The 69,608-nt window shown below is 37.4% G+C and overlaps 2 protein-coding genes and 1 pseudogene across 4 annotated transcripts; 2 read left to right on the plus strand and 1 right to left on the minus strand.

The window, feature by feature from the left end:
• Positions 1-4,812: 4,812 nt before the first annotated feature.
• Positions 4,813-6,802, plus strand: LOC137712239 (protein SHORT-ROOT-like). The gene has a single exon (XM_068451350.1). The coding sequence runs from the start codon at positions 5,023-5,025 to the stop codon at positions 6,544-6,546; it is 1,524 nt and encodes a 507-aa protein (XP_068307451.1). The 5' UTR covers positions 4,813-5,022; the 3' UTR covers positions 6,547-6,802.
• A 34,997-nt stretch (positions 6,803-41,799) lies between these two features.
• LOC137715238 (U4/U6 small nuclear ribonucleoprotein Prp31 homolog) lies at positions 41,800-47,244 on the plus strand (annotated as a pseudogene).
• A 1,786-nt stretch (positions 47,245-49,030) lies between these two features.
• LOC137747060 (uncharacterized) lies at positions 49,031-52,304 on the minus strand. Of its 3 annotated transcripts, none has more exons than XM_068487082.1 (3): positions 52,030-52,304; positions 50,824-51,320; positions 49,031-50,108 (listed from the first exon to the last, which is right to left on the minus strand). In XM_068487082.1, exons 1-3 carry the CDS (start codon positions 52,046-52,048, stop codon positions 49,251-49,253), a joined length of 1,374 nt encoding a protein of 457 aa, XP_068343183.1. In that variant the 5' UTR covers positions 52,049-52,304; the 3' UTR covers positions 49,031-49,250. The 3 variants fall into 3 exon arrangements, with proteins under 3 accessions (XP_068343183.1, XP_068343176.1, XP_068343168.1); XM_068487075.1 differs by having other exon boundaries at positions 50,824-51,475; XM_068487067.1 differs by having other exon boundaries at positions 50,824-51,405; positions 52,030-52,303.
• Positions 52,305-69,608: the final 17,304 nt, after the last annotated feature.

Consider the following 69,608-nt stretch of genomic DNA (forward strand, 5'->3'; position numbering starts at 1 on the left):
GGAGCTGACGTGAGTTTTCTCCTTCATGAGAACAAACAAGTTTTAGACCTACGCCTCTTTGTTGGGGTAATTTTGGAAACTTATTTTTGTTTTTGTTGGGCTTTGTAATTCAGCCCATGTAGAATTGGAGGCCCTTGTCTTTATGTTAATTTTGAGGTGCTTTTGGTTAAAGAAAACTATAGGGTGGTTTTTTATTAAAATAATCTTGGTCTAAGCCCTTTTCATTAAAGCTCCCTTATTTTAATGGATATAAAAGGACTTTGCGTTAACAACAAAATATTTTCAGTTCTACGACCAGGACAATCAACATGTGTGGTTTTAAGGACATGTTAATGAAGAGAATTTTATCGAGTGATATTGACTGTAGTTTGAGAGGGTTATTATTTTTCTTAGTCCTAGTTGGACATGAAAATTGTTTTATTAACTTCTATGGAAAAAAATAAAGGGAGCTTTAATGAAAAGGGCTTAGACCAAGATTATTTTAATAAAAAACCACCCTATAGTTTTCTTTAATCAAAAGCACCTCAAAATTAACCATAAAGATAGAGGCCTCCAATTCTACATGGGTTATAGAGCCCAACAAAAACAAAAATAAGTTTCCAAAATTACCCCAACAAGGAGGCGCAGGTCTGAAACTTACCAAAAGGTTAACAACCTATGTTGGAATTAGGGTTGGGTAAACAAATCAAAAAATTAACCTATGTTATTTTAGGGTCTTTTTTTGGTCCATTTGGCTTATACATTGCTCTAAAAGTTCTCGCATAGTAAAGCCTAGGCACTAAGCGACTGGCTACCGTTCCAATTCGTCCTTAGACGTTTGAAAATTAAGAAATGGCACCTAGACTTTTTGAATAAATTGTAAGAGACTTATTGAATACTTGGATTAACACTCATTATATACTTGTTTCCCCATGTTTTCAACATGTTCTAATATGATTGTTATTTTTTTTTAAAGTATAAGTAGACATTTTATATGTTATATAATAAATTTAATTTAAAAAAAAAAAAAAACAGCTCGGCCCCTGCCAAGGCCTTACCTACAGGCCTAGGAGTTAGACCTCTGCTCCTCGCTTGACTAGCACCTAGTGCATTTCAGAACCTTAGGTTTATAAAATCAAACCAAACCAGAAGAATCAGTTTAGTATGCACTTTTGATTTTCACAAACCGTGGATTAACCAAATCAAACCGCTTATAATTAAATACAAAGAATAAATATCTAAATAAATATATAATATTATATATTTTAATGTAGTGTTGTTTTAGCATTCCAAACTTTTTATATTTAGAAAAAAAAAATTCACTTTATGGAGTGTGCATCAGCCATTGCATTGGCTTCCTTGAAAGATGCTTAAAGGAAATCTTTGGCCTTACAAATGAGATTTTTGTAGGGATAATACTTGTACTCTGTCTTGGGGAGTTGAGTTCATTCCTCCACTTGCAAATAACGTACCTTAACCGTAAAAGTTTCATAATCGGAACCGCTCAATCTCTTAATCTCCAGTTGAAAATCATCCCAGTAAAAAGTCATTTGAATTGAAGACTATCTGGTCATCCAAGTGTATCAAAATGGATTAACGTTGTAGATACCAAGTACCATATTTCATCAATCCCGTAATTACCAATCATCAGTCAACTAAATACCTTCAAAGACCTCATGTTGAGACATCCTTGCCGAAACACATAAGTTTATCTCCAATCAAGAGACCAATCACAATGTGACATGTGTCCAAAACAGAATAAAGTTCTTAGAGTCCCACATTAACCACAAATGAAAACATGGGACTCTCCTCAACGATAAAAGGAGATCATTCTCCTACAATTAATCCCTAAATTTTCACTCAATATACTTTTAGAACTTACTAATAATGATTATGCTTAAACCTTTGTATCATGTAAACTCTGCATTATTAGAGCTCATCTATCCTCATGGACGTAACCCAACTTAAGGTGAACCACATAACTGCTCAATCTCTTAATATCCAGTTGAAAATCATATTAGTAAAAAGTCATTCGAATAAGAGACTGTCTGGTCATCCAAGTGTATCAAAATAGATCAACGTTGTAGATACCAAGTACCATACTTAATCAATCCCATAATTACCAATCATCAGTCAACTAAATACCTTCAAAGACCTCATGTTGAGACATCCTTGCCGAAACACATAAGTTTCTCTCCAATCAAGAAACCAATCACAATGTGACACATGTCGACACCAAAATAAAGTTCTTAGAGTCCCACATTGACCACATATGAAAACATGGGACTCTCCTCAACGATAAAAGGAGACCATTATCCTACAATTAATCCCTAAATTTTCACTCAATATACTTTTAGAACTTACTAATAATGAATATGCTTAAACCTTTGTATCATGTAAACCCTACATTATTAATGAGAGCTCATCTACCGTCGTGGACGTAACCCAACTTAAGGTGAATCACATACCTCTTGTGCTTGCTTCTTCATCTCTATCTCCTTACATATTATCTTCACTTCGCGACTGAAGCAACTTCTGACACTTTACGTTGTTCTAAAATTAATCTGATTTTGTGCATCTTAAACCACAAATTAGTTAACTGATTACATCAATTATGAGTCATTGTGGTTTATAAATTAGAATTTAAACAAATCACAATATGTATGCAATTCATTGAGTGCGCAGTTTGAACTGAAAACCGAACCAAACTCAAACCACCTCAAGCCCTAGCTGAAAAACAAAATTGTTTATTGAACTGAATCAAATTTTCTCTAAAATTATATTAAGATAAATAGACATGATGGGTAATAGTTATACAAACAAATAACGTACTTTATGCATATGTTAAATACTGCGTGTAGCTTTTTTTATTTGAAGTTTTTTACCATATGGTTTTGCCAGTGGGGTCGGAACTGCTCCTCATAGGGAATATTATCTCTTCTGTTAATTCTTGGGAATTGAGCGACTTTCCCACAGAAAAAATTTCTTTGACCGTTGGCACACTTTAGAGGGGAAGAAAAATTTTCTTATATGTTTTAAAAAATTGATGCCTCCCAAGAAATATTCCTCAAACCCACTTCTCAACAAGAGACAAAAAGTAGTCCAAAGCATGGAATTTTCCTAATGATTCATGAAGGAAACCAAGAAGAACAGGAAGGATCCATTAACATTCCTGTTTTTTGTAACTTCTACACAATACAAACTCATCACCCTTGATAATTGGCGTAAGAACAAGTATATATTGTTTTCCTAATCTTATATATATATATTAGAAATTGAGGAAACTAGCAGCCTAGATATATCTCGGGGCCAAGGGGACAAAGATTTTCTCTCTAGAAGGAATTATGTTTTAGCTTCAAGACAACCAGGGTTAGGACAATGAAAAATCAAGTTGGGGACTTGGGAATTTCTGGCGCATGCGACTATAAACAACACCCGACAGATATTGGCTAACTAGCTAGCTAGTTACTGCATGTAATTCTTATATTTTAGAGAGAGAAACTAAAACTATGAACAATAATAATGGTTGGGTAGCTATAGCTGTGTTATGAAGCGGAGAGATTATTGAGAGCATGCATGTTTGTGTTTATAAACAATCAATTATGTAGCGTGATCATTGAGTGGGAAAAAAGAAAAGCAAGTGTGTTGGAAAAGAAGTGAAAGGGCAAAGGCATGCCCTTGGGTTTTGGCGAAGGGTACATTTTGGTATTGTTTACTACGTTAAGATATGCGACATTGGTGTATGGGTTAATAATGTAACAGCCAACAAAAGGTAAAAGTGGTGGGAATTTTGGCAGGGATTGTTAGGACTGAGGAGTGGGTTTTAATTATATTTTGTGGTGGTGGCTTTGATGATGATATAATGCACGCCGGCAGCTTTACTGGTGTCTCCATCTCTCTCTCTCTCTTCCCCCAGAACCCAATTGGCACGCCTGCTCCCACTCAAAACTATTCCAAAACTACTCTAGAGAGAGAAACAGAGAGAGAGAGAGAGAGTGAAAAGCTAATCCACTAGCCAGTTGGTGATCTAGACCCTGTTAACTTTTTCTCAGTTTTTTTCTTCGTCTTTTTGTCAGATGGTCCATTTCACCTTCTATGTTTTAACCGAAAAAACCTCTATATATATTTTTTTTTATTAAGTCTTGGTCGTCCATCAAGACCATATATATGTCAAAAAGAAAATGAAAAAAAAAAATTACCCATCAGATTCCCACTACCATTACTACAAAAAAACATTTTACACGACGTAGATCTTTCGTCGCGCAAAGTTAAAAAATGTCACGTAAAATTTAGCCTAACGCACTTTCGTCGCACGCTAACCATCGCGGCAAGACAGTAACTAAAGGGTTTGCGCGATGAAAAAGAAACATCCGTCGCGGCCAGGCAGTGACAAAACTTAGCCCAACCCACTACCACTAATATACTCGCATAGTCACATATATTCCTCATGGAATAGGCTAAGCTAGAAAAGAAGAAACCAAACCCACTGCTCAGATATATTCCCCATCGATTAAACCAAAGGAAAAGCAAATATTATCCACTTAAGATTCCCCAATTACCTCCATATCTACCTCTTGCTAAGACAATTAACCTAATTAACTAGAGTTTAATATAACATGTTAAGTTGTTAGATAATTTACATATACATTCTTAAAAGATTTCATCTATTAATAATAATACATAGTTATAGGTAGGAAATTAGTATGTTATATTTTTGATAAAGTCATGCACATTAGTTTATTATAGATGATTAGATTAGTTCTCAATATTACAACGGTACAAACTCCCCTCTCCTAGTCCTATACCTATGTTATGTTATTGAAATTAACCCAGCTAAAATCCAACTTGAAGATATCCTCCTCCACCTTCTAATCATTTTCTATCCCACATTCTCCCACAGTTAAAAACACAAAGACCCATCTATCTATCCATCTGCTGTCCAAAACAATCCAAGACTGCAGACACACACACTCTCTCTCTCTCTTCTCTTTCTCTTTCTCTCTCCGAAAGTTAAGTTTATTGATGTGGGTCTTTGTAGGTTAAATGGATACCTTGTTTAGGTTAGTCAGTCTCCAATCTGATCACCAACAATCTTTCAACAACTCAACCACCAGCAAAACCTCAACACCTACAACAACCACCACCACTTCCAGCAGCTCCAGGTCCTCCTTCCTTAGTAATCCTCCTCACCCTAATTACCCCCACCAAAACGACGACGCTGGAGAAGAATGCTTCAACTTTTTCATGGATGAAGAAGACTTCTCCTCGTCTTCTTCCAAACACTACTTCCCATCGAACCACCCAACCCCTCCCACCCCAAACCCTCTCCCCATCGCCACCACCACTCCCACCCCCGCCGATTTTTCCTTCTCCCCCTCCCTCGTCAACTTCGAGCTCTCCAACGGAAAGTGGGCCCCGGAAATCCTCTTGGAGACCGCCAGAGCCATCGCTGACAAGAACAGCTCCCGCGTCCAGCAGCTCATGTGGATGCTTAACGAGCTCGGCAGTCCATACGGCGACACTGACCAGAAACTCGCCTCCTATTTCCTACAAGCCTTGTTCAGCCGCATGACCGACTCCGGCGACCGCTGCTACCGAACCCTAATCTCCGCCTCGGAGAAAACGTGTTCCTTCGAGTCCACAAGAAAAATGGTGCTCAAGTTTCAGGAGGTCAGCCCTTGGACCACTTTCGGACATGTGGCGTGTAATGGCGCGATCATGGAGGCCTTTGATGGTGAGCCCAAGCTTCACATAATCGACATCAGCAACACTTACTGCACCCAGTGGCCGACTCTGCTCGAGGCGCTGGCCACTCGTACTGATGAGACGCCGCACTTGCGTCTCACCACTGTTGTGGCTAACAGAGCCAACGACGGTTCTGGCGGCGCAGCCGCGCAGAAAGTAATGAAGGAAATTGGCGCCAGGATGGAAAAGTTTGCCCGGTTGATGGGGGTGCCTTTCAAATTCAACGCCGTCCATCACTCCGGCGATCTTTCCGAGCTGAATTTATCAGAGTTGGATATCAGAGACGATGAGGCCTTGGCAATCAACTGCGTCGGCACTCTACATTCCGTTCAGTCAATCGGAAATCGCCGCGATTATCTTGTTTCGGCGTTTCGGAGTTTGAGGCCGAGGATCATTACTCTCGTTGAGGAAGAGGCTGATCTCGACGTTGGGGTTGACGGGTTTGACTTCGTTCATGGGTTTCAAGAGTGCTTGAGATGGTTTAGGGTTTACTTCGAGGCATTGGACGAGAGCTTTTCCAGGACCAGCAACGAGCGGTTGATGCTCGAGCGGGCTGCCGGACGAGCTGTGGTGGATTTGGTGGCCTGCGCGCCTTCGGAGTCGGTGGAGCGGCGCGAGACCGCCACCCGCTGGTCGAGGCGTATGCATGTGGCGGGGTTTAGTCCCGCGATGTTCAGTGATGAGGTGTGCGATGACGTACGCGCCTTGTTGAGGAGGTATAAGGAGGGTTGGGCAATGACACAGTGCACGGATTCCATCGCCGGAATATTCTTGTCGTGGAAGGATCAGCCGGTGGTTTGGGCTAGTGCTTGGAGGCCTTGATACGGTGGTTGTTGATCATATATTTCACACGTGTTTTGGTTTTTTGTCGCACGTGCATGGAATGAGTGTACTTGTGTTTGAAAAAGGAGAGAGGGAGATAATAGTGCTTTGGTTTGAATAGAGTTAAGTAAATTAATTTAATTTTCATGGACGACTTGTTATTAATTATTTGTATTTTTTTTCTTTATTTTTATCGAAAATTAAATAGGTTATGATTTTGAATTTTCACCATCTTGTGGCAAATCATCCACTATCAACTCCCACTAATCAACCACCATGGGTGACCTAGTGGTTGGTTGGGGACGAATTTTAGGCATGTATTTCACACATCATGTTCTGTGTTCGATTCATGCTGCTGGTGAATCGCACAATGGTAGTCAGAGGAAGGCTGAAATGTCTTTGTGAGCCTTCCCGACCGACGGAAGGGTGGATTGTGTCGTGATGAAGCTACCGGCTAATCCCCTATTTAAAAAAAAAAATATAAAAGAAAACTGCCACTAATCCATGAGATTTTTGCTTAAATGTTATAGAATGAGTGGAGCATATCAATATTATGTAATCAAAAAAATTATCTCCATGCTACTAATTAGGTCTAACTTTGACTAGAGTTGGCTCTCGACATTGTCTCTATGTTTAGTCGACAATTATTAGTTAGGACAATAATACTACAAAATTAAGAGGTTATTTGGTATCCTTTTTAAATTTGAATTTTTTTGAATTAATGAGTACTAAGCAATTTATTAACTACAGTCATTATTTTTAAAAGATCATTATTTTTAAAGAACTGTAACGTGTTTTAAATTGAATACCAGACAAAACCTTCTGTTTCTTTTTTTCCAAATATAATTTAGGTTCAATTGTTTTGGCATGTAGGTTCAAAATTGAAATGGGGCGGTTTGGTTTGGTGTATTAGTTGTGGGGGGCGATGAGATCAGCTAAAAGTATAATTAAGAGCTTATAAAAGTGTGTTTATGTTAATATAACGGAAGCGTGTTCAGTACTTAATTAATTTATGGGTTTAAACTTTAAATTATAAAAAGGTCCTTATCTATTTTTGGTGCCATAGAATCTTAGGGCGGTTTTGGGGAATCTCATGGAAAAAGTGGTTTGGTCAATAGTGGCATGGCATAAGGTTTTAGTGGGCAGCACGCTGTCTATGATTTTGATGTGGTCTTCTTCTTCATCCGTTTCCTTCTTTTTAAATTTCTTCTCTCTTCCTTTTACAAAAGCTTCGCATCCAAACACTTTGCATTTGTGTGATTATTTTTCCTTTGCATGCATTGGCCCCCACCCACCAAAGTCACCAGCTCCATCAAAATCAAACACTTTGTCATCGTGGTGGTGGAGGAAGCGGTAGTGGTGTATATATTAACGGTTAGATTAAGAAATGTAATGTTAATAAAACTAAATTTCGAGATAAAATTTACAAGTCAAATGATGTCTCATCAATAGAAATGAACACGTTTATCAACGCTTAATTAATAAATCAATCATCAATTTTTATATCATTTAATTTTTAAAATTTCGTTTACAAATTTATTTTTTCTAGTATTACCGAGAAAGAAATTGTACTTTTTTGCCCACGGCAAGGGGAGAAGAGAGAAGGGAGAAGGGGGGGGGATTTGGATCCTCTCCTGAGCTAATGGAGAGGATCCTCCTGACCAACCATCATGGGCCGTTGGATTTTTATCCAACGGCTACAATCATTATAAAAATCTAATGGCTACAATCATTATAATTTTAAAGGGACTCTCCTTTTTGTAACTGTTGGATAAAAATCCAGGTCCACGATGGTTGGTCAGGAGGATCCTTTCCATTAGCTCAGGAGAGGATAAATTCGAGAGGGGGGGGGTGGGGAACACATGAAATGTGAAAATTATTAAAGGATAACAAATATTTAAAGCGGGAACTTCTTTTACCAAGAGTTGCGTATCTTAATCCTGGGTCCCTTTTTGTAACCGTTAGATAAAAATCCAGGTCCACAATGGTTGGTCAGGAGGATCCTCCCTATTAGCTCAGGAGAGGATAAATCCGAGGGAGGGAGGGGGGGGAATGGGAACACATGAAATGTGAAAATTATTAAAGGATAACAAAGATTTAAAGCGGGAACTTCTTTTAATAAGAGTTGCGTATCTTAATCCTTTTGATGAGACTTGCCCCCCTCCACGTGGACATGCTCACTTTTCCTTCACTCTCTCAGAGCCATCGTGAATATGCGATATAAAGAACAAAGAAATCGAACGAAATAACCCTAACATCTAACGCTAGATTTTCCTTATAGCAAACTAGAATTCTTTAGGAATTGACAAAGTCTCAAAGTTTATTATTAAGTATGTGAAAAATAACAACCCTACCACCCTAAAGGTTGCTTGGCTTTTCTAGTGCCTCTTGACCCTAGATTTTCTAAAAGTGCAAATGGGAAACAAATCAAACAAACAACAACATAGTAAAATGTTCCTAGAATCTTAAAATTCTGTTGTTGGCTAGTAAACGAAAGAATATAGCCAAAAATGCTCCTATGTTAGTTTAAAAATTTAGCTTCTCTGGCATTACCCATCCTTATGTTAATTTTGTTCAATTGAATTTATGGTGGAATTTAGCTTCTTCATGGTATGATAGCAACTTGGCATACTGATGAAGTCTATCAGCCTGACGTATTAACGGATTGGTTACCTATGTAGTTATTTATAGTAATTTTCCCATTAGGGTGTTTTTAATGAGAGATGCTTGAAGTGGTTGCTGCCCCATGCCCTCCTTTTATTAGACTAAGCTATGGATCAATCTTCCTTTTTATCACTTCGCCCATGGCCAGCTGTTGCCTTTTTTCCAACTTTAAACGGGACCAGCTGGTTCAACTTGCAACGTGTTGAAGATGATCACACCATATATATGGCGCAAGCAAGCCAAGCTCTCATGACCAAGAGTTTTCATATGAATAATATATATGCATACACACACATATTAATGTAAATCGAAGGGGTTCCAATTCCAAGTGTAGAATGCTTCAGAAAACTTAAAACTTTGAGATGCAACCATATATGGCTGCGGGGTACCAATTCAGTACCATATGGTACGCTTTAATTGAGCGGAGCTTATTTTAGTGCCTGGAGACCCATATATCTGAAGGACCTTGTTAACTGTAAGGAATTGTACTGACGATTTAGGGTTTATAGCCCTAGCAACATTATAGAAACAGCGGTCAGCAAAGTTATATATATAGGAGGGAGGGAGGGAGGGAGGGAGGGCTCGGAATGATTATGACTATATAGTCTTAATTATGAATCAAACCTCATGAACAACAATTATTAATAAAAATTGGAGTGATGGCGATATAATTGAGCTTTCTCTGTGTAATGGTTGATAAAGGTTCTTCTGTTAATTAAGAAATAATAGTAGTAATGCTTTTTAGAGTTTAACAAATCATGATGTATTATATATTTAGGGGTTTTTTATACTATAATTTAGGGTGTATACTCAACAATTCATAAAACATAAAAGTTATAGTATCTGGTCTAAAGAAAACCATTCTTTATTTTGTTGAAGTAGACATGAATTCACATTTTATAGACTACAGTTGTTGATAATAGACAAAGTAGTGTGTGATTTAACGAATCAACCATTAAAATATTCTATGTAATTGGGAGACGTTTTTTAGTGTGTCTGAAACACTGACGCATACCTTATATATCATTATACAAATAGAAAAACATTTGAAAAAAATTCTCTCTATTTGTATAATGACTGATATATAACGTACTGCTCAATATTTCAAACACATTAAAAAATCTCTCTGTAATTACAGTATAAGTATTGACATTTTCTCTATGTAAATGTGGATAAAGACTGTTCTCTTGATTATAGTATATCTACTAAGCGAGACATTATAATCCTAGTCATAAGAATAAAAATTATGCCGACATGACACACCCAATAGGTCAATTGCGTAAAGCAATGTCTTGTTATAAACATAAATGACAACTCCTTTGTTAAAGAAATGTACCGTTTTATTTTGGACCCAATCATTCATTTCTCTTTTGATTGGGTTGGGAGTATCACTTTCACATCAGAGAAAAAAAAAAAAAATTTGCATGTGCTTACACTGTTCTAAAATTTTCCACCCAGGTGAGATTTTGCATGTGTACACATTATTCTAAAAATCTCCGCCTAAGCGCTAGGCAGCTGGCCACCAACCCGATTAATGCCTAGGTATTTGAAAATTAAGAAAAGGCACCTTGACTTGCCAAGGAGTTTGCCTAGCTCGCCCAGGCACCTGCCTAGGTCATGACTCTCACTTATATTGAAAATTGATAACTTTCTTTTTGCTATTTTTTTTCTTCATTTTAATGTAAGAGACTTTTTGAATACTCAAATGAATACTCATTATATGTTTGCTCCTCATGTTCTCAATATGTTTTAATATTTTATAATCTATATGCCATTTTATTTTGCAATTTATGTATCAAAACTAAAATTATGTATTTGATTTAAGTATAAATAATAGACTTGACATTCGTGTTGTGTTTCTTGTGTTCGTGTCATACCCAATAGCTTAACAGGTTGTGTCGTGTAACACCCGTTAAATTAAAAAGGTAATATGACCTGACCTAAAATCGACTGGTTAATATTATTAGGTAATATGATCCGATCAGTTATCCGTTAAGAAAAATATAATTTAAATCAATAAATAATGAAAATGAAAAACATAATTTGACCCAAAAAAATGTAAAACGTAATGCTAAAAGTTTGGAGTTGATCCCTTCACGTAAGTTGTAAAGCTTGTCATTACGAGTGATTATATATATATATATATATATATATATATTTTTTTTTTCACACTTCTACAATAGTTATTATTAAAATTTTTTTAATTTTGTACTCAAATAAAAAACACTATTTGTAAGATTTGGAAGGTTTTAAAAATCAAAACGACCATATAGCTATCGTCTAAGTATAGAGGATGCAATTACGAGCGTTTATATGTGCTTTCACATTTTTCAAACTTATACATTAATGATTATGAGATTTTATTTATTTTGAACTGCCCTAAAAATACTATTCATGAGGGTTTGTATGGTTTTAAAAATTCAAACAATAATGTACTCATCCTCAAAGCGTAGAGGATGCGATTACGAGCATTTGCATATTTTTTTCACATTTTCCGCACTTGTAAATTAATTATTCTAATTTTTTTAATGTGTTTGGTATTTTTAAATTACTTGATATTTTTAATAGGTTTTATAAATTTTTAATCTCACTCTTTGCCTATAGTATACAATAAAAATAAATAAATAAATAAAACTTAAATTTTTGAATTTTATATAGAATAATAATACAATAATAATTAATAAATAATATACACATATCCACTGTATCTATTGTATTTTATAGTAAGGTTTTTTAGTAGTTTAAAAAATTAAAATCATCATAATATTTTTTTTCTTATCGTGTCGAAACAGGGTACCCATGTGTCACTCTCGTGTAAACTTGTTAAGGACCCGTTATTAATGGGTTCTTATCGTGTGACCCGATAACGACCCGATTAGTTATCATGTTGACCCGAAACCCGTTATTTTCGTGTCGTTTACATGTCATGTTAACGAGTTGTGTAAGAAATTACTAGGTCTAATAAATAGGCACTTGTTTATACTATATATAATAAATTTTCTTACATCCGCCTAGTTCGCCTAGCCACCTAGGCGCTAGGGCCAAGCCCACTACCTGACTAGCACCTAACGTTCTTTAGAACCTTGTGTGCATATAAGTAGATGGACTATTTTCTATATTGCCAATTGGTTTTATGGTGAAGTCTCAACTTTCTTCATAGTACTAGAGCAGTTATCCTATGTGAAACCTAGCGGCCACACACACGTTCCACGTCACTCGATTTGTGTTGTCCATGTATTAGGCTTGAAAATTCATCACACGTGTAGGAGCATGTTGAGAAGGTTAATCCCCTATCTAAAAAAAAAAGAAAATTGACCTTGCATCCATAAATAGGTGGACTACATATTGCTAATTAGTTTTATGGTAGAATATCAATTTTAATTTTTTCAGTTAAGGTTGTCAAAATCTAGTATGCAAATGCTTAATAAACAGATGCATCGCATACATTAGCGTATTGTAGAATTTTTGTAAAATGTTGCCATGGCTGCTTGGTTTGTACAACAAGTTCAGCCCTACCACAAAGTACCAAGTGAGAAATGAATGATTACAACCTTGAAGGACTTAGTAGGCTAGTCGTTTAGGAGGGACTCGCATGACCTATTCTGGGCTATACTACGATTAGGCTCAAATTATGGTGGATAGTCCTATTTATATACAAAACATAATATTTACATACAAAAGATTACTAAATTGTCCTATTTACGTATAAAATATGGTCAAAAGATTGTGGATAGATGTTTATAGATATGTTGTAATAACCCGTCCCTAATTTTACGGTTTTTATAATTTTAACAATTTGAATTGACCAAAATGCCCCTAGAGGCGAGAATATTGACTTTCGTTGACCAGCATATAACGAGACGTACGAAACATTCTTTTAGCATATCCTTGTAGTACTCGACGTTACGAACGTGTGGGCGTAAGTGGAATTGAAATTGGAGTTCCAATGAAGATTTTACGGAATTACGAAACTTGAGGGTATTTTAGTAAATTGGTATATCAGATTTTCTCTCCCATTATTTAATTATTTTCGGCAGGATTTTTATGGGCTGTAGGGCCCACACCTTACTCACCATCTCCCTCTTTTCCATGCTTCTCTCGCTTCACCACGCTCTTGGGGACTTTCTCGAACTCTCCTCGCCTCTCTCTCGTTCCAACTTTTTTCTCCCTCAAACTTACTCAAACTCCGTTTGTTCTCTGCCAGCCACCAAGGCACCACTACTGGCCTCCCCACTTCGGTGAACTTAACCTCACCAAAAGCTCGCGAGCTCTCTTAAACGCCCTATCATCTCTCATCTGTGATCAAACTGTTACCAGTGCTACTATTCATTGTCTTCTTCGGTGAACCATTGACATTTCTGACTAGGTAAGGATCAAACATCCTTAAATCACGTCATTATAGTCGTTTTGGGTTGTTTTGTTGGTTATTTGTACAAGTTGGTGATGATTTTGTGCTAGAGATACCTCGAGGACTCCTTCTCTGTTTTCCGGCGAGGAATCCGAAGACTTTCAAGCCTTTTTTCTAGCCAAATCGGCCACACCTGAAAAACCCAATGGTATATTTCGATTACTTGTTCTCTAAGCTTCAAATTGGTATAATAGGTTACTAGTTTTGGTTGAGTTTTAAAGCTAATCAGAGCCGTGGAAATTTTCCTGCCAAAATCCATAGAAACTAGCCTACTCGTAGCCCAGACCAGGTCAACTCGACCCAAATATAGAATCGGATTTGACGAATCAAATTCGATCATAATTTGCGAATCGATTCGATAACCCTGACCCGGATCCGAGCAGACTTGTTTATGAAACCGGATCAAAAATATTCCTTGAATATTCCTGGAATACTCCCTGCATTGATTTTTGGGTTTTCGTCAGGATCTCTCTTAGGCTAATTTTGATGCCCTGAGTCTATTTTTGTCATCCATTTAGTAGAATTTCAAAGTTTTAACGTGCTTGATCGTTGACTTTTTACGAAATTTACCCGTGACCCTTCTTAGGATATTTTGATGCCTTGATTCCATATTCGCGCTCCGTTTTCCAAATTTAATTATTTTAGTTGAGTTTTACTATCAGTCCCAATATTATGCTTAGATGTGATTACTATCGGAGACTCAGATTTTCCTAGTTTAAACAGTTAGGGACTAGGTATGGTAATTTCTGACACGACCTGTTAACCCAACATGACACAAAATTAACAGGTTATTGGGTCAACACGATAATGAATCGGGTCTTTATTGGGTAACCCGATAAGCACTTGTTAAGATAACAGGTTGGTCCGGGTATACACGTGGGTAACCCGATGCACGATAAACAAAATATTAATTTAATAATTTTATACCGCTAAAAATACTATAATAATATTATATATATATATATATATATATATATATATTTGTTTGGGCCCAAAATAATATTATTAGGCCGAGCTTAGGTTTTTGTTTGGCCCAATGCTCTTCCAAAAATATTGTGGGTCGTCCAGTTATCATAAGCCGCCCAATTGGGTCGGCCGAGTCCTATTGCAAGAAGGATTTAATTTGGATAAGAGCGAAGAAGTCGAGTCTTGGTGCGACAAAAAAGGTTTCAGAGTTAGAAATGCTGAGAAGTCGGGAGTGAATTTGATTCATTATAGAAGCTTGGTTCGGAAACCTATTGGAACTAGGATTGGCTGAATCCTAATCAGAATAGATTTGGGAGTTATAGTTCGGATACATTTCTGGTTCGGCCAGGAGTAGGTTTGCTGCTATATAAAGATGTGCGTGTATCATTCAAGCCCTTCCAATTCAACACACAAACTGCCTTGCGCAAACTCTCGCTCTACGCGTAACCTATCAACAACCTTGAGATTTTATTTTCCTTTTTTGCTAACACATCTTCAGTTTGGATAAACAACATTGTTGCCATAAAATCAGCCGACCACGGAGCACCTTCAGTTTGGATAAACAGCACTGCGTCGAGGCCGATTGGTTATCTATCCAAGTCTCGGTCGAGAAGGATTTTCGAATCCTTGTTGGCAGAGGTTATCTCAATAGCCTTATCAGTGAAGTAAGGTGTTACAGGTTATTACATTCGGCAATTGAAAGTCGAATTTGATATTGAACTTCGTAGAACTAGCAGCCTTGTCTTTAGTCTCTAGAACCCGAAGGCCGAGACATGGTCCTTCCTCGGCCGCAATCGCAAGATCAAGAAGTTAGCAGCGCACAACGCAACATCAACACATTTTACTCCTCGACCGAGCTCGGCCGACGAGTTGGCACGCTCCGCACACAACCGAAGGACACAGTTAGCTTATTAATTACTCGACCTGCACGTCACGTAGGCTTTGTAGTTTTTATGGTCAACATTTTGGCACACCTAGTAGGACACATTGCTGAAGCTACGAAGTTCATGACTATTGAGACACGGTCAGTAAAAAAGAAAATAGGGATAGGTAAATCAGCAACTAACCTTCCACCTATAGTCCAAAACCCAGATCATGATGGCTTATCACAAGCACAGAATCTTCTTGCTGCCATCACACTCGAAGCCACGAGTGTGACACGCCGAGAAAAGGAAGTTAGTCTCGACAAAACAGGCTTGTAATGTGGAGATCACCACCAGAGCGACAAAAGCAATTTTTGTCGAATGAATAATCGAAGATTGCGATGAGGATGGTGGTGAAGGTTTTGATCTGTCGATTAGATCTTTTCTTCGGAGAAGACTCGAAGAGCAATCTCAGATTTTCAGCCGAGAAGTAAGAAGCATACTTGAAGTAATATGCAACAATGGTGAGGCACATAGCAAAATGCTCGAACTGTTGGTTAGTAAAGTTTACGATGGCAGATCGACCGATCATTCCCGGCAACTTCCACCAAAGGGTAATTCGGTATCAACGCTATAAGCCGAAACAGGATCTGCTCGGCTCAAAATGGTCGATTTGAAAAAAAGAAGAAGATCAAGCAATAGATTAGATGGATCCGAGCAGAGAGAAGAAACAACATTCGTCGATGTGATCGAGGTCTAAAGAATGATCGATCCGGCCTTGAGAAAGAAGCCGAAGTTCCCAAACTTCATCCATCCATACCCAGCTTATGTAGAGAAGTTCAAATATCCTAAAGGTTTCAAAATTCCAGACTTCAACCTTTTTGCTAGCGAATCATCCCTGTCTTCGCTAGAACATGTGGCTCGGTTCACTGCACAATGTGGAGATGTTAATAGGAACTTCAATAAACTGCGATTATTCAACTTCTCGCTAACTGGTTCGACATTTGCTTTGTACATCAACCTTCCGCCCAATTCCATCCAAAGTTGGGAGGAATTGGTCGAAAATTCCATGAACAATTCTACCGGTCGAGGATGGAAATGTCAGTTTTATCACTGGCTATGATGGCTTAAACATCTAACAAGTCGCTAATGGAATACTTAATGAGGTTCAAGTTGGCCAGAAATTAGTGCCGAGTACCTCTGCCTGAAGTTGAATTCGTCAGAATCGCTTTGAACAGTCTGGATATGGAATATAAAAAGAAATTTTTGAGGGCAAACTTCCGAGATATGTACGAACTGGCCCAGTACGTCAAGCAATATAATTATTTGCACCAATAAGCAAAAATCTCGAAGTCCCCATCTCGGGGAATGATTTATAAGAATCCCATGGTTAGGATTCCCAATATGCCAATGTGGACACGGCCGAGATAGTGATAGATAAACCGTACGTATGCAAGGCTTTAGCTCAAATTAATTCCAAAAAGGCCAAAACCTGCTCGGCATCTGAAGAGACAATGAAAACATCAAAAGTTTACACCTTTGATATCACCAAGGCTAATGCAATTTTCGACCAGTTGTTACTGGCAAAGATCATCAAACTTCGGTTAGGACATAACATTCCAAAGGCCGAAGAGTTGAAAGGCAAAATGTATTGTAAGTACTATAACTCGAACAAGCATAGCACAAACAACTGCGTCATGTTCCGTGATGCTATTCAAAGCTGGATTGATAAAGGCAAGCTAAAATTTCCTAAAAAACAGATGACTATCCACGTTGATCCTTTCCTTTCAACGACAGTTGTCATGGTAGATGCTCATTTGCCCAAGAACAAAGGGAAGGGGAAGGCCGAGTTCGTCTCAATACAACATGTCCCAAAGCAGAATTCTCGGCCACGACTCAAGCTTGATCTATTTTCAAACGAACCACCTAGAGAGTTGTCGGGACCAGCTATAGTCGAATCTATGTCAGACTCCAGTGCAGAAGAAACTGATGGACCAATGGTTTTATGCAGCCATTGTAAAACATGCATCGTCCTAACCGAACCAAAAAAGAAACCACCCTGGGTTCCAACACCACAGCAACTATCCACGGCCGTGGCAACACCTCTAAAGGTACTCAGCGTATGCCAGTGCCAAAAAGTGTTGGATAGGCTTGCCCTTCAAATACAAACGAACAACCCAACTTCAACCAGACGACGTCTTGATTTCGACGTGCCGTTTTATAATAAGGATTAATACTCGCATAACTCCGGTTGCTCGAGTTCATCGGCGAATAAAAAAACCTTCAACCCACCTAAGCCACGAGACCAATGTTGGTATAGTTACAATTCTCCTATCGGTATGTATACTGCATTATCCAAATCTCAGAAACGTCGACGCTAGCAAATAGACTGGATGGCTCGACGACAGGCAACACAACTTACTTCTGCTACCAAATGGCAGCCGAAAGAAGCCGCAGAAAGTGGAAACGACCGACAACCTCTGGCAATCATGTCCGAATTACTTCAAGGGAAAAAGGTAATTGATTGTGACTTTGAAACCACCATTGAAGAGTTCAAGAAGCACATCAAGCTCTTCCTTCCACCGGGGGAGATGAAAGCCTATTTTGAGCATTTCAAAAAAGAAGTCGAAAGCAAGCTTTCCTCAGTACCCCCGCAAGAGCCGTTAATAAGAGTCTGACGTAATCTGCACCCTCTATTTCTCAAAGAATTCTTGGAGTACATGCGAGAATTTCACAAGAAGCATTCTGCCAATGACTTGTACGGCCTACTTAAAGTATGTCAAGAAGACCTCAACCTAGCCCTAAATTACCCTGATGCTAAACAGATTATCCAGAAAACCATTGATCTATCAATGAAGGCCAGGTTCCAGCACAAACGTGAAGCTCAGGTCTCCGGCTTCGAGGTCGACCAGTACACAGGCATAGACACCTTTGAGCTCCCTTTTTCTCTTGATGATCTTTAGTATTTATGACATCATTTCAAAGTTTTTTCAGCCGTATCTCCCTTCAGCCTTACGACCGATGAGAAGGATCGTGTGGCGCGTTTGGATGCCTACTTAGACACAAGGGACGCCCGAATCGCCTATGAAAAACGAGCCCGTAAAGCACTTTTGTCAAACCTCAACAACGAACAAGCTTAAGGACGACATCCAGGATGAAACAGGTTTAGTTGACACACCACGAGAGCAGGTACCCGATGAGGCAAAAAATGATCAGGTTGAAGATACTCCAAAGTATAATACCGTACTCGATAACCCAGAGGACGACGACCAAGACCCGATGGGCCCTTCAGTCCTAAAAAATATGGAAATCAGCATGGTCCATGTCTTACTTGCTGAATTTCAACCAACCACACACCAACCAAATTTTTTGGATGGGACGTGGTTGCCGAGGAAGCAACATAAGTCGATTTCATCGCCACGGAGGAAGATGGGTAAGCTAGTAAAGATGACAAAATTAAAGCAGCTCTGATCGTACTGTTTCCCCACTTTTCTTCTGTTAATCTTCAACATTTGAAGCCGTTGTATGTCATGGCTCACATTGAAGGTTATCCAATCTCCAAAATCTTCGTCAATTGTGGTGCTAAGGTTAATATCATGCCCGTATCCGTCATGAAGGCACTACGACGATCTAACAACAAACTCATTCCATCAGGAATAACCATGAGCAGTTTCGTTAGTGACAAGTCCCAGACCAAAGAGGTGTTTCCTTTGGAGCTAAGCGTTTCAGGTCACAATCACATGACCGCATTCTTTATCGTCGACTCTAAGAACGAGTATAATGCATTGCTCGGTCGGGATTGAATCCATCAAACAAATTGCATTCCCTCTTCATTATATCAGGTTCTCATCTTTTAGGACTGCAAATCAGTTGTGGTTCATTCGGCCAACAATCAGCCGTTTGAAGCTAATATGATTCAGGCACAGTATTACAATGATCACATTGGCTATATTACTTTACAGGGTTTGAACAAGAAAGGACGGCTGACTCAAATTTCGGTACAGAAAGTAATCGAGGTAGGCGTCGAGACTGTCCATCAGGATTCGTCGAGACTGTCCATCAGGATTCGGCGAGACTTGGGTTAGCCAATCTGATTGTAGACATTGATGTCTGAAGACAGCCAGGACAAACAGACGCCAGGCCGCGGTTTCATCTACCATGGAACGACTGCTGGCCTATTGGTATAGTATTTCCAAGAAACCAAATTCGGGCGTAAACTTGGTCGAATTTTTGGCCGAATGAGACAACGGCCCAGTACTCTAACTAGACAAGGTTCAGGCTGCACCAGCCGAGCTCGAGGATAGTCAACCTCAAGTCAAAGATCCTTTAGAGGAAATAAATGTTGGAACGACCGAAGACCCACGACCTTTGTTCGTTAGTGCTTTGTTATCCCAACATGTAAAAACCAAGCTTTGTAATTTGCCCAGAGAATTTAAGGATTGTTTTGCTTGGAGCTACCATGAGATGCCTGGTTTAGATCGAACACTAGTCGAACATGAATTATGTATCAAACCTGGGTGTAAACCATTTCGCCAACCACCTTGACGTTTCTCAACTGAAGTACAACTCGGCATAAAAGATGAACTCGTTCGACCTTTAAAAGTTGGGTTTATTCAAACAGCTCAATACGTCGAATGGTTGGTAAACATTGTCCCAGTTTTAAAGAAAAATGGTGTTTTGCGTATCTGCATTGATTTTCGAAATTAGAACTTGGCAACTCTTAAAGATGAATATCCAATGCCAATATCGGATTTATTAATCGATGCGGCAGCAAACCACGAGATCTTCTCCTTTATAGATGGACATGCTGATTATAACCAAATTTTCATCACCGAGGTTGATGTCCATAAGACTGTTTTTCGTTGCCTGAGGGCACTCGGCACATACAAATGGGTCATCATGCCATTCGGCCTCAAGAATGTCGGTGCCACATACCAATGAGCCATGAATACTATTTTCCATGATTTGATTGGTACCACCGTCGAAGTTTACATTGACGATGTTGTAATCAAGTCACAACGTCGGCAGACACATTTGAATGATCACCATTAGGCTTTCTTGCGAATGCACCAGCACAACCTTAAAATAAATCTGGCCAAATGTACATTCGGCGTCTTAGTCGGTAATTTTTTAGGATTCATCAACGCTCCACCCCTGACGACTAAGAAACAACTAAAGTCGTTGCTTAGCAAGTTTAACTTTCTCCGTCGATTTATTGTCAATTCGGCGGCAAAAATGAAAACCTTATCCACGATTTGAAACTGAAGGATTCTGATATCTTCGAATGGCGTGTAGAACACCAAGAGGCGTTTACACAGATCAAGGTCTCCCTCACAACTCCACCCATCCTGGTCTCACCACGACGTGGCAGACCTCTTAAGCTGTACATCTCGGCGGTCAAAGAATTCATTGGATGCTTTCTTGTACAAGACAATGATGCTAGGCGAGAACATGCCATTTTTTATCATAGCCGAAATCTCAACCCACTAAAGATTAATTATTCTGTTGTCGAGAAGCTCTGCCTAGCCATATTTTTCCCTGCATCAAAACTCAGGCATTACATGTTCTCGTCGGTCACTTAGGTCATCGCACAGACCGATGTCGTTTGTTACATGCTCACTCGGCCGATAGTAAAAGGCCGAATTGGAATGTGGACAATGGCACTGTCAGAATTTAGTTTGCAATATGTGCCCCAGAAAGCTGTCAAAGGCCAAGTGTTGGCCGATTTCTTGGCCCAACATCCCTCACGATACGGTTTTAAGGGCAATAACATTGAAATCGGCATGTGGAAACACGTGATGATTATTGGACAATGTATTTTGATGGCTCTAGTACTTCAGTCTTGGTTGGCATTAGGATCGTTATTCAATCCCCAAATCACAGCCGTTGGTACTTTTCTCTCAAGCTCGATTTTGATTGCATGAATAATCAGGCCGAATACGAAGCCCTTATCATCAACGTTGGTGTCTTACACGATTTGCGGGCAACTTGTGTCCTTATTCTCGGTTATCCCGAACTTGTGATTAACCAACTTAATGGGACTTTTCGTTGCATGAGTTGCACTCTGGCACCCTATCACATGGTGGCCAGCTATTTGGTTGAGTCTTTCGACGACGTTACTTTCAAACACATTTCATAAGTTCGAAACACTAATGTAGACGAATTAGCTCAAATAGCCTCCAGAGCACAACTCTTGGGGGGCAAATTAGGCCGAGAAATACCTGTGTTACGACAAGCATACCCGGCTTTGGTTAATCAACAAGTTCTCCAACGAGATCATTTGATCCGTACATGAGTCATGTCCTTACCTTTGTTGTTGGAGCGGAATGACCCTATAGAGGTCTGTGTAGTCGAGGCAATGCCAGACGACTCGAGAAGGTTAATCATGCTATATCTTGATAACCTCAGTGATAAACACAACTGTAGGACAAGGGTCCATGCCACAAATTATGGTTTATTGTTATTATGCCTCAGCCTGCGAGAGGCTGCCCAAGCAATTGCAGAAGTACATGAAGGAATTTACGGGGTTCATCAATCTGGGCGCAAGATGCGTTGGCTGTTTCGAGGAAACAGCTATTTATGGCTGAGTATATTGAAAGATTGCATCAAGCACCCACAACAATGTGTATAATGTCAAATTCATACAATGAGCCCTGGTCGAATTACTTCACTCGATCACCAAACCCTGACCTTTCAGAGGATGGGACATGGACATAATCGGTAAAATTACGCCATCTTCCGGATCAGCTAAGTATGCATGGATACTTGTCGTAGCAGACTACTTCACCAAATGGGTCGAAGCAAAGTCCTATGTCGAGTTAACGTCTAAAGAGGTTTGTAATTTTGTGGAAGAAAATTTCGTAACCAGATTCGGCATACCAGAAATGATCATAACAGATAATGGTACGATCTTTACATTCGACAGGTTTAAGGAGTATACGGCAAATCTAAAAATTCGACTAGAGCAGTCTACACCGTATTACCCGCAGACGAATGGATAGGCCAAATCAAGTAATAAAGTTTTGATCAGTATTCTCAAAAAATGGTAAAAGAGAGGCCTGGTATATGGCATTTGAAGTTAAACCAAGCGTTATGGGCTTATCAAACTTCATTCCGATCAGCCATCAGAACAACTTCATACGCGTTAACCTATGGACACGACGCGATGTTTCCGATTGAGCTAAGTATAAAATCGTTGCGAGTGATTGAACAATGTAGTTTGTTCAGTACCGAGTACAATCAGGCCATGAGACAAGAGTTAGAAGACTTGGAAGAAATTCGGCTTGACGCTTATAATTTATTGGTTGCACAGAAGAAGATTACCAAGCGAGCCTATAATCAACGAGTTAGACAAAAAACATTCAGAGAAGGAGAGTTGGTTTGGCAAACTGTGCTGCCTGTGGGGATTAAAGACTCTAGGTTCAACAAATAGTCGCTGAATTGGAAAAGACCATTCGTCGTTCATAAAGTTATTGGCAAGGGTGTATACCACCTCAAGGATCGGACTGGTTTAATTCACAAGTTGCCAATTAATGGGAAATTTTTAAAGAAATACTATCCAATCACTTGGGAAATGAGGGAATAAAAGCGTTTCATTAAATTTGAGAAAGATACAAGTGACAAGAAATTAAAGTAGCCTACAGATATACAATTTTAAGGGGTCGAAGGAATGAAGGCCTCGAGACCGACTTTTAATTCTAGCCATCTTACTTCACCCATTGTAACCTCGGCCTGTCGCGTCCTCTTGTCAAGTTTCATTTGTTCGATCTCCCTTACACCATCTGCGAACTCTGTCAACTTAGCCTTGTTCGATTTGAAATTCTTCTCGAGTTCAGAAGCAACGGCCGATCTCTGGCGTTAAAGTTCTGCAATTTGATGGTTGAGATCGGCCAACCGTTTCTTCTGAGTTTTTATTGCCTTAAGCTCCGGTTGAATTGCTTCTTGAACAACTATTGGAGCCTTCAGGTCATCTTCTGCTTGAAAAGCCCTCTCAAAAATAGCAAAATATTCTCGAGTTCTCTCCAAGATCGACGACAAGTGAACAATGGATTCATTGCTCAGTTGACCTTCAAATGCAAGGATGTTCAGACATTCTCCTACAGAGTCAAGGCCTTTATGCTCTAGGACTTGCGAAGCTGAATGAAAAATAAGCTCTTGTAGTTTAACAAAGGCCTTGGTTTCAATAACAGTTACAGTAGGTTCGGCTGAGGTAGTTGAGGGTCCAACTGTCCCAGAAGTACTCGAGAGGAGAGCGTCAAGCTTGACTTCCCACGAAGGATGCACACGAAAAGATTTTAGGCAAAAGGAAAATCGTAAGGAATATAGCAGAGAGAATTTTGTTTTAGACCTGTCGAGAGGAGACTTCGGCCATGTCCCCTGGTTCATTACTTGAACCTAGAGAGTTTAATGGCCGAGCTTAGTGTTTAAGACTGCTTATAAATTCACACAACCGATGAAGGTTATCTATGTTTGAGGGCTACTGAGGTGGCCAAGAAATATAGATAACATCATTCGGCGCACAGAATTTTTGGTGAAATGAATAATCGAGCACCTGACATTTAATATTTTTCGGTTCAGACTTGTTATAGTAAAAGTAATGAGAGAAAGAAATCGAGTCTTACAAAAGCCGAAGTAACTTCTTGAAAAGGAATGTCAACGTCTTGATCCTGTAAATGGATTGGTGTTTCCACCTTAGCTTCAGGTTGGATAAGAGGCCCTTTTCCACGATCGGCTGCAAGAGGATTGACCTGGTCAGTCGCCTCAACCACAGGTGGAGGATTGGTGGTAGGAAGATTAGTTGGTCAAAGGCGACTCACTAGCAGAACTTCTTCGTTGTTGTCATCCTGAAATAAGATTTGTTAGCAATCAAAATCTAGTCGAAGAAAAGTTGCTAGCAACATAATCATACCTCTTCTTCTAGAACGACCACTGGTTTTGTTTTTGGATTGAGGGGAGGGTTCTCTCGGCTACAGAAACTGCCCTCTCTGGGGTAACGACCGTCGAGCCAACTTCGGCGTGAGTAGCGGCCGGTGTTGAAGTCACAGGTTCTTCGACAACCGGGTTGGCGACTGGCTCAATCACCAAGTCTTGCTGCCCCACGACCAAGACCTTGACAGTAGGGGAAATGAGATAGGCATTAGGAGTAGTTGTTCATGTGGTTTGGCTGGAGATGACATGGATCTCCTATTCCCTTTTCTTTGTCAATTTCTTGACATGTTTTTTTTACCAAGGGGCTTCACCAGCCGTTTCGACATCCATGCGAGACTGTTTACTCGATGAGGTTAACGTGACAGCTACAGTTTTCCTCAAGGGAAAGGCATGATTCTTCTTAGCCGTAGCCATTGCAATCATCTCGACCTTCTTTATGGTTCAACCGCCTGAACACACGGCTTGAATCAGAAAGAAGTTCAAAGTAAACAAACAAGAAAAGTAACAAAGAAAGCTATATACCTTGAGCCGTTTCTTTGGATTTTGGGATGAGAGTCTTTTTGGGGCGGTCGCCAAAAGGCTTCTTGGAGACTTCCTCGATTGAAATGCTGAAGAAGTTCTTAGTATAAGCAGCCCACCAATCGACGAAAATGCTAGCACATTGGGATTCTGGAGCTTTCGACTGAAGACAAAATTTAGCGCACCATTCCTTGAAGTCCTTCTCGGCTACATCACACTCCCTTTTTGAAGAGCCGGAAAGGCGTTCTCGATTCAAGAGGGAGAAAGGGGTAAAGAATGGCATAGGGCATCCCTGAAGATAGCCCAGTTGCCGAGCCAAAAAGTTAAGGTGGTAGACTTCCAGCTTCATCGACTAGCCTCACAACCATAGAGCAGGTCGCGAGTGATGATAAATAATCCCTAGGAATTTCTGAGATCAGCTTCCTCGGCATCTTCCCATACCGATGTTGGGAAGATAATGGAGGAGGGGTATGTTCGGTGATGACAAATCTGAAATTCGTCGTCCGACAAGTCTTTTAGGCCAAAGAAATATTTGAAGGTCTCTTCGGCCGAGTGAGGAGAAGTGGGTCGTGAGGCCAGCTTAAGGCCCATAGCTTCAAAAGAAGGGAAACTTGCAAGATCTGGCCGCAGCGTCAAGAAATAGACCTGCAACTAGAGTTGGAAAACCCAAAGTGGGCCGTTTTGGTAGGGGTCAATTTTCCCCATGGTAGTCTCGGCCAGGCACCTGGTGAGATTGGCGAGAATGGCCGGACTAAGGGCTAGGACATGACCGCTGGCCAAGGCTTCGACGACGGGCATATTTTTGGCCAGGCATTTATTCAACTTAGCATAAAATATATATTTGCTATACCAATAGAGTAAGAAGGCCTCGTGTTCACCTTTCTTAAGATCTTCCCCTCTCGAGCCAACGAAGTGAGTGATTAAAGTGTTGTAGTTGAAGAAGTTCTTGTGTAGTTTTTGCGCATCTTCTTTTGGCAGTTTTTGGTTCTTCTTTGTCAAGGCTTCGACGACACGTTTCTCGAAAATGGTCTTCAGGTCCAAGTCAAATTAGTACCCAGAAAGAGAATTGTTGACTGGGAGGCTAATAGGAGAGGTGCCGAGGGGAATGACCATCATATTGGTGTCCGAGCACCAGAAGTTTAGAGTAACCATCATGAGTTCTCGATCTAAGTTAATTTCGATGGTCAAAAGTTTAATGGCATCAAAAATACCGGAAGCTTTCCATTTGTTGTTGAAATGTGGCTTCATTCGAGTGACCCAGACAGCCCAGCTTGCAGTGGTTGAAGGCCAAACGCCTAGGGGTTTGGCTGGTTCCCATTTCGACCAATCATACCCTTGGAATAAGGGTTTCAGACAATGGTCCTTGAGCATTTTGGTGATCGCCTTTGGAACATCATCTTTAAACAATAAGCCAAGGGTTTGGTGAGAAACATTTGGATCATCTTCAAATCGGAAGGTTTTGATGGTGTTTCGATCGGTGATACTTTGGCATTTAGTGCATTCCTTGATCAACTTGGCAATGAAAGTATTGGCGGCCATTGAAGAAGATGAAGGTTTGCTAGGAAGGTTTAGTTTCTGGTTTTAAGAGGAGTTGGCAATAAGATTTTAGAATTTTGAGAGTGTAAAAGTTTGAGTAAAGGAGAACATAGTATTTATAGGTCTTTTAGGTGGAAGATCAGTAGTTTTTGAGGGGTAAAATCGACCGAAGGATTTTGTAATCATGATAGGTATTCAAAAAATCTAGGCGAAGCGACAAAAAAACTGACGAATTGAGGATGCACATTTGTGTCTGATTGCGGTTTTAATGGTGAAGAGACGTTTCGATGGTCGCACATTTCAAGGGTTATTATTAATGGCAGACAAGTAGGCTGAGGAGTCGCCACGTGGCAAAGCATCTGACAAATTAAGATTGTGCAATCGTGCTTCATAAACGCACCTGAGTGGATAGGATATTCAGGACTTTTCGTTGTCTTCCAAAGATACGTTGAGGGTTTGATTTCACTTCTTCAAGGTCAAAACTCAGCCAAAGGGTTCTAGGTCGAAGACCTTAGAAGCGAGAGGGCAATGTTTGGGCCCAAAATAATATTATTGGGCCGAGCTTAGGTTTGTGTTTGGCCCAATGCTCTTCCAAAAATATTGTGGGTTGTCCAGTTGTCATAAGCCACCCAATTAGGTCGACCGAGTCCTATTGTAAAAAGGATTTGATTTGGATAAGAGCAAATAAGTCGAGTCCTGGTGCGACAAAGGGGGGTTTTAGAGTTGGAAATTCTGAGAAGTCAGGAGTGAATCTGATTCATTATAGAAGCTTAGTTCATAAACCTATTGGAACTAGGATTGGCTGAATCGTAGTCAGAATAGATTTGGGAGTTATAGTTCGGATACATTTTTGGTTCGGCCAAAAGTAGGTTTGCTGCTATATAAAGAGGGGAGTGCATCATTCAAGCCCCTCCAATTCAACACACAAACTGCCCTGTGCAAACTCTCGTTCTACAAAAAACCTCTCAACAACCTTGAGATTTTTATTTTCCTTTTTCGTCAATACATTTTCAGTTTGGATAAACAACACTGTGAAGGCAATCGGCGAACATCTTCAATTTGGATAAACAACATTGTTGCCGTAGAATCAGCCGACCGTGAAGCACCTTTAGTTTGGATAAACAGCACTGCATCGAGGCCAACTAGTTATTTATCCAAGTCTCGGTCGAGAAGGATTTTCGAATCCTTGTTGGCAGAGGTCATCTCATTAGCCTTCTCGATGAAGTGAGGTGTTACGGGTTATTACATTCGGCACATTGAAAACTGAATTTGATATTGAACTTTGCAGAACTAGCAGCCTTGTCTTTAGGCTTTAGAACCAACATGCCGAGACATGTTCCTTCCTTGGCCGCAGTCGCAAGATCAAGAAGTTAGCAGCACGCACAACGCAACACCAACACATTTTACTCCTCGACCGAGCTCAGTTGACTAGTTGGCACGCCCCACACACAACCGAATGATGTAGTTAGCTTGTTAATTACTCGGCATGCACGCCATATAGGCTTGGTAGTTTTTAGGGTCAACAGTATTATATAACTAGAGAATTTGGAAAAAATGAGGTAATATATTTTTATATGGTATAGTACTATTGTTTTATTTCTTTTCATAATTATTTTGGTAAACTTAGCATAATTTGAATGGTTTATAATGTTTTGTTTTTCTATACTTAGTTTATGCGGAAGAGAATTCTAATGTGGAGAACCTTACTGAAAACATCATCAACATAACTCTTGAAGGCAATAATTCAAACCAAAGTTCAAATACAATTTCCCTATGATGATCGATGAAAATTGAAGAATTTTGTAAAAGGAATAACATGCAAGCTTTGTGTTTCATTGGCGAAGTTTAACTTTTGAGAAAGGCTTCACAACTTTGAAAAGAAAAACTCATTTATTTTTCATATCCTTGCACATTTGAAATTTTGTAGTAGACTAGTAGAGTATTGGTGCTTTTTTTATTAAATTCTTATTTTGGAGTGTAGATGTAGTACTTAATGAAAAATGTGTTTTTATGTTTTGAAGTAACATTTATGTGGCAATGTGGTTTGTGCAAATTTAAGGAAAAAAAAAATCTTAATGGATCCATAACGGGTCGGGTCATTTTACCTGTTGGGTAAATTGACCCGACTTGTTAAGGACCCGTTAAGATAACAGGTGTGGCACGACATGACCCATTAAGATAATAGGTATTACACGAACACGACACGACAAACAGGATCCGTTTACTTGGCCTAGCTGAGACCTCGCAAGTATCTATGAGTGGGTATATATATATATTTGTTTAGTTTCTATGTGTATGTATATGTGTGTTTGTGTGTGTGTGTGTGTGTGTGTGTGTGTCTATATTGAATTTTATATGTGATGCCATAACTAAATTAACGTTTATAAGAAATGTCGTAATGATGAGAATTAAGAGATCATTATAAATCCTATGGGATGCCTTAATTATAGTTATGGTCATGAATAGTATTATGTCGACTTGAATTATTGATTTACCATTGCATGATCATATTTATGTTATCTGCGCATTGTGTGTTAGACTAGTGTTAGTACTCATCCGGGTCGGGGCCAGTCTTTATGTGTATGTTCACATTGCATCATACGCCCACTTTGGATCCATTGTAGGTGCCAGTCCTATCCTAGATTTCTATAGGCAATTAAGACTCATATGTGATGCACATAACGCCAATCTTCACGTGATTGTGGTACCAGACCATAAATTACCATTACAGCCAATCATGTTCATGTCAGAATATTACTGAATGAACTCGTGTGTCAGCATATGTCGATAAGCACTCGAGATGATATGTTTGTTTATGCGAGATATTGTAATTACTGGATATTATGGGTTTATTTACAAAATATTGTGAAGTATTGCACTATTGAGATATTATAGTTTTCGGTAAGTATTTTCATACTATACGTAGTATGCTAGTTTTGGAAACTATACTTTTATTACAGTGAAGGGTTATTACATTTTCGAAAAGGTTTTACAAAACTTTATTTTTAGGCTCACTCACCCTTGTTTTTTGCTCGTCCAAGTTTTAGTGGCAGAGATTTCGTGTCTACGAGGATTTTTGGCAAATGTTGGCATAAGAGATTACCTTCGATGATATAATTCTTATTCTACTTTTATTGTACTTTACTTATGCTCTGACATCACGTGTGAAATGGGTTCAATGCCTCTCACATGTGCACTCTTGCACTTAGTCACTTTTAGGTTTAAATTTATGCATATTTTCCACATTAACACACTTTATGGCTTCATCACCTTCCGAGTGTCGGCTAGCATAGCTCGATTCGGAGTTCGGGTGGACATTCCGGGTCGGGGTGTGTCATATGCTAGATGGTACAATACGAGTTGTTCATTCTTCTTCATTGGTTGTGGAGGCGCCTTATCTTATTTTCTTGTCTATGTACCCTTCTCTACCAAACGGTTAAAAAATAAACTCACCATTTTCAATAAAAAAAAACAGAACCTGTTGTAGTTCTAATTTACTGAACTATTGTGAGGGAATAGAGAAGGGGATGCCGGTAACAAAAGAGAGAAGAGAGAGATTTAATTGTGAGGTGTGTTGTATTCCATCCTATTGTGCCTTTATTTATAGTAGTAGTGAAGGTTAATTCCTTACCCTAATAGGATTACAACTCTAATAGGATAATATCTAACCCTAGAGAATATTCTTAGATATCCTAAATATACAAGGATTTATACAATCACATTCCTAAATTAGATATGAATCTAACACTCCCCCTTTAGTGTGTAAATACTCAAACAAAACATCGAATCAGGTCTTCAACAGATAAGGTAAAATAGTTGATGAATTCATCGGCACAACGGGTGAATGTGAGTCTCAAATTAAAGAAAGTATGCATTGGTAGTCAAACTCACAAAACCTTGCTATGGTAAAACCTAAGGCAGGTAAAAACCCATAGACTAAGGAGAAAAGTGAGAAGTATGCATAATATCTAAAACAAACATGATACAGGACAAAGGTAGTGAACTCAACGGAGTATGATTATCCCATGATGAGTGCCTCATCAAAACCTCGTTAGGTAGCAAAAACCCAGTGGGAAAAATGCTTCTAATCGTAGGAAAAAGAGTACATTAAGATCAAGTGAGTATATGTGGGATACTCCCCCTGAGTTAGACATAACTTCCAAATCAGAGAACTACAAGCAATTTAACTCAGATAATTTACGCATATCGATTCCTTGGACAAGCTTTTGAAAAGTGGACATGGGCAATGACTTAGTAAAGAGATCAGACAGGTTGTCTTGGGAACGGATTTGCTTGACTTCAATGTTCTAATGTTGTTGTTACTGGTGAGAATAAAAGAACTTTGGCGCAATGTGCTTGGTGTTGTCTCCCTTGATGTATTCCTTTTTTAACTGCTCGATACATGCTGCATTGTGTTCAAAGATCGTTGTAGGAAGGTTAACAACGGTAGTAAAACCACCAATGCTTCGAATATGATTCATGACTGCTCTCAACCAAAAACACTCACGTGAGGCTTCATGCAAGGCCAGAATCTCAGCATGGTTCGAAGAAGTCACAACTAGCGTTTACTTGTTAGACCTCCAAGATATCAGTGTCTCCAATGGTAAAGACATATCCCGTTTTGAAAATGTGCCCTATATGGGTTAGACATGTAACTAGCATCTATGTAACCAACAAGGCAAGAATCAACCTGAGGACCGAGGGGGCGATGGCTCATCTCGAGGATTCATGGGTGTAAAACAAGCCCAAATCTATCGTACCCTTAAGGTAGCAAAAAATATCTTTAACACCATTCCAGTGTCCGCATGTAGGCGTATTGATGTATCTAGCCAAAAGATTAATAGCGAAGGAGATGTTGGGTCAAATGCATTGAACCAAGTACAATAAAGCACCAATTGCACTTAGGTATGGAACTTCAGGCTCCAAAATCTCTTCGTCATCTTCCTTGGGACGGAAGGAATCTCATTTAACATCTAGAGTCCGAACGATCATAGGATTACTCGAAGGCTTCGCTTTATCCTCATTAAAACGTGGCAACACCTTCTGGGTATAGTTTGATTGATGTACTAAGATTTCATCCGAACAATGCTCGATCTCCAGGTTGAGCTAGTATCAAGTTTTCCCAAGATCTTTCATCTCAAATTCCAATTTCAAGTGAACGGCAATTTCCTTAAGCTCTACGAGAGTTCCGATGAGGTTTATGTTGTCGACATAAACTGCAACGATCGCAAATTCAAAATGTGACTTCTTGATGAACATACATGGGCATAGTTTGTTGTTTACATAACCCTGACTTGTTAAATATTCACTTAGACAATTATACCACATTCGCCCGGATTGTTTCAATTCGTAGAGTCATCTCCTCAATCTAATCAATAGGGTATTTCGTGGTCTAGAACTATTTAAACCAGTCAATAATGGAACTTTCATGTAGATTTCTATATCTAGATCCCCATAAAGATACGTGATTACCATATCCATAAGCTGCATATTCAGTTTTTTGGAAACTACCAAACTAATAAGGTAGCATAACATTATGACATATATTACAAGGGAATACATCTCCTCGTAATCAATCAAAAGGTGTTGAGAGAAACCTTGCGCTATGAGGCGTGCTTATCACACTATTTCATTATTCTCATTACGCTTCCTCACAAAAACCCACTTATAGCCCATAGGCTTTACATGTGGTGGAGTAGGAGCTACGAGCCTAAACACCTTACGTTTCACAAAGCGAATCGAGTTTGACCTGCATTGCTTGTTTCCAGTTTGACTAATCAGTTCTACGTCGACATTCATCAATAGAGCGTGGTTCAATGTCATCATTAAGCATGATTTTCAATAGCCATTGTGTACGCAGATGCATCATCAATGATCATCTTATTCCTATTCCAAACCTCATCCAATATTGCGTAGTGGATCGAAATCTCACAATTCTCAAGAGGCCAGTTTGTCTTGTCTAAGACATCACAGTGATCTAAAATAACCTTATGCGTTGGAACAGATAAGTAAGCGATGGTTGAATTTAGACTAGGTTCACTAGTTTGTGCCCTTTTTCTCTTCCAGGGTTATGAATCCTTTGAACCAAAAGGTCTGTCATGCTTAAGGGTAGAATCAAATGATTGGTTAGCCGCCAGTGTACCAGGCCACGTGGGAGGTACAACAACCTTTCATTTGGGGACAGTTCATCCTTTTAGGGTGATGTTACAGTGTACTCTAAGTACGTCGATCCTTACAGATGCGTTTGCAGCTGGTATATGTGATATCGTCACCTTAGCTAGATCAGTAAAAGCATTCGACATGCTTTGAGCAATGCTCTGGAGATCTAGAATACGACGCACTTCAGTTTCAGATTGAGCAGTGTTGCGATCTAAATGAGACATAATGGGAGTATTCCATATCAATTCGCGGTGTTCTATAGGAACGTTAACGTTCGTATCTCCCCCTAACGACAGGAAGATTGTCTCATCGAAGTGACAATCCATAAATCGTGCAGTAAAGAGATTTCCTGTCGAGGGCTCTAAGTAGCGAATAATTGATGGCGAATCATAACTGACATAGGTTCCCATCCTCTATGAGGACCCATTTTGGTACGTAGTGGCGACGCTATTGCCATATAAATTGCGCACCTAAACAGACGTAAATGCGAGACGTCAGGCTCATATCCAGTAATCGACTATAACGGTGAATGAGGTTGAGTAGCAGTGGGCCTTAGGCGGACCAACATGGCTGCGTGCAATATTGCATAGCGCTAGGCAAATACCGGCTATTTGATTCGCATAACCAAAGTCGAAGCTATCAATTGAAAGCATTTTATGAAAGCTTCTTGAGGTTGTTTTGGGTGTGAACATGGGGGACATGATGTTCAACTTCAAACCCAAGTAACATGCAATAATCGTCAAAATTATGTGACGTAAACTCTCCAGCATTATCCAGTCGAATTGACTTGATCAAATAATCAGGGTGGTAAGCCCTAAACTTAACTATTTGAGCTTGGAGTTTCACAAATGCAGCATTACATGTGGACAGTAAACAGACATATGACCAATGTGTCGATGTATCAACCAACACCATAAAGTTTCTAAATGGCCCGTATGTTGGTTGCATAGGTCCACAAATATCCCCTTGAATCCTCTAAAGAAACTTGGGAGGGTTGTGAATAATCTTTGTAGATGAGGGTTAAGTATTTAACTTTCCTAAAGAATAAGTTTTGCAAGGCAGGAATCCAACACAGGGAGGTGAATGATGCCCAATGTGATGATTTGAGGATACAGAGCATCGTCACGTCTGAGATGTCCCATACGGTCCTGCCAAAGTAAAAAAGTGTTTTGGAACCCAGGCATAAGACTGGCCACATGGTGGGTCTTTATGCCGTGAATGGTTGTGATGTACAACCCACTTGGGAGACATTCCAGCTTCTCGTGAATACGTTTCTGGCCATACTCATAAAAAGTGATACAAAGAAATTCGAAACCATTCTCTTTAGTGGTTTCAATATGATATTTATTATCTCATATATCTCTAAAAATCAGCAACGTTCTTCCAAAATGGGGAGAATAGATAGCCTTTTTAATGGTTAAGACAGTACCATTAGACAACATTAGATGGGCCTTTCTGTATCCTTCAATTAGGTTAGATGAGCCTAAGGGGGTTGTCAAAGGTGCATTTTTAGGTACAAATTTAGTAAAATAGTGTCGCTTACGCAAGATGGTGTGCGTGGTAGCACTATTAGCCAGACAATTAACTTCCTCACTAGTCATAACTAGAAGTAAATTAATTGAATCAGTCACATGCATAAATATAATTTCATTCATTCAATTAATTAATCAAGAAATAATATCCATAACATAATTATCCATAATTCAAAACAAACCAAAACTAAACAAATTTGATAGAAGCATATTTGCACAACGGCTACAGTTATTATAACTTTTAAAGGAGTCCCCTGTTTTTAGCCGTTGGATCATTTCCACATCATTTAGTTTACAAATTTAATTTAAAATTTTAATCTCAGCATTCCTGCACTTCCGTTCTCTATCTTCTTCCTTTGATACTTTTTTACTTCTCATTCTTCTATATTTTCTTCGTTAACTAGCCCTAGCGATTTAATAGCTATATACATACACTTTTCATGTTTGTATTGGTCTAGTTAGTTAGAGGTGGTTAAGGGTAGTTATGTAATAGTCATTGTATAATTACTATATAAACCCCTTTGTACAACTTATCAACATTTTTCATCTTGAAATGCAATACACCTTTTGCACTTGTCTCTCTAAATTTACCACTCTCTCTTTCTTTGTAATTGTTCTTCACCGACTCAACCTTTAGTGTTATCATGGTATCATCACCGATAAGGTTCGTCGCCATTTCTGATCATGTGGTGCTTCAGTTACTTTAATGTTGCACACCTGTCGTGATTGTTGCTTGCTGGTGATTCTTGGAGCAAGAAGTTTTCCTCTCATTGTGACTTCATCATCATGGTTCAATTACTTCTTGGATTTTCGATCTCCAACCGTGGAATCGGTGCAGGTGTTATCGTTTCTTTATCTCTATTTAGTTCTCTTTTACTTTGCTGAGAGTTATTTTCACGCTTAATTCGAAGATTTGTATGGCGGTGCTAGGTTTTTCCGTATATGATTTGGGGGTTTTCTGATTTCTGAAGTCAAATTGTGTTGATGTGAGTGTCATTCTCACAGAGAAGTGAATTCATATTCAAGAAAGTGCCATTCTTTCTTGTCAACAAAGAAAGTGTCATTCTTTCTTTTGGGGTACGAAAGTGTCAATCTTTTTGTACTGGTGACTTGTTTGGTGTTGCAATAATTTTTGTTTCATGTATTTGAAGTGTTGATTTGTTAAATACATCATGAGTTCTTCAACTATGAAAGTGGATGGGTTGTTAGGGATGATCACTATCAAATTGAAAGAAGATAATTTCGCCAAATGGGTGTTTTAGTTTCAATTTGTGTTAAAAGGGTACAAACTGTTTGAACATTTTGATGGGACTATTATCTGTCCACCTAAATTTGTCATTACTACAAATTTAGGTATCACCAAAGAATTAACTACTGCCTATATTGAGTGGCAATCTACATAAATGGCTTTGCTCAGTTTGTTACTTGCCACATTATCTGATGAAGCAATGGAGTATGTTATTTGACGTAGAACTGCTGTTAAGGCTTGGGCTAATTTGGTAGATAGATTTGCTTCTGTTTCTAAATCCAGGGTTAATCATCTAAAAACTAAGTTACATACGATTCAAAAGGATGCTGATTCCATTGATAAGTATTTGCTTCAACTCAAGAATATAAGGGATCAATTGAGTGCTGCAAGGGAAATGATTTATGATAATGATGTGATGATTGGTGGGTTGGCTGGTCTACCAAAAAAGTATACCATTATAAGAACTATGATTTTATCTAGGGACTCATCCATTACCTTGAAAGAATTTCGTGCACAGTTACTTGGGGCTGAGAAAGAGATAGAAGGGGAGTTTAATACACTGTCACAAAGCATGTTTACATTGTATGTTCAGGGGTCTAGTTCTGGCTACTCTTCAATATCTAGCTCATCTTCAAATCCACAAAATCATAGTCACCTTCCTGCAACAACTGGTGGAGTTTTTACTCAAGTTCCATATGGTACACCTCAACAATTTCCACTTACACCTCAAAATCTTGTAGCTTCTACCTTTCAGCTAGATCATCCTAGTGTTTCACTATCATTTTTCCCCATGCCTTCTGCACAATCTCCATATTTTCCATTGCCTCCATATAGATATGGTTTTGTTGGTAATACTGGCCAAAACTTTGGTTCTTGAAATTAGTCTTCTAATTTTGGGTTCACCAATGGTTCTAGGCCTCCAAATGGAAACAATTTTAGAGGCTTAAATAGTTATAAGAATAATGGCACTTTCAAAGGGAGAAATTTCAACTCTAATGGATTTAGACAATCATCAAATAATGCAGGATGGCCTGGTAACATTGAGACAAGGGTGAATATTGCTAGTAAGTGTCAGATTTGTAACAAAAAAGGACATACTTATGCTAATTGTTTTTATCGAAACAGTTTTAACTTTGGTTCTGGTTTTATGTTGGAATGTCAAATCTATGGGAAGAGAGGTCACTCAACTCTTGATTGTTATCATTAAGGAAATTATGTGTATCAAGGTTAAGAACGACCACCATCCATGACTGCTATAACAACTTAACAAAACTCTCAATTCCTTCTAAATAATACCTGGATCGTGGACTTTGGTGTTTCACATCTTATGACAACAGTGTTAATGGTCTTACACAAGTGGTACCATTTGAAGGAAATGACAAGATCATTATTGGAAATGGTACACATTTACCAATCCAGTGTGTTGGGTGTACTACGCTCCAGACAAATGATCATTCTCTAATTCTTAATAATGTGCTTTATGTGCCAAATATTGCTAGAAGCTTAATGTCTGTTAAACAACTCTGTGCAGATAACAAGAGTTGGTTCATATGCGATGAATGTAATTTCTTTGTCCAGGACAATAAGACAAAGGAGATATATACTGTATCAAGGAAAGAGTATGCCAAAAGAGTTATTTCAAATTCCAATGTTTCATCAAGTTGAAGGAATCCAATCAGCTACATCCAATTCTATTGCTTTACTGGGAAAAGTAGTGAAGTCTAATATGTGGCATCAAAGGTTGGGGCATCCTTCTAATGAGATTCTATCTTCAATGCTGCAACAGTCTAATATTTCTAGTAGAATAGATTATTTGCATAATATGTGTAGTTCTTGTATTCAAGGAAAAATATCAAGAATACCATTTCCAACTAGGACTAAGAAGTGTCTGTTTCCATTTGAAAAGGTTCACACAGATGTTTGGGGACCTTCTCCAGTCAAGTCTTTAGATGGATTTAGGTATTATGTACTCTTTGTGGATGAGTATACAAGATACACTTGGGTATTTCCAATGTGCAATAAATCTGATGTGTTTACTATTTTTGTCAAATTCTACCAATATGTGTTGACTCAACTTGGAATATCGATAAAGTGTTTACAAACTGATGGTGGGGGAGAATATGCCTATAAAAGATTTAAAGACTTTCTAGCTGCTAAAGGAATTGTTCAAATGATGTCATGCCCTTACACTCCTCAGCAAAATGGAATTGCTGAGAGGAAGCATAAACATATTATTGAAACTATTGTCACCTTGTTAATAAAAGCTAGTTTATCCTTGGAATTTTGGTATTTTGCATGTGCTCATTCTATGTTTCTCATTAATCGAATGTTGTGTAAGTCTTTGATGATGTCCTCTCCTTATAGTGTGCTATATAAGACTCAACCAGATTTGAAAACAACGAAGATTTTTGGCACTGCAGTTTATCCTTGGTTAAGACCATATAATGCAAACAAGTTGCAGCCTAGAGCTCTGTTATGTGTTTTTCTGGGATACTCTTTAGGTTATAAATGTGTCATTTACTATGAACTGAAGTCCAAGAGGTGCATTATGTCTAGACATGTTATTCATGATGAATATGCCTTTCCATATAAACATCAATTACCATCACAGTCCCAATTTACACCAGAATTTTCTCCTAGTTCTTCAGTGATGGTGCCTATACATGTGTCACTTACTCAAGATACAAATGGGATTAGGTCTACAATACAAGACCACACAGATGCATCCATGCTCTCTCTATCTCATGGTTATACTATAATACCTTTTACTAGTTCTGAATCTGTTATACAAAGTAGTACCAATGAAAAGCCTTTACATCAACATGTTGACACTCCAGTTTCGAGAAGTCCTACTCTTTCCACTTCAACAAATACAGCTCATTTGCTTCTTGTCTTAGATCCCACATAGTTACAGGTAATATTACCTCTCTCTCTCTCTCTCTCTCTCTCTCTATCACATACCATAAATGTTCCAGTTTTATCTATTACAAATAATAGACTTGGTAGTATGCAAACACGGCTTCAAACTGGAGCCATTGGTAGAAAGGATTATTCTGCCTATCTTGCTACCCTACCTGAGTTATCTTCTATACAATTAGTTGATGACTTCACTGGTGGTTTTTCATTTCTTGCTGATATGGTTGATATAGAAGAACCTAAGAGTTTTAAAACTGCTAGTAATATGCCTCAGTGGCAAGCAGCTATGCAAGATGAGTTTGATGCTTTAAAATTGCAAAGGACTTGGTGTTTGGTTCCTCTTCCTTCAGATAGGACAGTGACGGGTAGTAAGTGGGTTTATAAGATTAAAAAGAATCAAGATGGGTCAATTTCCAGATATAAAGCTCGGTTAATGGCTCAAGGTTATAGTCAACAACCTAGTTTGGATTTTTCTGAGACTTTTAGTCCAATTGTTAGGCACATTACAGTTCGAATGATTCTTGCCATTGCAGCACAGTGTGGTTGGACATTAAGACAACTTGATGTTAAGAAAGCATTTTTGCATGGTGATTTGGCTGAGGAAGTGTATATGAAACAACCATAGGGTTTTGTTGATGCAACACATCCTAATCTTGTTTGTAAGTTGGTTAAGTCTCTTTATGGCTTAATACAAGCACTCCGAGCATGGAATTCGAAATTCACAAGTTACTTACCTTCCCTTGGCTACACCAGTTTGTTTGTCAAATTAGATAAGGGTGATGTAATCATTTTGTTATTGTATGTTGATGACATTATATTGACTGGTTCATCCATATCAAAGATTCAAGCAGTTATCAACACTCTTGCTGAAGTGTTTGAGCTCAAAGACATGGGTCGACTTACCTATTTCTTAGGTCTTCATATTCAGTATCACCCAGATGGTTCTCTATTCATTAGTCAATCCAAATATGTTAAAGAATTGTTGATTAAAGCTGGAATGGAATAGTGTAAGCCTACTTCCACACCATCTAACCACATACCTAACTTCTTATTGCAATATTTACTATTTTGTTAGAGAGAAAGTTCAAAAAGGAGATCTTCAAGTTCAATATATTCCCACAGATGATCAGGTTGCTGATGTGTTTACTAAGGGGTTACATGGTCCAGTGTTTGTCAAGCATTGTCATGCTCTTGATTTAGGGTCTGGTGCTCAGTTTTCATCGTCGTTAGTTACCAGTCATTCTTCAACTATTGGTCCAACCTTATGAAGTTTCCAAGCCACATTGTCTCATGATTTCTCAATGCATAACGTCAAACTCAGAAGGGATATTTTCAGCCTGGTTTGAGGGAGGGGGTAATAGCTATATACATACAATTGTCAAGTTTGTATTGGTCTAGTTAGTTAGAGGTGGTTAAGGGTAGTTATGTAATAGTCATTGTATAATTACTATATAAACCCCTTTATACAACTCATCCCTTTTGCACTTCTCTCTCTAAAGAGGGTGTAGTCAAATTAGGATTTGATGGGATTTTAATAGATTTCAAAATCAGGGTGTAGTCAATTATGATTTGAAATAAGATTTTAAAGGAGTTTGGAATCATGGTGTAGTCAAATTAGGATTTAAGAGGATTTTAAAGAATACAATCAAATCCATGGTTTATGGTGAAGTACTTAGCAAAACCCAATTGCCACAAGCTGGATTTATTGACAAAAATTCAGGTTTAGGAACATAGATCTTTGCATGTTTAAGGAAATGTAAGAAAGCTGGAAGCTTTTCTTCAAAAACCCATTTGTTAATTTGGTGGCTTTTCCAATAACTAACCGGTTGAATTTGCAGTTTTGCGTGGCTGCTAAGCTGAATTTGGCTCTTTTGGAAATTACCCATTTTCCTGTTACAGAATTGGATTCTTATTTCTTTCTTTTCGATTTGAACAGCTAATAGATAATTTTGATTTGGTACTGTGGTTTCGTAATTTTGATTTGTATAGAGCAACGAATTATGGTGAAATAGGACAAATTAACCCCAAATAATGGATTACTTGAACCCCAAATAAAGAAAAAGACTTTGCAAATGTATGCAAATTGCTCCATGTTCATGTAGCAAAATGTATAGAGACCTGTACAAATAGGAGGTGTTTTAGAAAACTAGTCTCCAACTATCATCTGAAAGCCACGATTATTACTATGGACATATGGAGAGACAAACAAGGTGACTGCAACAACAGTTGGCAAGAGTTTCAGGTACAAACATTGTAGGTTAATTTTGGGAGCATTTTGATGTAGATACCTCAAATTTGAATTTTTTTAATCAAACATCTATAACTTTTAAACTTTTGATCAAACATTCTTCTACTAATTTTAATTAAAAATTATGATTTTTATTGTATTTAATTAACCAACTAGTTCAGAAAAAAACATCACAAATATTCTAAAATCACCACAAACATCCTATCTTATCTTGTCATAATTCGTTCAAAATGAATTTTTCTTATTCAAATAATTTGTTGTTTTAAATTCTAAAAACACATAAACATCCTATTAACATACAATTATGAAATATAACATGCACATATATTAAATATAACATACCAAATAGATATATTAAATATAACGTACCAATCATTTGGTACGTTATTGGTACGTTATATAAATTTAATCTGGGTACGTATTAGTATTTTGGTACATTATGCAATTCTTTATTTAGTATGTACCAAGTTATTAGTACGTTGTATTATCCTTATTTTGGTACGTACAAAACTTATGGTACGTTATGTGTAAGTTGTGTAACCCAAAAAAAGAAGATAACTTTTCACATTAAAACATTGCACTAAAAAATATTTTGTCAACTCTTAATAATTAATTATTGGAATAAGGATTCATTTTAAATAAAAATGTGAAAACTCTTAGTTCACGTTTCTACTATAAGTAGTTGTTAAAAAATTCAAATTTATTTTCAGTTGCATGAAATTAGGCAGTCTAGTCTACATCTCAATTTTAAATATAAACGAACTCTTGTTTTTTTATAATCTATATAAAATGTTGGGTTGGAAATTGGAAAAACTATATTTCATCCAATTAATCTTGAACCCCAGTAGATATAATTGAATCCTTAAATTGAGGACATGATGAGATTCCATAAAAATAGCAATAAATTAATGAATATTATTGAGTGCAATTTTTTTTTTACATAGAAATGGATTTAAAAGAATTTATAAAATACTTAAATTAAGAATATACCTGGAATATACAGTTTAATTAAAAGTAAAAACATTTTAATCAAAAGTTAAAAAATAACAGATGTTTAATTTAGAAAAATCTAAAATAAGGCATTTAATTCTAATTTATCCTTAATTTTTTGAAATCCTAAGAAATCGTAAAAAATCCATAAAAGAAGTCCATACAAATCCATACAAATCTATAATAAAAATCCACACAAATCTGTCAAAATCCATATAGAATTATAAAGTCTTTAAAATCCTTTGAAATTTGTTACTTAAAAAAATCTTTTAAAACCCTATGAAATCGTACACCCCTAAGTTTCCCGCTCTCTCTTGTTCTTCACCGACTCAACCTTTAGAGTTATCACGGTTCACCCCTCTTCTCTCTTTTGTTTTCAAATCCGATTGCAGCCCCAATTTGTTCTTCAATCGGCTCCCTTCCCGCAGGTATCCTTTATCTTATGATATCTTAGTTCTTTAAATTTCTATTTCTGATTTAATTACGGTTTTCTGATTTTTTTTGTCGTTGTTAATTTGGGTTCTTAATTTATGAATTGTGCGCTGAGAGTTCATTAGGGATTAATTACGGTTAATAATGCTAACATGTTGTGTTCCTGTATCAAACTAATCCTTCTGGACTTTGCCAGTTAATTAGGGTTGGTTTTTTAGCTGAATTGAGTTAGGTTCGAAAAAAACCATGCTTTCCGAATTCCCATTTTCTTTGTTAGAAACCATTTTTAGTAGGAAATTCTTATGACTAAACCACTGGAATAGAGTTAAATTTCATTTAGTGCATAAAATTTCCTTTCACGTACTGTCGGCTTTTGCCGTCTCCCGTCCCATTATTTTTGTAATTCGTTAGAGTTTTCAGTACATTTTTGGAAGCTTCTGAAGTGCTGAGTTTTGATTTTCAGATTGATTACGCACCCATTGTTGGAAGCTTGCGGGCTTGAACCTGAAAGAATGGTGAGTTATTTATTTGTTTGTTTTTTGCTAATGTTAATGGTTTCTCAGTTGCACTAAAATCTACTTGGTAGTTTAATGATTGAACAATTTGTGAAATTGTCCGATCATTGTGTGTGGAGGAAGCTACATAATTTGACACATTTATGGTGTAATTGCAGGCGACACTTGCGGATTCATTTCTTGCTGACCTTGATGAACTATCAGACAATGAGGCCGACATTATTGTGAGTAAATTCTGTCTTTCATATGAGAAAATAATGACCATAGAGGCTAGTCAGTGAGATGTTCAAAATTCATATCTATCTCAACCTCTACACTAGTCATCACATAATTTGTTTCTTTTTTTTTCTCAGGTTAAAGATGATGCTGATGCTGGAAATATGGAAGAAGATGTTGATGGGGACTTGGCTGATTTAGAAACATTTAATTACGATGATCTGGACAGTGTTTCAAAATTGCAGAAATCACAAAGATGTATATAATACAGGTTTGTTATATATGAATGCGTTATTTTCTTCATGCGTTATTGGTATTGAAATCTTTATGTTATTTGTGTACAAGCTTTATTGCTTAATTGTTTCACTTTATCCATAGCTTCTTATTTCTTATCATTTTCTTTGATGCGTGGTGGGAGTAACTTAATGGGCTTAGTATTTTAAATTGTTCATCATGCTGATACATGTACTTTGTATATCTAATGTACTTAAGTTTCAACATAGTTTTTTCCTTTTTAGTCTTTAGGTTGTCGTTCGGTACCCTTCTGTGTTTCCCCACCCCTTTTTTTCTATTTTTTATCCTGGCATATTGGCATGTAATGGGAATTCGGTGTTTCAATTGCAGAAAGTGGAAGGTGCACTGGAGAAGGGTTCTGCTATGTCAAATCATGGAATAGTTTTGGAAGATGATCCGGAATACCAGCTGATTGTGGACTGTAATGCTTTGTCTGTTGACATTGAGAATGAAATTGTAATCATCCATAATTTTATTCGGGACAAGCATCGCCCAAAATTTCCAGAGCTGGAATCACTTGTGCATCATCCAATTGATTATGCTCGAGTTGTTAACAAAATTGGAAATGAAATGGACGTAACCATTGTTGATCTGAAGGGGCTTTTACCTTCAGCAATTATTATGGGTGTGTCAGTCACAGCATCAACTACAAGTGGCATGCGATCTTTCTGTTGATTCAGCAAAGAAGATGGTGCTTGATTTTGTTGAAGGTAGAATGGGTTTTATTGCACCGAATCTTTCTGTTATTGTTCGTAGTGCTGTTGCGGCAAAACTTATGGAGACAGCTGGGGGTCTCACATCCTTAGCTAAGATGCCAGCTTGTAATGTTCAGCTTCTTGGTGCTAAGAGAAAAAACCTTGCCAGATTTTCGACTGCAACATCACACTTTCGTGTTGGTTATGTTGAGCAGACAGAAATTTTTCAATCCACACCCCCTTCGTTGAGGATGCATGCTTGTCGGCTCTTGGCTGCAAAATCAACACTTGCAGCACGGGTGGATTCCACAAGAGGAGATCCATCTGGGAACACTGGAAGGGCATTTCGGGAGGAGATTCATAAGAAAATTGAGAAATGACAGGAGCCTCCTCCTGCGAAGCAACCTAAACCACTTCCGGTTCCTGATTCTGAACCTAAAAAGAAGAGAGGTGGTCGTCGACTAAGAGAGATGAAGGAAAGGTAGTATATTGTTTGTGTTGTTTTATACTTTATTTCAGTTATTGTTGATTCACAAACTGATATTTACTTCTACAGGTATGCGATAACGGACATGAGGAAACTGGCAAACAGGATGCAATTTGGTATATGATGAGTCAATATTATATTATATATTTCATCCTATTCTTAGTATAATTTGGTAATTATTTTGGTAGAATATTGATACTTTGCTTTATATTCTCAACGTATGACATTAGACGTCCTCTGGAGCAAAACATGACCAAACGGACGAATTTTGGAGTGAATTAAATTGGAGGACGTTCGTGTGTTCCTTAGCTTGTTCGTGTCAAAATCTTAGAAATTTCTACCAAGCGGTTATTTTCTGGAGATTAAATGAAGGAGCAGTGCGCGATGCTGGAAATTGACGTTTCTGGTTTTAAACTGCATTTTTGGAGCCCAAGATGACCTCAGATGGGTTCGTGGCCTTCTGGAGAAGTGTTCAGAATAGTCGAAGCGTTAAATCCAGCTATTTTGAGCCAGTTTTGGAGCTGATATGGGTCTAAAACATGGCTGTGCAAGATTTTGGGCGAATTTACCAAATCAATTTAAGATTATGTTTCCTATTTTATTTTAATTTATTTAGTTCCCTAATCTTATTCTAAGACCATTTTTATTAGGAGGGTTTAATGAGGGTAGTATAAATAAGCATTTTTGGCAGACCTAGGGTTTGGGGGAGTCAAGGTAGAACGCATGCAACTTTTGGAGAGAAGATTTTGAGCAAAGTTTAGACATTTTCAGATTTTATTCTACAAGGTGTTGTCATTCTTTTTCTATTTCAATAAAGACTATGATTTTTAGTATGAATATGCGTAACTAATTCTTTTTACTAGGGTGAGGCCATGATCCTTAGCAAGAATATGTAGTCTCTTTTTAATTTGCTTATGAATTTATGCATGCAAGTTTTGGATTGTTAATCACTGTGCTTTAAACTATCTATTTGTCTTAGTGATTCGCGACCATTAGGATATTTGGAAAAGTTTTGATGCAATTTTGGCGGAGGATTGTCCCTAAAATTGACTAAGGCTTCTTGTGGTTAGTATGTGTAACCTCTTAGGATGGATGACACGTTTTAAGGGTTATATGGTTTTTTTTTAAAAGATTTTCATAAAACTTAATGAGTCTTGCATGTTCACATTCGATCTGAACATCACGGACGGGTTGCATGTTAGATATACGTTCTATGTTGGAGGTTCCAAGTAGGATATACTCTAGAAAAACCTAACCTTCAAAATCTACATGTATGGTTCGTAAGTAATTTAGAAAAGTTACATAGGATTGTTAGGGTGACGGCGGAACCCTAGTACTTTCTCACTTTGAATTCTAAAAATTGTTCCTTTTATCTTTCTTTAAAGTTGTGGTTTTTAAGTAATCTTTTTAATTAAATTCATTTTTCTTAGTTTAGGTCATTAAATCACCTCTTTCAAAAGAGAAACTTTGCTTTAATTAATTAGTTGAGAATTGATTTCACTTTGATCTCTTTAAATTAATCCTTGTGGAGAACGACCTTACTTGAGCCAATTATACTACAATAATCTTGTTTCTCTTGCAAGTATTTTAGGTGTTTTTAACCCTTTTACGCAGGTGGTAAAAATCCTATTAGTATACCAGAAGAGAGTTCCTTGGGTAATTTTCTAGGGCTCCCTCGCACAGCTCTTCTAAATTTCAAATAGTCTTCAAGATCCCTTGTTTTCAATTATCTAATAAATCACTTAATGAAAGTAGATTATCTTTCCATGGAGGACTCCCAGTAGAGAAAGCCTTAGATTGGTACATTCAAATCTGAATGGCCAAAAAAGGAGGGGAAGGAGACCATCTTACCTACAGTATCATTTACATTCTTACACATCTTACAGTATGAGGAGCTCAATTGTTCATTAAGATGGTTCCGATGTGAGCCCCGTTTCCATTTACATGAAAGACTATATCTTGATTCTCATTTTGTTGTGTTCCTTGATATTTAATAGGGGATGGACTGGGTGAAGGTTATGGAATGCTTGGTCAGGCTGGGAGCCGCAAGCTGCGTGTATCAATGCGTCAGAGCAAACATGCCGCAAAAGTCGCTAAGAAGTAAGCTTTTCCTTGTTTCCTTTAGTTATGGTTTTTCTTTTTCTTTCCAAGTGAACCATTGTCAATCTTAATGCAGAGTGTCATTTATGCAAAAATTCTACATTGCTCATTTCTGGCCGTTATATCTCGGTCGTTGGATCGTTGACTTGACCGAGGATATAACAGCCAAAAACCCTGGTGTATAGACTACTTGGGACCATACTAGGAAATCCTGTCATTTATAATTGAGTTGTGCTGAATTATACCATTGATCGGTCAAAGTGTGAGATAGACCCTCATTGATATCATGAGCTGCTTATTCTTATCAGGTTCAAGGAAAAGCTTTACGGAAGCAGTGGTGCTACATCTGGACTAACTTCAAGTTTAGCGTGTACGCCTGTGCAGGTTGACGTCACTTCTTACCTTGCACTTGAGTTTCCAAGCTTAAGTGCCATAGAAAGTTTTTCGGAATTCATAGTCTTAACAATCATCATTTTTATGCAGGGGATCGAGCTCTCGAATCCACAGGCTCATGCACACCAGCTTGGCGGTGGAGCTCAAAGCACCTACTTCTCTGAGACGGGAACATTTTCAAGAATCAGGAGGATCTGATCCAGATCCAGATCCATACAAAGGAAGTTTTCATGTATCCGGGAGAATTCGCTGGTTGCCAATACCGTGAACGCTGTAGCCAAAATGTGTAAATGATTTTACTAGATGAAGTCGTGTTTGCTCGTTGTGATATAGTAGGTACTGACCTTCGGTGGATGGTAAAAGGTGGAGGATGTTACTTCAGAGATCAAAATATTTTGTTTTTCAGAAGACGTCCTAATTCAAGCTGTGATAGGTGCTTTCGGGAATAAATCATCTGTACTTTCTTGCCCTTGCCCTGCCTATTTTTTGTGCATTACAAAGTTCTTGGATTAATTGGTAACGTTTCTCTCAGAACTCAGAAAAATGTTTATTCATATTTTAGTCTGCAATAACCAATCAAAATTAAGTTTCTGTGGATTTTATAAATTTTTGTAGTAGTATTATTAGCCTATTAGGTAACTACATCGTGAAGGTCTAAATCCTTTAGCCATCAAGAATTTGTTAAGTTGGTAACGATCATTCACTTTTCTAGGAAAAACTTACATACGTCAATTCTACAAAACAACGTACATAGCACCGTGCATTATGTGTCCATGAAATAAAGACATAGATAAAAACTTACAAGTTTTTATTTCATTAACACAAAATGTCACTGTAGCAGTGTACTTGTATCATATAAGTCTCCCAATTCCAGGCGCACCATACAATTTTCATATTGGGATCACAATGACATTCTAACTAATCATCCCGTAATACTGTACTGGAAAGCTTTCAACTCATGAGCAGATTTGAATTTGAGGCTACTTTCAACTTCCAGGAAAACCTTGGCACAATACCAACTACTAAGGTAATGTAATTTATGAAAAATAATTTTTGTTTATCATTTTTCTTCTTTACATAATCTTGACTTGTGGAAACATCGGTGTGTTGGAGAGAGGAGTGTAAATCACTTTCCTCGTATATGGGCGACACACGTTATTCTTAGGACCAATAGTATGTTGTATCAAAAGTTGGCATTCTTTTCTTCCAAGCTCAAATCCTAGTATTCTTGAATTTTAGAGGACTAAACCAAACTTATTACGATTGCCAGTTAATCGTGTTCTGGGACATGTTACATTTTCAAAGAACCTGGAAAAAAAAGGGATCAAAGGAAAATCTTCAGTCACACTCGCATAAGAACTTGAAATAACGACGAAATTAAGTGATACAACAACAGTAGCAATAAGCCTTATCACACTAAGTGTGGTCAGTTGTATGAATTCTAGAATGTCACTGTGCTTGGTTTTGTGTCAAGTCTTCCGTTATCTCCAAGTACTCTGTGTCTTTTCTTAAAGTCTCAAGTCTTCCTAGGTCTTCCTCTACCCTTTTTACCCTAAATCTTATCCTCATAATCACATTTTCTAACCGAAACATCTGTAGGTCTTAGGTTCACATGTCCAAATCACCTTAATCAATTTGCTCTCATCTTATCTTCAATTGCGGCAACTCCTAGTTTACCCTGAATATCTTCGTTCTTAATTTTGTCCTTTCTTGTGTGCCCACACATTCAACAAAGCAATCTCTACTCGGTTACACTCATCTCCATGCTATAAAGCATTCTCATCTCCACATACCTCACATTCCATGCCATAAAGCATTGATGGTCTTGTTATCGTCCTATAAATTTTTCTCTTGAGCTTCTGTGGCATGTGACGATCGCACAACACACCTGATGCACTATTCCAATTCTTCCATCCAGCTTATATTTTATGATTGAGGTCTCCATCTAATTCTCCAAATCTTTTGCAAGATAAATCCTAGATACCAAAAACCTTCACTCTTTGGTACCTCCTAATCTCAAATCATCACCTCTATCTCTCTCAGGCAAAGACCTTTAGATTCCAACACTTCCAGCCAAAGGTTAAGCTTCACATTTATTCCCTCATGTGCTTCATTTATATCAACACTATATTATCTACGAAAAACATACACCAAAAGATATCATCTTGAATATGTCTGATTAACTCATTCATTACCAATGCAAAATGATAAAACTTAAACCCTAGCCTTGGTATAAACCTATGATTCATGCAATTTTGTATTTCACTCTTATTCTTGTAGCTAGGCACCAAAGTGCCTTTTAGCCGCTCATTTAGCATCTTCTCCGTTTTCAAAATCTTCTTGAAAAGGTTTGTGAGCCATGTCAACATCAACATATTTGAAAAAGTGTGATAATAGAAAAAACTTATGTGATAGCAATATGTTTAAGAGGGGTTTACCGGCGGTGCTTGAGACTGAAACATTCTACAAAGCCGTCACCGTTTCTTCTGCGTGCAAGTGGACCATATGCTTTCCATTTACAGTAATACAACCACCAGGGCAAGCCAGTGAAAGAATATTAATACATAAGATACACAGATGATATAAGAGAGAGCCTATATTCGTTTCCACCCGCTCCACCCCTGAGGAAGTTTCCACTTTCTATGCCAATATATCGACACTCTTGACCATAATGGGAAACCAAAATTGTAATCGAGCGGCCGATCAGCTGGCCCTCCTACTATCAACGGCAACCATACATATCTTGAGTCTCTCAAGTCCGCTGGGTTCCATCTATCTGCCATGAAGATAAATGAACCTGTAAATCCCGGCACAGGAAGCACAAATGTGCTCTGTGCAAAAAATGTAGCAAGTTGAGACACTTTGTTCCCTCCAGCACAGGGGTTTCCCATGAACTCCCATGGCCCCATGACTGACTCTGCTGCATGCGCCAGTGCCTCATTAGGAGCCCATCCAGTGCAGCCTGAAGTGATCATGTAATAAGTTCCTTCATGCTTGAACAGAGCGGGGGCTTCCCGATGTTGTCCCACAAGAATTCTTCTCACAGTGTTCGTCACGTCAAGGTAATCTTCAGTCAGTGGTCCAATATGAAGTTCACTATTGTCATCGGAGGAGTATATTAGATAAGCAATACCATCATCATCTTTGAAGATTGTCATGTCCCTACTATCAAATCCATGGGGTTGTTTGCTGTAGAGATAATCAAAAGGACCAGTTGGGTAATCACTAATGGCAACGCCAACGGAAGCTTTAGTATAGTTAACATCATCAATGTGCATCCACATAACGTACTTCCCTGTATGGTCATTGTAAATCACTTTCGGCCTCTCAAGAACATTGGATTCGTGGAGATCATGTGTTTCATTTGCTTTTTCTGCTGCCAATACGAGACCTTCATTTTTCCATTTCCATAAGTCGTTGGAAGAATAGCAACCCACTCCTATGATGTCAACCTAAATGAAAGACAAGATATAACTTCAATGCTTGAATGAAAAAAAAAAAATTCCATCCGAAAAGAAAAACAGATGAATCAAAATGGACTCTTAAGTGCAGCAATGGTGAAAAAGTATGCATCTAATTACGATGCTACATAACTAAGTCTAGAATAGCAACACATGGCTTACGGGAAACCTAACAATACTTACTAAAAAAAGCTCCATACCCCTCACTAAAATAAGTGAACCGTCTATTTCATAAACAAATTTTCAACACGCGACTATTTTCAGCCCCCAAAATCCATATTGAACAACTAAAACTACTCTAGTTTTAAACAAATACCAGATGTCATTTTTAGTGGACGCAAAGTTAACTAATACGAAAAAGTTCCATGCTTTCTAACTTGACACTGATGGAGTTTTCATATCCCACTTCTGGTAAGATAGTTGTCATTGCTCTTTAACCTGAATAGCAGCTATAATTCCATAATCTAGAGTTGATATTAACTAATATGGAGGCAACACTCTAAATTGGATTCATTTCAGTCAGCAGCGTAGAAATAAACTTGGTTTTCAAGGGTAAGTATTCACGGATAAATCACGTATGCAAAATGATCTAACAGTTAATGTGTGGAAAATAGCAATTTCATCCCTAACAGAAACAAGGACTGACATTTTATAGCAAAACCATAGTTGGAACTTAGGACTATTCAGAGGAAGGTAAATCACTTACCCGAGCTGCTCCTCTTTTGTGAGCATGGTATGTGGGTCCATCTTTATACTCCCCATACCAATAGTATGTCCTTGATTTTTCATTGAATAGAATACCACCTCCATGGGCTTGAATAGGATTTCCATCAGTATCCAACCAAATCCTCCCAGGGTAAAAGTAATAGCTATCATTTCCCGTGTCCTTCATTGGATCAATGGCAAGCTTCTGGGGAAAGAATACGTGTCTAATTTGAGAATTCTCATCAAGAAATTCATCAATCAGAGTAGTTGGTCGCCTTGGTTTTCTTTTTGCAGCACGTGGGGATCGCTTTCTCGGTGGAGGAATTTGAATATTTTCCTCTTCCACCTGTTCAAGTTCTTGGAACTGTGGGTGGTGACTCGCTTGAAATTGAATTTCTCCTCCCAACCAATCCTTTTGCCGAACAAGAGCGTACAGTTGAAACATAAGAAAACATCCCACCAAGCTCCACACCACAGCAGACGTTGAACATCTACTCCCTGCATTGCAACGGAAAGCGGTTGGTTTCCTGTATTTGTTCCTCATCCTCATTTTCTCTTCCTTTTTATTCTCTCCAAGACAATGCTGCAATTAACAAAATGAAACCTATGGATATCCGGCCAAATACAAGTCACAGGCTCACAACCACGCTAGCCTATAATGTACGGAAGTGGTCAATCCGCTTGAAAATTTATGAAAGAAAAAAATTCAGCACAATTAGGACCGTAAGAACCTCAAATGATTTAGAATTACAATTATTTTCATTGTGATATGCTGTCATTAACTTTAGAAAAATCCACTGTCAACGAGCTGAACGTGCATAACTCGATTCTACTCACCCGCCCTTGTCCAGGAAATCGTAAAACGACAACTAGTATTCATATTGATAAACTAAACAAGACAATAAAATTGGATTTACCAAATGGCAAAGTTAAGTTTACTGCAATACCATTCATTACAATACTAACAGAGCTAATTGCAAATTACACAACCAAGAATTGACAACTGAAACCATTGACTTAAACCCATTTCAGAAATAGATTGATTCAACCTAAACAACTCAAAACCCACTTGAAAAATTCACCTAAAAACCCCACCAAGCACCACAGTTTAAGAATCCAGACATGGGTTTGCTAACAAAGCAATAAATTTCTAAACTTTCACCACCCCACAAGCAGAAAAGTGACAAAAATGAAAGAAATAACTTACCTGAAAACATCTGAAGCATGAGTTGTTCTAACAATATTTGAATAAAGTGGGAAGCAAAATCCAGAGACAGCAGAGAACAAAATTATGGGTCTTCTTTGTCTGATGAAATTGGATCTGAGGTTGATGTTGATGATGCTGACCTGGGACCAAATAAGGTCTTTGTTGTTTGAGAAAGTGGGAGAGATATACCTGGAAGATTTTCAAAGCAAAATTTTTCTTCCCGGATTCTGAATTAAGTATTTACTAATATTTACTTGATGATGAGCAACCGATGATTTCTGATAGTTGATTAATTGGGCCGCCATTAAATCTTGCCTTTACTTTTTCACAGAAAACACGACAGGTGTCGTGAGACCGAGTTCACGCGTGGAACTCCATACTATTCAAGGTAGATATGGCAATTTAATTCAATACAAACGATACGAAGCAGCGAGTTTTTTGTTTATTACAGTACTTAATTGGGTTGTTATCAGACAACACGATTAAGCTGATTGGATTCTTAACAGATTTACCTGCAGGTAACTTGTGAATAACCTGTTTTAACTTAAAAAATAAAAATAAAAACTATTTTTGACGATTTTAAACTACTAAAACAAACTTACTATAAAATAAAAAATAAAATAAAAATAAAAATAAAAAAACAATAGCCATATTCTATATATTGTATGTTGAATATGTATTATTCAATATAAGTTTAAAAAATATTCAAGTTTTACTTATTTAATTTTGGTATGAGAGTTTTTTATTATCTTTACTACTAGGATAAACTTTACTTGACATGTTGTTCATAATTTAAATCAACTAGTATAGTATAGGTAGAAATACAGACTTTCAATTTTAGGGTTAATGGCCTAACAAAGTTTTTTAATCTCTCTCACTCAATCATATTTTAATCTCTCTCATTCAATCATACTCATAAATGTTTTATCCTCTCAGAAGTGAGATTAAAAAAATATAAAACACACTAAAAATAAAAATATCAAGTAATTTAAAAATACCAAACACATTAAAATTATTATAATAATTAATTTACAAGTGCGAAAAATGTGAAAAACATGCGAACGCTAGTGATCACATCATCTACGCTTTGAGAATGGGCACATTGTCGTTTGAAATTTTAAAACCATACAAACCCTCGTGACTTTTATTTTTAAGGAGTTCAAAATAAATCTGAAAGAATATATAAATGCTCGTGATTGCATCCTCTAAACTTAGACGATAGTTACATCGTCATCTAAATTTTTAAAACTCCAAACCTCATGAATGGTGTTTGTTATTTGAGTGCAAAATTATTAAAATTCATAATAATTATTGTAGAAGTGGGAAAAATGTAAAAAATAAAAAAAAATACACAATCACTCGTAGTGACAAGTTTTACAACATTTGTGAAGAGGTCAACTTCGAAATCTGGCACCATAATCTATAAACCTTAGGTTTAAATTTAACCGTCGATTGTTGTATATGCTTTATTCTTCTCACCGGATTTCATTTTTTAGGTTTTCTTTTTTGAAAGCATGATCTTTAGCGAATGTAGAAAAATGTATGGTTTAGATAGTTGATATCACATTCCAATGTGTACAGTCAACTAAAATATGGGTCGATGTAAAACTATGAACATAGTATCAACCAACTGAACCGTTCATCTTCTTATATCTTCTAAAAGATCATGTTTTCAAAAAAAAAAAAATTTGAAAAAAGAAATTTGGTGAGCAGAATGAAGCGTAAATGTAAATAAAAATCAATGGTTAAATTTAGATCTATAGTTTATGTGATTATAGTGGCGAATTTCAAAGTTAAGTCATTCACAAAAGTTATAAAACTTGTCATTACAAACGTTTATATATATATATATATATATATATATATATTCACACTACTACACTGATTAAAAAATTATTAAAAACCCTTACTTAAACAATAGGCATAGGATTTAATCTCACTCATGTGAGATTAAATCATTACTATAGGATTCTACCTCACTTATTTATTGATTTAAAATATATTTTATTTAACGGATAACGGATCGGATCATAGTACCCATTAATATTAATAGGTTAATTTTGGGTTGAGTCACATTACCCGCTTATATTGACGAGTGTTACACGACACGACTCCTCGAAACATCGGTATATCATGAAAACGACACTAACACAAAAAATGACACGAATGCCAGGTCTAGTTCAAGGTTTTGTCAATAAAAAAAAAGTTGTGAAATTAGAAAGAAACTAAATAATATAGGAAAAAATATCTTAATATTGAAAATGTTTTTATCACAAATTCTCCCTGAAATTGACCTTTACCATCAAGATGGCCTCTGAAATTGAAAATCAATCAATGTAGTCTCTAAAAATAGGTGTCGCAAATCAATGTTGTCCTTCTGTTACAATTCTATTAAAAATTATGTTAAGTGCTGATGTAGCATATAAATGGGTCCCATTTATCTTTTTTTTTTTTTTTTTTTTTTTTTTCTCTCACAAATGATCCTTGAAATTGACCCACAACATCAAAATGGTCCCTGAAATTGACCCGTGACATCAAAATGGTCCCTGAAATTAAAAATCAATCAACGTAGTCCTACAAGTAAGTGTCCCAAATCAATGTAGTCATTATGTCACAATTCTGTCAAAAATTCTGTTATATGCACACATAAATGGGTCACACAAGTCTAATTAAATAATAAAAAAATTACAAATAGGTTTAATATAATAGTTAATAAAAAATGTCAACCCAAAAACCTAGCTCTGTAATCACCTCTGATCCCAGTCCACATTCCTCTACCTCATTTATTGTCTATTCTCTAAATAAAAAATCTCAATACACCCATCTTTACACATTTGACACCTTTCACTGAATTGAACCTGGATCGAGATCACCTTTGGTGACGACTTGGCCGATTGGCAACAACTTATGGGACATCATCGTTAACATTAAGGCGATCAACATCCTCACAACCTTGATCTTGGAGAGCTTGTTAGACGCTTCCCTGATAGTCTAGTGACTCAAAGAACGGTCAGGTTTACCTTGAGATAATGAGGTTATAACCGAGGTACGTCTATTGTTGGTTGAAAACTATTTCCAAGCCCCCTCTTAGGCCCTGGTTAAGCAAACCTTTGAGAATTTATGAAAGAGATCTCTCTTAGGAGTAGGCCTTACTATAAGAAGAAAAAAAATTCCATTGTGCAAAAACGTATTTTGACAACTTTTTCAATTAATTATTAAACTCACATTAGCACATAACAAATTTTTTTTACAAATTATGGCAGAATGATCATATTGATTTGCGACACCTATTTTCAAGAATTACATTCATCGATTTTCAATTTTAGGGACCATTTTGATGGTGTGATCAATTTCAGATACCATCTTGATGGTGTGGGTCAATTTTAGGGACTATTTGTGATAAAAACCCATAAATCTTGTGGGGCCAATTTATGTGCCACATTAGCACTTAACAGATTGTTTAACAGAATTGTAACGAAACGATCACATTGATTTGCAACACTTATTTTTAGAGACTACATCGATTGATTTTCAATTTCAAAAACCATCTTGATGGTGAGAGTCAATTTTAGAAACTATTTGTGATAAAAATCCTATTAAAAATTATAATTACACTATAAAACAAATTGGTAATAAGAAATAATCCAATGCACTTATATTTTAGGCGATCTTCAGACTCAATAGTTTTTTGTTTGGTGTCTGTCAAACTACGGACCGATGATTGTGTTCATTGCTTAAACAAAACAATTTATGGTTGCCATCTCCCTTTTCTATCTTATTTTAATTAACTAATAGTTCTGTCAAGAGATTCTCCAATTACTAAATCTTAAGTATCCCAATCATGTTTAAGCTATAAATTGATAGAAAAAAATAAAAATAAAATACAGAACAATAATTCGTAGAACGTCAGTAGGAAAATGAAAATAATTAAATACAATCTATGTAGAAGGCCTAAAGGCTATTCTAGTGGTAATTTAGTATAGCACTTAGATATTGAACGTCATACTAGGTTTTTAGGGTCACATTTTGAGAAATTTTTATTTCAATTGCCCGATATTCAATCGGGTATTTCACCTTTTATAAAATAAGTAGTGTGACAACCTGTTCATTGTTCTATGATTTTATAAATTTTAAAAGAATGAATTTATGCCCAATCTTTTAGAGGTGAACGTTTTGACTTTTTTTGACCATCGTCTAGAGGAACGTATGACTTATTCCTTTGGCGTATTTGTGTATACAATAAATACAGTTAAAGCTCATAAACCTGCACCCTGGTGTTAGTGCTCCAACCTGTGGCTAGGGCACAGTCCTTCACGTGATGTTCACCTCCCACACCTTACGCTCACCTTGGATCCAAAGTAGGTGCACAGTCCTGTCGTACAGACCACTACAGGTGGTTCCGACTTGTAGGTGACTCGCGATTATTCGCACAATCTTCACGTAATCGTAGCACTAAGCGTACTTATTTACACCCAATCCTGTCGTACAGATCACTAGAGGTGGTTCCAACCCGTGTGGAAGAATATGTGATGAGCTATGGGTTCAGCCGTATAAGCCACAAGAGGTGGATTCGGCTAACATATTACTTTTTAGGGATAAGTCGTACATGTCACTATAGGTGACTCCGACTTATGTGATAGCATTAATTGATGAGATATGGATAAGTCATACAGGTCACTATAGGTGACTTCAACTTATATGCTAGCATTGATTGCTGAGATATGGCTAAGTCATACAGGTCACTATAGGTGACTCCGATTTATGTGCTAGCATTGGTTGATAAGATATGGGTGCAGTCGTACAGGTCACCATAGATGATTCTGGCTTGCGTGCTAGTATGGGTTATTAAGCACATGATTATTTATATTGCTAATGAGATGCTAAGTAGGTATACTTCAAGATTTACTGTTAGTATACATTTGATTTCATACTTCTACGTAGTATGATTTTCTAGAAACTATACAAGTTTTACAACGAGGGGTTACTACCTTTGATAATTGAAATGATTTTGAAAATCTTTGTTTGCCCACTCACACTTTCTATTTTGCACCCCTCTAGGTTTTAGTAGCAAAGTTCCGTATCGATGAGGATTTGTGGCACTCCTAGTTCAGGTGGCTCCTTATGTTGGTATAATTATTATCTCACCTCACTGTACTTTTCTTATGGTTTGTTTCACGTGTGAAATGGATCCATACCTGCTCATCGCGCACTTGTGTATATAGGCACTTTTAGTTTTAAACTTATTCACATTTTTACACATTATCACATTCTATGGCTTCGTCACCTTCCAAGTGTCAGCCAGCACAGCTCGATTCGAAGTTCTAATGGACATTCCAGGTCGGGGTGTGTCAATTTGGTATCAGACCATAAATGGGGCAGTATTGCGTTCATCACATGCGTGATGTGAGCATTCTTGGTTCTTTAGTCTAATGTTTGAATCTTGCCACCTCGTCGAATACGGAAAATATGTTAGTTGTTCCTAAGTTTTGGGCAGGTTTGATGACTCATTGATCTTTAGAAGATCATTTTGGCGAGTGTCTCTAGATTATAAGCAAAGAACTTTTCTTCCAAGGAATGGTGTGGAATTGAGACTAGTTGATGGCCCTAACGTGGGGTTAATGTATCATTATTGGTGTATCGCCAGGGATTTTTGGGTCAATCTCATCACTATTGTTAACTGTCATTATTAAACCTTTTGAGAATAGAAATCAAAAATAGTTTTGATTCCTTGGCGATATTTGGGAGAATACCACCATTCCACTTCCTCGTACTACATTAGTTTTCTTGCATCTTTTCGCACAAATCCTACTTCAAATTGGTGGTCTATGTAACAAACTTTTGAAACTCACAGCTTTCTCATGAAGCTTGTTGAATTCATAGTAGTCTTACCAATGACTTCTCATCCACTTCGGTAATGGAATCTAATTCTCTAAATACTATTAGTTAGCTGTATGCCAGAATTTCTCAAACATTAGTTTGTTGAGATTGGTACTTTTCTGAGAATATATGATCTCCACAAACAATATTCTATTTTCTTTCCAAAAGGAATGTAGCGAAAGAAAGAAGAAATTCTCTCAAAGTATTGTAAATTTCAGGATATCTTTGGTTTTGTCGATTTTATCGACAATTTGTTAACGATCTTTCGGCTATGGTGTTTTTTTTTCTTTCATATATTGACCGAGGAAAGTTGGTTTCAGTTTGGGATGTAGTTATGAATAAAAATTTCTGACAATCGAAGTGTTGTCTCACCCCATCTTTGTTCTACGTCTTTCATTGAAGTTGATCTTTTGGGAATTTATGATGACGCGTCCTTATATGTTTCGATCCTTTGATGAATTATCATCTATATTACCAATGTATAGAACAATTTGGAATGAACTATTTTATCCGTGATTTGAATTTAACAATTATCATCTTTGCTTGGAAATCAAATGACATTTCTCTATGGAGAACGTGTCTAAAATCTTTATCAACCTTAGAACTTCTTAAATACACTTACTTTTTGGAACGGACTAAGTTTCTGACAGTGGCAGTAGAAGAATTTAATTAGCAGCTATAAGTGCACTATAGTGTATTTTTCCGGTTGTACAAAAATGACATATTTACTCTTGAACACTTTCAGCTTGTCCTATTCTATTTCAGTTTGAAAATACGAGTAACGATATGGAGTTACCTTTAACCTATCAAGAAATGGTTTGAATGATTATAATCATTTTGTTATATGAATGGAGTTGGGGAGTATCATTATACACTCTCAGTTCGAGGTATTTTGTATGTGTAGAGAATGTGAAAATCAATAATCGTGGTGCTGAACCAATGTTACGCTCATGTTCCAATTGGTGGTAGTTTTACTTAAGCAAAAAACAGTATTCTTCCAGCCTCAAAGCTTAAAGTATTGGCGATGGTTATTTTCTTAAAATGGGCATTGCAATTTCAACAACATGACACTTGTGAAGACAATTAAGATAGAAGTGGGATGTTGTTAACTTATATGTGGGACGTGATCTAAAAGTCCTCGTTTGTGACATGATCAAATGTGGAGATAAAACGGAAATTAAAATTGAGGCTCCACTTGAGGTGATTGAAGAGAATTTTCAGTCTAGGCATCTCACCTTCGGTTCAAGTAAAAGGATGTTGAGGAAATAAAGTCCAAACAAACTGGATAACCACAGTTTCTTCTCTATTTACTTTCGGATGATGATGGCATTATGAGAAAGCTGCTTCTAGATTTTTATACAAGTTCAGGCAATCAAAAACCCAACAAGATTATCATCTTGGTGTATTTATATTTCATCGTGTTACTTGTTTCACTTCCAAGCCTTTGGAAGTCTTTTTAAGGGTTGTAAGTATTAGATGTTGTTTAGTATCACATTTCCATCCCTAAACTAATGATTAGACTGAAGCGAGTTACTCAAACTTTAGTGGACGTGTTGCATTTTGTTCGTCCCACGAGTTGTATGGTTGTAACATACCATTATCTCTATTTTAGTTACTTGTAACTATGGTTAGCTATACAGAAATTTTATGCACAGTACTTGATTGCTAAACACTTAGCCTTGTTAGAGTTATGTGTAACTGAGGTTATATTCCTGGCTATGAGTACGGCATCATTTGAGATATGGTAGCAGTATGTGATTTGCAGTAGAGAGTTGTGGGTTGGTATTAGAATGATAGAGATTGTGACACGGAAATTTTATGGTATTGACGATGTTGCCTGAAAAAGTAGCGTGTGAGCACGTTTGAGGCTTGTTCAGATGAGGTATGTGTATTTCTCCAATGAGGGACAAGATGGTAATATTGCACCCTCATCTGGTTACATTTAGTCGTTTATTTATTGATGGGCTTAACCCAATATTATTATACACTTACCTTCAGAGTAGGTAAAGCTACGAGTGTGTGGGTGAAAACTTTCAATGTTCAATTTTGATTTAAATATATCTATTTTGACTTGATGCATTCGTAAAGGATTTTTACTGTAGTATTGTTTTGAAAGAGAATGAAAGTTTGAGTTTTGAGGCATGAAAGAGGAATCACTGCACTTTGATCGCAACAGAATGACATTCTCTATTATGCAACCACTCTAGCTTGATTTTCTCCTTCCATGTATGTATATATATACTTTTTCCTATCTTTAGGAGTACATTATGTTTAGCTAATGATTTTAAATTTTGGGGACGAAATTTTTAAGGTGGGTAGATTGTGACAACCCATCCCTAATTCTACGATTTTATAAATTTTAAAAGAATGAATTTATGCCTAATGCCCTAGAGGTGAAGGTTTTGACTTTCTTTGACCGTCGTCTAGAAGAACGTATGACTTATTCTTTTGAGTATTTGTGTAATACTCGTTGGTACGAACGCATAGGTGAAAGTTGTTCGCGAGTCAATATTATAACGGTATAGTTACGGACGTTTGAATTTGGTTATTTATATTTCAGTTGGTAATTTAATTTAACTCCTTCAAGGAAGAAGCCCAATCAGATTTTAGGCACAAAAGACCAATCACATAAAAGGAAAGAAAGCCTTCAACCAATGAGGGAGGAAAAAAAAAAGTGAGAAAGCTCCCAGCTTCCCCGTCACCCACACCTCCGCAACCTCCCATTTTCCAAGGCCGATTCTGGCCAATTCCGGTGGAGATTTTGGATGCCATCACCACCATCTTGAAGATCTCATTCCCCTCTACAAAACTCACCCAAGAACCACCTTGATTAACCACGGTATATGGCGGTTTAAGGCCACGAAAGTCGACGAAAATCAACAGTGCTCCGCCCACTCTTTTCAATTTTTTGGCAAATCGGCAAAGCGATGGCCGATGCCACCACTTGGCCTTTGTAGCCCATCATCCCAGGAGCAAATCCTGACCAACCTTGACCTGGTTGGACCACCGTAGACGACGAATTGACGTCGGGAAGCTTTAGGCATCCGTCGACTTTATAGCCGAAATTGACCATCTTCCGTCCACTTTTGGACTTCGTGGCAGGTATGAAAAGTTGTTCCCTTCTTTGAGATTTTCATTTTTGTGAAATTTGAGAATTTTTAGAAATAATGGAATTTTCAGGCAAACCGTAGCGGCCAGCCACCATGCGCGGCGGCGCGTGTGGCGGCACGTGGGCCAAGACCCCACTTGTCCTTCTTAGGCTAATTGGCCGTCATGGGGTTCTTGCATGAATTGACGATCCGACTGTTGGATCGTTCTAAAACTTTAGGATGTTGTTTTAGAAGCTTAATGTGGACATTTGGAAGTTACGGATCAGAAATCTGAAGTACGGATCTTCCGAAGTGAATTATGTAAGGATGTGTTTTATGTAAATTATGTATTATATTGGTAAGAACTCTGAGACGTAATTTGATAATTGTTCTAGGCAACATTGGTTCGTGATGTCTTAATATGCCTGCTAGGGAGTTGTAGCGCGGATGTCACATCCCGACCCGAGCGAGACCCCTTTCCGGGCCTGACTCTACCGTAGTACGATATTGTCCACTTTAGGCCCTGACCATGCCCTCACGGTTTTGGTTTTGGGAACTCACACGAGAACTTCCCAGGATGGGTGTGCTGGCCGACACCTGAAAGGTGACGAAGCCATAAAATGTGATAGAGTGTAAAAAAATGTGAATAATTTGAACCTAAAATTTTTAAATACCAGAGTGCGTTATGAGCAGGAGCGAACCCATTTCACACACGACGTCAGAGCATAAGTAAGGTGCAGAAGTGTGGGTAAGAATCATACCCTTAGAAGTATCCATCAATACTAAGATTCGCCACATATCTTTGTCGATACAAACTTAGCAGCCAAAACCTAGAGGGCACCAAACAGAGAGTGTGAGTGAGCAATAAAACCAAGCTCCCCAAAGTTATTACCTCTCTAAAAGTAATGCCCCACAATCTAAAACCCGTATCATTTTCCATAAGACAATACAACATATATACATATATCCAAACCATACTAAAAAATGGCCAAAACCACGTTTTGCCATGTCCATTAACTCCACCATGCATTAATAAGTAGGCCAAATGAACTTAATCAATACAAAATGATATATTAGTCAGAGTCATCTAATGTGACCTGTACGACTGCACCCATATCTCATCAATCAATGCTAGCACATAAGTCGGAGTCACTTAATATGACATGTACGACTGCACCTATATCTCATCAATCAATGCTAGCACATAAATCGGAGTTACCTCTAGTGACGTGTACGACTTATCCGTATCTCATCACATATCTCATCAATCATGCTAGCCAATAACTCAATAAGTATACCTGCACACGAGTCGGAACCACCTAAAGTGGTTTGTATGAGAAGACTGGGTGTAAATAAATACACTTAAGTGCTATGATCACGTGAAGACTATGCGAATAATCGCAGGTCACCTACGAGTCGGAACCACCTAAAGTGGTCTGTACGATAGGACTGTGCACCAACCTTGGATCCAGGGTGAGTGTAAGGTGTGGGAGGTGAACATCACGTGAAGGACTGTGCCCTGGCCATGGGCAGGAGCACTAACACCAGGGTGCAGGTTTATGAGCTATAATATATCTTAACATAATCATACTCACTACCCACACTATCATCAACATGTACTCACCTGAAGCTTACCTGGGCGTCCGCGGCGTCATTTAGCACTTCAAATCATTCACAATAGTTAGGTTCAGGTAATATCCATATGAATATGCCATGATGCAATCTAAACCCAAACATTTCATGCTATTCCCAAAATATATAATACGGCGTAACATGTACAATCAATAACACCCTATTCCCAAACAATTTACTTTTGAGAGTAATCATCAATGATAAGCCCAATTAGACACTAGTTAAATTAACTATCATTACTTACCTTTCCTTACTTCAATTTCTTGATTCTTCACACATTGATTTATGATCAACATTTAATCACCAAATCATAAAGCTAAATCTCACACTTCCCACCAATGTCCCTCACATTGCTCAATTCACTAAACAAGGCTATTGTCTCAATTATTTAATCTCATTTATTACATGGCTGCATCTAACGTCCTGTTAGACTGCCTACATACCCTAAACAAGGATCAAGCCATTCGTAGTTCTCAATGATTAATTGTAGGTAACAAGCATAGATCACTTTAGAAGTGTTTGTGGAACTATCAATTATATGCCTATGAAAGAAAAAGACCCACTCACCTGGAGTCCACGCTATGATTATCTTGCACGCCCATCGAGACATCACGATCTATCGTCGCCTGTGACCAATTATCAAATCACGTCTCAAAGTTCTTACCGATAGAATACATAATTTACATAAAACATATCCTCAAGGACCTTCAAGAATAATTTGAGACCCATTGACCAAAAGTCAACTGTCGATCTTTGATCGACGGTAGGGTCTACAACCCTTATAACTCGATTCGGAAGATCCGCATATCAGATTTCTAATCCGTAACTTCCAAAGATCCACATTATGCTTCTAGAATAACATACTAAGATTTTATTACGATCCAACGGTTGGATCCTTACCAATTCCCAAAACTGATTAGCGGTTAATGTTTTATTTTATGAACTTACAAATCCAATTTGGAAATATCTGTACATCGGATTCCCAATATGTAAGTTCCTACATTCTTCAAATATTATGTACTACAATGTAACAAAGTTTGGTGACGATCCAACGGTTGGATCGTCGATTCACATAAATACCTATTAACGTATCGTAGAGAATTTAGGTTCCAACGATCAACCTACGTCATTCAAATATCAAGAATAAATTCAAGACATTTAACATAGCCTAAAAATAGCATTGGCGGCCCACTGGCCACACGCCGCCCCGACTCGTCGGAAAATCCAACTATTCCAAAAATTACCAAAATTTACAGGAATGAAGATCTCAAATAGAGGAACAACTTTCATACCTGCCATAAACTCCAAAAGTGGACGGAAGATTGTCAATTTTGCCCATGAAGCTGGCGGGTGCCTAAAGCTTCCCGATGTCGATTTGTCGTCTACGGTGGTCCAACGGGGTCAAGGTTGGTTGGGTTTTGCTCCTAGGAGGATGAGCTACAAAGCCCAACTGGTGGCATCGGCCATCGCTTTGCCAATTTTCCAGAAAATCAAAAAGGGTGGCCGGAGCACCATGAGAACCGTCAACTTTCATGGCCTTAAACCGCCACATACCATGGTTAATCAAGGTGGTTCTGTAGAGGGGAATGAGAGCTTCAAGATGGTGGTGGTGGTGTCAAAAAACTCCACCAGAGTTGGCCGGAATTGACCTTGGAAAATGGGTGGTCACGAGTGGAAAAACCCACGGGAAAGTTGGGAGCTTTCTTTTTTATTTTTTTTATTTTTTATTTTTTTTTCTTTTCTTCTTTCTTTCTGATTTCTCATTGGTCCTCCATCCCTTTTAATTTGATTGGTCCCTTTTTCTCTTTACTTAAGGCTGATTAGTTAGCCTTCCCACAAGGTGGGAGTTCAAATAATTTAACTACCTTTAAATAACCAACTTCAAACGTCCATAATTATACCGTTATAATTCGGACTCGCAAACAACTTTCGCCTATGCGTTCATAGTGGCAAGTACTACGAGGATATGCTAAAAGAATAAGTCATACGTCACTCTAACCAGTGATCAATGGAAGTCAAAGTTCTTGCCTCTAGGGCATTTTCGTAAATTCACGCTTCTAAAATTAATAAAAATGTAAAATTTGGGACGGGTTGTCACAGCGGACCTCAGGTGAGTGGGTCTTTTCCTTTCTATCATGTGTGTGTGTGTGTGTGTGTGTGTATTATATGATTGATAATTCCACAAACGTTTATAAATTGATTATTGCTTATGATTACTATGAATGCTTTGAAGTTCTAATGTGAACTACAAATGGCTTGATCCCTATTTAAGGTACATAGGCAGTCTAATGAGACGTTAGATGCATCCATACAAAAAGTGAGATTAAATAATTGAGACAATAGCCTTATTTAGGGAATTAAGTAATGTGAGGGACATTGGTGGAAAATGTGAGATTTAACCTTATTATTTGGTGGTTAAATGTTGGTCATAAATCAATGTGTGAAGAATCAAGAATTTGAAGTAAGGAAATGTAAGTAATGATAGTTAATTTAAACTAATGTCTAGTTGGGCTTATCATCGATAATTATTCCTGAAAATAAATAGTTCGGGAGTAGGGCGTTACGGCTTATGCATTTTTATGCCATATTATATATATATATATATATATATATATATATGTGTATATAATTGAAAATGTGATGTCATGGTTGAGTATTAGATTGCATCATGGTATATCCATATGTATATTACCCGCACATAATTATTGTGAACGCTTTGAAGTGCAAAGGTGAACACAAGACACCCAGGTAAGTTCAAGTGATTTTATGGTATTAGTTGAAATGATGGAGTTATGGCATGACTACATGTATGTTTTAGGCAACTCCGACATTGTCGTACAGGTTGCTTATAAGTCGTATACGTTACAATAGATACAGTTAGAGCTCATAAACTTGCACCCCGATGTTAGTGATCCCGCCCGTGGCCAGGGCACAGTCCTTCACGTGATGTTCACCTTCTGCACCTTATGCTCATCTTGGATCCAAGGTAGGTGCACAGTCCTGTCGTACAGACCACTATAGGTGGTTCCGACTTGTAGGTGACCCATGATTATTCGCACAGTCTTCACGTGATCGTAGCACTGAGCATACTTATTTACACCCAGTCCTGTCGTACAGACCACTAGAGGTGGTTCGGACCCGTGTGCAGGGATATATAATGAGTTATGGGTTCAGCCGTACATGCCACAAGAGGTGGATCCGGCTGACATATTACTATTCAGGGATAAGTCGTATAGGTCACTATAGGTGACTCCGACTTATGTGCTAGTATTGATTAATGAGATATGGATAAGTCGTACAGGTTACTATAGGTGACTCCGACTTATGTGCTAGTATTGGTTGATGAGATATGGGTGCAGTCGTACAGGTCACCACAGGTGATTCCAGCTTGCGTGCTAGTATGGGTTATTAAGCATATGATTATTTATATTGCTAATGAGATGCTGAGTAGTGGTATACTTCTGGATTTACTGTTAGTATACATTTGATTTCATATTTCTACATAGTATGATTTTCTGGAAACTATACAGGTTTTACGGCGAGTGGTTACTACCTTTGATAATTGAAATGATTTTGAAAATCTTTGTTTGCCCACTCACACTTTCTATTTTGCACCCTTCCAGGTTTTAGTAGCAAAGTTCCGTATCGACGAGAACTTGTGGCACTCCCTGTTCAGGTGGCTCTTTATGTTGGTATAATTATTATCGTACCTCAATGTACTTTTCTTATACTCTGTATCACGTGTGAAATGGGTTCATACCCGCTCACCACGCACTTGTATGTATAGGCACTTTTAGTATTAAATGTATCCACATTTTTACACATTATCACATTCTATGGCTTCGTCGCTTTCCAGGTGTCGGCCAGCACAGCTTGATTTGGAGTTCTAGTGGACATTCCGTGTCGGGATGTGTCAAGTAGAGATATACGATAAAATTATTATTTTCTTCACTTGTATCATGACGATGGAGTACCCACTTAAATACCAAATACTTTTCCAATTTGGTATTTGTCTACCACCATGTTCCATGATCAATTTTATTGTAGTAATTGTTCATGAACTTATTCACAAGTTTCTGTTGTCCAACTTAAATTTTAGTTTTAGTCATTTGGTTCCAGTCCCTAATCAATCTAATTGTTAGAATGAAACTTTATTTGTTTAAATAGTTTGATCGAGGTCCCCTAACATTATTTAAAGGATTTAACTCTTGCATTTATGTATTCAATATGCCACAAATTATGAAATTTAAACAAATATTACAATATAACAATTTTGTTTTTTGTTTTTTGAACAAACGATATTATCTGCACTAAGGGTTAGGGGGGAGTAGGCTAAACTTTACAATAGGTTAGCAATAATGTGATTCAAATTCAACTTTGGCGAGAATCCTAAGACCTCTCACTTACAACTAAAGTGGAATATCACTAGACTGTAGTACTAAGTGACACAATGTAACAATTACTTAAAAATTAATGATAGGGTACTATTGTTGTTCACATAGTTCTAGCAAAAAAATAATGTACCCAAGTAATTATTAATATAATTTATAATAATTAATTTGACATATTTTAAAACATATAATATACATATAATTAGTATGGTACATTCACAAAAAATATGGGCACAAATTAAATTTAAAAAATGAGCACATATTATAATTCAAAATTACGGGTACAAATTAAAACTAAAAAGAATATTTATATAAATTAAAAAAAAGATGCAAATTATAAATAGATATATATGGAGAAAAAAAATTACTAAAAAGATATATTTGAAAATGATTAATAAGTTTCTCATTTTTAAAATTAACATATAATGACTTGTAAATAATTTAATATTCAAATACCGACATGGAGAAAAGTCAAGAAACTTTAATAAAAAATAAAAATAAGATTTTAATTAATGAGAAGGAAAATTAAAGAATGAAAATATAATTTATCCTTCTAGTTTCTATGGTTCCTCAACTCGAACACATGCATGTCCCAACCTTAATCCCATATACTGTCAACATTCTCATATATTCCGTCAAATTTAGGGGACTAATAGACAGTTCATGCTTTTCAATGAGCAAAACAGTCTTTATGCTAACATAAGGTTAATTGAGGAGGGGGAACGAGTACACTGATTTCTCAAACCTGTTGATGCGTAGTCACGTGTTTTAATTTTGTTGAATGATGATCCATGACACTTTTGGCGGCTGGGGGTGGTATTGGAAGGGGGCTGGACATAGAATCGGTACACAGGGCAGGGACGGGAGGGGGAGATGGGAGGACATGAAATTGGTTCACTGTCCTGTTGGTTTTTCCAATTTATCATGTGTCAATATGAATTTTAACATTATCATATGATGATGCATGATAGGTTGGTGAGGGGAGAACATGAAATGAAATGGGAACACCCCCATATTGATATCTCAAACCTAACATGCTTCGTTACGTATTTTAACTTTGTTGCATGACGACAAATAAGTTTGAGACGTCAAAGTGACAATATATCTGTTTTTGTAAGTTTTTTCTTGAGAAGGTATCATATTTACATCATATATTCCTTTTATCCCAAATTCTACTTATTCCAAACGTCTAGCTTAGGTGCCACCACATTTTTTTCCTTTTGACTATAGGGAGTAACTAAGTATTTGCATTTGCAAAGCTTTGATGACAAAGAAAGAATTTTTGAAATTTTACCATGCGTGCGGGAAGCATGGTGCTTATTTATTTGGTGGGAAGATTCTTGTAAACGCTATTGATTTATTTACTGTTTATTGTATATATTCATAAAGCGATTAGATTTTATATTTAAATTACAAATGTCAATAAACATGGACAAATTAAGAGGTTTAATTAATTTTTTTTTTAATTAAAGTAGAAAATAGGAAACCGGACTAAACCTAATAACAACTTAATTTTTGGACGTAAATCAAGTCACTCCTTAATTTTATTATAAAACTCTAACTTTCTTCACGATAGAACATCAACTTTCTTCAGATAATGGCATATAAAGAAAAAGTGAAATGTGAAAAAATCATTTCCTAATGTAGAAGATTCAATAAATCTAATCTAGAGGATTACGAAGAGATATTGTGGTGAGACAAAGATACAATCATACAACCAAGAACTTTCTGGGCTTTCCCTTCTTTATAGGTGTGCTTCAGTTGATATATTGATTTCAGTTCTCAAAGAGGGAAAAGAGAAGGAAAAGATACAACCAATAACTTTCTGTATATACAGTTTGATCTCGATGGATTAACCAAATATCTTACGACACCAATGAAGTACATTTTTTTTATAAAATGATAGCATTAGTGGTTAAATGTTAGATTAGAGAGCCGACGGGATTCGAACCTACGCCCATGAAGTACATTTTTGACTTTCCAATTGAATCTACATAAAAGAAAAAAGGGAGAGAAAATGTATTTATAATTGACTTTCCTACTTTTTTGTTTCTTGGTTTTTTTGTTATTTCCCAATTGAATTATAACTTTCCTAGCTATGGAGTCATTGGCAAGCAAGGGAAGATGGGAAATCTAGTGAAGCATCTTCGCCTTTCTTGAAAAACTTTTGTGGGCTTGCATTGATGCGAAACGACGTCGGAAATTCCATCCTTGACGAAGGTGCAATCTGATAAGCTCTGCAGAGTTGGATATATATATATATATATCTAGAAAATGTTGAATAGAGTGGGTGTAAGCCCAGGCCGTGTTGTAATTGTCCTGGGAAATAAATTTTCCTCTTTTTTTGCATGTTTCCATGCTGTTTTGGTAACAAGTGATTCCTGAAATGGCCTACATGCACACGAATTTTCAATCAAGTGTAAGCTTTTTCACTCACTAAAAACTACATGCATAGCAATATAGCACTCAACAATTTAAGCAAAAAATTTTATACTATCAATTTATATATTATTACTTACTATCAGATAGCGGGAGACATTTTGAGTTTAGCTTTTGACACTCTAAAGTGAAATAGTTTATCAATTTCATA

The sequence above is a fragment of the Pyrus communis genome, chromosome 1 (assembly GCF_963583255.1).
Source record: "Pyrus communis chromosome 1, drPyrComm1.1, whole genome shotgun sequence".
Classification (NCBI taxonomy): Eukaryota; Viridiplantae; Streptophyta; class Magnoliopsida; order Rosales; family Rosaceae; genus Pyrus; species Pyrus communis.

Coding starts and splice junctions, on each gene's coding strand:
- LOC137712239 (XM_068451350.1), top strand. CDS start 5,023: ATGGATACCTTGTTTAGGTTAGTCAGTCTCCAATCTGATCACCAACAA.
- LOC137747060 (XM_068487075.1), bottom strand. CDS start 51,372: ATGAGGATGAGGAACAAATACAGGAAACCAACCGCTTTCCGTTGCAAT. Junction 50,109..50,823: donor ACAAAAGAGGAGCAGCTCGG/GTAAGTGATTTA, acceptor TCTTTCATTTAG/GTTGACATCATAGGAGTGGG.